Source organism: Oncorhynchus gorbuscha, linkage group LG13 (assembly GCF_021184085.1).
Source record: "Oncorhynchus gorbuscha isolate QuinsamMale2020 ecotype Even-year linkage group LG13, OgorEven_v1.0, whole genome shotgun sequence".
In the NCBI taxonomy this organism is placed as follows: Eukaryota; Metazoa; Chordata; class Actinopteri; order Salmoniformes; family Salmonidae; genus Oncorhynchus; species Oncorhynchus gorbuscha.
In genome coordinates this window covers 86,415,607-86,487,192 of record NC_060185.1, presented here as the reverse complement: position 1 = coordinate 86,487,192, position 71,586 = coordinate 86,415,607, and the positions used below count along the sequence as shown (strand labels likewise).

General features: G+C 45.1%; 3 protein-coding genes across 7 annotated transcripts; 1 reads left to right on the top strand and 2 right to left on the bottom strand.

Annotated features, from left to right (window-relative positions):
• Positions 1–34,941: 34,941 nt before the first annotated feature.
• On the bottom strand, positions 34,942–41,785 carry LOC123994167 (proheparin-binding EGF-like growth factor). The gene is made up of 6 exons (XM_046296689.1): positions 41,257–41,785; positions 40,212–40,448; positions 38,013–38,205; positions 37,441–37,599; positions 36,817–36,905; positions 34,942–36,609 (listed from the first exon to the last, which is right to left on the bottom strand). Exons 1-5 carry the CDS (start codon positions 41,297–41,299, stop codon positions 36,833–36,835), a joined length of 705 nt encoding a protein of 234 aa, XP_046152645.1. The 5' UTR covers positions 41,300–41,785; the 3' UTR covers positions 34,942–36,609; positions 36,817–36,832.
• Positions 41,786–45,045: 3,260 nt separating this feature from the next.
• Positions 45,046–64,062, top strand: LOC123993640 (RUN and FYVE domain-containing protein 1-like). Of its 4 annotated transcripts, none has more exons than XR_006831487.1 (15): positions 45,046–45,388; positions 47,905–48,078; positions 48,296–48,515; positions 48,659–48,844; positions 48,987–49,122; positions 58,771–58,872; positions 58,983–59,099; positions 59,236–59,403; positions 59,603–59,700; positions 60,021–60,140; positions 60,253–60,382; positions 60,471–60,596; positions 60,909–61,969; positions 62,192–62,269; positions 63,140–63,161. XR_006831487.1 is itself a non-coding variant. In XM_046296000.1 (15 exons), exons 1-15 carry the CDS (start codon positions 45,064–45,066, stop codon positions 63,284–63,286), a joined length of 2,142 nt encoding a protein of 713 aa, XP_046151956.1. In that variant the 5' UTR covers positions 45,046–45,063; the 3' UTR covers positions 63,287–64,062. The 4 variants fall into 4 exon arrangements, 2 of the variants coding, with proteins under 2 accessions (XP_046151956.1, XP_046151955.1); XM_046296000.1 differs by having other exon boundaries at positions 47,908–48,078; positions 60,471–60,565; positions 61,921–61,969; positions 63,140–64,062; XM_046295999.1 differs by having other exon boundaries at positions 60,471–60,565; positions 61,921–61,969; positions 63,140–64,062.
• A 54-nt stretch (positions 64,063–64,116) lies between these two features.
• Positions 64,117–69,552, bottom strand: LOC123993641 (heterogeneous nuclear ribonucleoprotein H-like). 2 transcript variants are annotated; one of them, XM_046296001.1, is made up of 10 exons: positions 69,396–69,552; positions 68,757–68,860; positions 68,491–68,646; positions 68,171–68,314; positions 67,288–67,426; positions 66,141–66,325; positions 65,674–65,786; positions 65,456–65,591; positions 65,143–65,319; positions 64,117–65,014 (listed from the first exon to the last, which is right to left on the bottom strand). In XM_046296001.1, exons 2-10 carry the CDS (start codon positions 68,839–68,841, stop codon positions 64,929–64,931), a joined length of 1,221 nt encoding a protein of 406 aa, XP_046151957.1. In that variant the 5' UTR covers positions 68,842–68,860; positions 69,396–69,552; the 3' UTR covers positions 64,117–64,928. The 2 variants fall into 2 exon arrangements, with proteins under 2 accessions (XP_046151957.1, XP_046151958.1); XM_046296002.1 differs by having other exon boundaries at positions 64,885–65,018.
• Between the last annotated feature and the right edge of the window lie 2,034 nt (positions 69,553–71,586).

Below are 71,586 nucleotides of genomic sequence, written 5' to 3'. Positions count from 1 at the left end.
TCAGTCAGTCAGTCAGTCAGTCAGTGAGTCAGTCAGTCAGTCAGTCTGTCAGTCTGTTAGTCAGTCAGTCTGTCAGTCTGTCTGTCAGTCAGTCAGTCTGTCAGTCTGTGAGTCTGTGAGTCTGTCTGTGAGTCTGTGAGTCAGTCTGTGAGTCTGTTAGTCAGTCAGTCAGTCAGTCAATCGGTCAGTCAGTCTGTCAGTCTGTGAGTCTGTGAGTCTGTGAGTCAGTCTGTGAGTCTGTGAGTCAGTCTGTCAGTCTGTCTGTCAGTCAGTCAGTCAGTCTGTCAGTCTGTGAGTCTGTGAGTCAGTCTGTCAGTCTGTTAGTCAGTCAGTCAGTCTGTCAGTCAGGCAGTCAGTCAGTCAGTCTGTCAGTCTGTGAGTCTGTGAGTCAGTCTTTGAGTCTGTGAGTCAGTCTGTCAGTCTGTGAGTCTGTGAGTCAGTCTGTGAGTCGGTGAGTCAGTCTGTGAGTCTGTGAGTCTGTTAGTCAGTCTGTGAGTCTGTGAGTCAGTCTGTGAGTCAGTGAGTCAGTGAGTCAGTCAGTCAGTCTGTCAGTCAGTCAGTCAGTCAGTCAGTCAGTCAGTCAGTCAGTCAGTCAGTCAGTCAGTCAGTCTGTGAGTCCATGAGTCAGTCAGTCTGTCTGTCTGTCTGTCAGTCAGTCAGTCAGTCAGTCAGTCAGTCTGTCAGTCTGTGAGTCAGTGAGTCAGTCAGTCAGTCTGTGAGTCAGTGAGTCAGTCTGTCAGTCTGTGACTTTGAGGTGAGAGGGTGATCCGGCACATAGAAGGTTCAGAAGTGTTGAATAACAACAACACCCGGTGCATCACGTCACTGTCTGCCTCCCTCCTTTTCTGTTGCGTCTGATTCCGGACATGGGTGTTAGGGGCTCAGGGAGGGAGGGAAAGGGGCTCAGAGGGGGAGGGAAAGGGGCTCAGAGAGGGAGGGAAAGGGGCTCAGAGAGGGAGGGAAAGGGGCTCAGAGAGGGAGGGAAAGGGGCTCAGAGAGGGAGGGAAAGGGGCTCAGAGAGAGATTTTCACAATGAAGCACAAAGAGCAGTTCTTTCTGACTCATTGCTTCTCACCCAGAGAGGAAAAGTGTCTGAGTAAAGACTATAACCACCCTCGACACCACACGATCCCACCGTCTCAATAGTTACTACCAAAAGCGCAACTGAACTGTACAGTAACACAGAGACTTTGATGACTGGGCTTCTGTAGTAGCCTATCTGATTGTTTTCCAATATGAGACTACTTACTGAGTCAATATATTGCTATTGAATCAGAGTCTGTGTGTGTGTGTGTGTGTGTGTGTGTGTGTGTGTGTGTGTGTGTGTGTGTGTGTGTGTGTGTGTGTGTGTGTGTGTGTGTGTGTGTGTGTGTGTGTGTGTGTGTGTGTGTGTGTGTGTGTGTGTGTGTGTGTGTGTGTGTGTGTGTGTGTGTGTGTGCGTTGAGAGGGATAGATTTGAGCAGGGCATACCACATGGACCACGAACTGTCCCTCTGGGGCCTGCTGACTCTCACTGGGTTTAACTGTCCCCCGTGCTGCACACACACACACGCACGTACGCACGCACGCACACACACACACACACACACACACACACACACACACACACACACACACACACACACACACACACACACACACACACACACACACACACACACACACACACACACACACACACACACACACACACACACACATACACACGCGCACACACGTACACATACAGGTACACACACACACACATGTACACACACACGTACACACACATACACGTACACACGTACACACACACGCACAACCGTACACATACAGGTACACACACACACATATATACACACACACGTACACAAACACACACGTACACACACACACTCAGCACACTCTCACACACAAACACGCACACACACACTCACATACACACACACATACACACACACAGCAGTGCTGTAACGATACACATGTGAAGCCAGAGGAGAGCCCAAACACTCTCTGATGCTGTGTGTGTGTGTGTGCACGCCCGCGTGTGAGGCATGTGCGTGTGTGGTGTGTATCTGAAACATGTCAGGGCGAGGTCGGGAGTACTTCTGCCACGAGACTCTCACTTAGAGAAAAGCCATCATCCATGACCTCATCCAGGGAAAAATCCCCTTCTCCTTTCCTCCTCTCCTCTCCTCTCCTCTCCTTCTCTCCTCTCCTCTCCTCTCTTTCTTTCATCTCTCCTCCTCCCATTTTCTCCTCTCCTCTCTTCTCCTCTCCTTTTTTCATCTCTCCTCCTCTCCTCTCCTCCTCTCCTCTCCTCCTCTCCTCCTCTCCTTTTCTCCTCTCCTCCTCTCCTCTCCTCTCCTCCTCTCCTTTTCTCCTCTCCTCTCCTCCTCTCCTCTCCTCCTCTACTTTTTTCCTTTCCACTCTTCCTCTCCTCTCTTCTTCTCCTCCTCTCTCTCCACATTCCTTCTCTCTGACCAGAGACCAGAGATCCCACACTGTCTCAACTCATTGGGAGAGAGGGAACAGAGAGAAAGAAGGGAGAGGAAGAGAGAGGGAGGGGAAAGTATTGCCGAGGTCAGAAACCACAGTAATTGCCTGAGGGCTCGGGGGCAGGCCGCACAGAAAGAGAGTGAGAGAGAGAGAGCTGAGAGAGTGAGAGAGAGAGAGCTGAGAGAGTGAGATAGAGGAAAAAAGCTTATAGAATAAACTGCTAGTTGTTTGTTAAGTTGTTTGTTACACTAACATTAAAAGGCATTAAGCATTAAATTCCACCCACCTGCTCCCCCTAACCCCAGCCTCCATCCATCCCTCTCTCTCCTGACATCTGTCTGCTCCCCCTAACCCCAGCCTCCATCCATCCCTCTCTCTCCTGACATCTGTCTGCTCCCCCTAACCCCAGCCTCCATCCATCCCTCTCTCTCATCCCTCCATCCCTCTCTCTCATCCCTCCATCCCTCTCTCTCATCCCTCCATCCCTCTCTCTCCTGACATCTGTCTGCTCCCCCTAACCCCAGCCTCCATCCATCCCTCTCTATCATCCCTCCATCCCTCTCTCTCATCCCTCCATCCCTCTCTCTCATCCCTCCATCCCTCTCTCTCATCCCACCATCCCTCTCTCTCCTGACATCTGTCTGCTCCCCCTAACCCCAGCCTCCCTCCATCCCTCTCTCTCATCCCTCCATCCCTCTCTCTCATCCCTCCATCCCTCTCTCTCATCCCACCATCCCTCTCTCTCATCCCTCCATCCCTCTCTCTCATCCCACCATCCCTCTCTCTCATCCCTCCATCCCTCTCTCTCATCCCTCCATCCCTCTCTCTCATCCCACCATCCCTCTCTCTCATCCCTCCATCCCTCTCTCTCATCCCTCCATCCCTCTCTCTCATCCCACCATCCCTCTCTCTCCTGACATCTGTCTGCTTCCCTTTGCCAGGCTCTACTCTGTCATTCTGCCGACCAGCCAGCACGCGTTGGGCTGGTCCCCACAAACCACAGTACACACACACACGTACGGCCCAGCGGATATGGGAGGGTTAGAGGATGGAGTCACTGCAACCTAAGGGGCAGAGAAAACAAATGAATCAAACATAAGTCATCTTGTCTGCTGTGTGCAAATGTGTGTGTGTCCACTCCTCTCTTCCCCTCTCTCCTCTCCTCCCCCTCTCCTCTCCTCCTCTCCCCCACTGTAATGTGAGTCTTTGAGGAGCTTCTGCAGGCCTAAATAGACTGCTGTGAGAATGTAATAGTGTGATCAAGATACGTAACAAGTGCCTGTCCAACACCATGAGATCAGCACTGGGGAATCTGCTGGCATCCTTACCCAGTCACACATACACACACGCACATACACACACACACACACACAGTGGGAGAGAGGAGCTGTATGCCATGGCTATTTATGCTCAGAGACATCCAGACGATAACATACAGAAACACCAAGGAACACACAGAGACTGGACGGCTGGAGAGAGAGAGGAGGAGAGGGGGAGGAGGGGAGGAGGAGGAGAGGACCGATGGAGAGGACAGATGAGAGGAGAAGAGGAGAGGTGGAGAGTGAGTGAGGAGGAGAGGAAGAGAGGGGGGGAAGGGATGAGAGGTGGAGAGGGGGAGAGGAGGAGAGGAAGAGAGGGGGGGAAGGGATGAGAGGTGGAGAGGGGGAAGGGATGAGAGGTGGAGGAGCGGAAGAGAGGATCGGTAACTGACAGACTGAATGAACTGAGTGAAAGGAGGATGAGAGGATAAGTCACTGACAGACTGAATGAACTGAGTGAAAGGAGGATGAGAGGATAGGTCACTGACAGACTGAATGAACTGAGTGAAAGGAGGATGAGAGGATAGGTCACTGACAGACTGAATGAACTGAGTGAAAGTAGGATGAGAGGATAGGTCACTGACAGACTGAATGAACTGAGTGAAAGGAGGATGAGAGGATAGGTCACTGACAGACTGAATGAACTGAGTGAAAGGAGGATGAGAGGATAGGTCACTGACAGACTGAATGAACTGAGTGAAAGGAGGATGAGAGGATAGGTCACTGACAGACTGAATGAACTGAGTGAAAGGAGGATGAGAGGATAGGTCACTGACAGACTGAATGAACTGAGTGAAAGGAGGATGAGAGGATAGGTCACTGACAGACTGAATGAACTGAGTGAAAGGAGGATGAGAGGATAGGTCACTGACAGACTGAATGAACTGAGTGAAAGGAGGATGAGAGGATAGGTCACTGACAGACTGAATGAACTGAGTGAAAGTAGGATGAGAGGATAGGTCACTGACAGACTGAATGAACTGAGTGAAAGGAGGATGAGAGGATAGGTCACTGACAGACTGAATGAACTGAGTGAAAGGAGGATGAGAGGATAGGTCACTGACAGACTGAATGAACTGAGTGAAAGGAGGATGAGAGGATAGGTCACTGACAGACTGAATGAACTGAGTGAAAGGAGGATGAGAGGATAGGTCACTGACAGACTGAATGAACTGAGTGAAAGGAGGATGAGAGGATAGGTCACTGACAGACTGAATGAACTGAGTGAAAGGAGGATGAGAGGATAGGTCACTGACAGACTGAATGAACTGAGTGAAAGGAGGATGAGAGGATAGGTCACTGACAGACTGAATGAACTGAGTGAAAGGAGGATGAGAGGATAGGTCACTGACAGACTGAATGAACTGAGTGAAAGGAGGATGAGAGGATAGGTCACTGACAGACTGAATGAACTGAGTGAAAGGAGGATGAGAGGATAGGTCACTGACAGACTGAATGAACTGAGTGAAAGGAGGATGAGAGGATAGGTCACTGACAGACTGAATGAACTGAGTGAAAGGAGGATGAGAGGATAGGTCACTGACAGACTGAATGAACTGAGTGAAAGTAGGATGAGAGGATAGGTCACTGACAGACTGAATGAACTGAGTGAAAGTAGGATGAGAGGATAGGTCACTGACAGACTGAATGAACTGAGTGAAAGGAGCATGAGAGGATAGGTCACTGACAGACTGAATGAACTGAGTGAAAGGAGGATGAGAGGATAGGTCACTGACAGACTGAATGAACTGAGTGAAAGGAGGATGAGAGGATAGGTCACTGACAGACTGAATGAACTGAGTGAAAGGAGGATGAGAGGATAGGTCACTGACAGACTGAATGAACTGAGTGAAAGGAGGATGAGAGGATAGGTCACTGACAGACTGAATGAACTGAGTGAAAGGAGGATGAGAGGATAGGTCACTGACAGACTGAATGAACTGAGTGAAAGTAGGATGAGAGGATAGGTCACTGACAGACTGAATGAACTGAGTGAAAGTAGGATGAGAGGATAGGTCACTGACAGACTGAATGAACTGAGTGAAAGGAGCATGAGAGGATAGGTCACTGACAGACTGAATGAACTGAGTGAAAGGAGGATGAGAGGATAGGTCACTGACAGACTGAATGAACTGAGTGAAAGGAGGATGAGAGGATAGGTCACTGACAGACTGAATGAACTGAGTGAAAGGAGGATGAGAGGATAGGTCACTGACAGACTGAATGAACTGAGTGAAAGGGGAAAGAGAGGTGGGAAGATAGAGGACAGGAGAGCGGTGACAGAGAGGGAAGAGAGAGAGAGAGTGGGGGAAAGAGGGAGTAGGAGGGAGGAGAAGAGAGTGTTGACACACGGAGAGGGAAGAGAGAGAGTGGGGGAAAGAGGGAGTAGGAGGGAGGAGAAGAGAGTGTTGACACACCGAGAGGGAAGAGAGAGAGAGAGTGGGGGAAAGAGGGAGTAGGAGGGAGGAGAAGAGAGTGTTGACACACCGAGAGGGAAGAGAGAGAGAGAGTGGGGGAAAGAGGGAGTAGGAGGGAGGAGAAGAGAGTGTTGACACACGGAGAGGGAAGAGAGAGAGTGGGGGAAAGAGGGAGTAGGAGGGAGGAGAAGAGAGTGTTGACACACGGAGAGGGAAGAGAGAGAGTGGGGGAAAGAGGGAGTAGGAGGGAGGAGAAGAGAGGGTTGACACACGGAGAGGGAAGAGAGAGAGTGGGGGAAAGAGGGAGTAGGAGGGAGGAGAAGAGAGTGTTGACACACGGAGAGGGAAGAGAGAGAAAGAGGGAGTGGGGGAGAAAGAGGGAGAGTGGGGTAGGGAGGGAGGAGAAGAGAGAGAGTGGGGAAAGAGGGAGTAGGAGGGAGGAGAAGAGAGTGTTGACACACGGAGAGGGAAGAGAGAGAGTGGGGGAAAGAGAGAGGGAGTAGGAGGGAGGAGAAGAGAGTGTTGACACACGGAGAGGGAAGAGAGAGAGTGGGGGAAAGAGGGAGTAGGAGGGAGGAGAAGAGAGGGTTGACACACGGAGAGGGAAGAGAGAGAAGGGGGAGAAGAGGGGAGAAGAGAGGAGTGTTGACACACAGAGAGGGAAGAGAGAGAGTGGGGGAAAGAGGGAGTAGGAGGGAGGAGAAGAGAGTGTTGACACACAGGAGAGGGAAGAGAGAGAGTGGGGGAAAGAGGGAGTAGGAGGGAGGAGAAGAGAGTGTTGACACACGGAGAGGGAAGAGAGAGAGAGGGGGGGAAAGAGGGAGTAGGAGGGAGGAGAAGAGAGTGTTGACACACGGAGAGGGAAGAGAGAGAGTGGGGGAAAGAGGGAGTAGGAGGGAGGAGAAGAGGTGTTGACACACGGAGAGGGAAGAGAGAGAGTGGGGGAAAGAGGGAGTAGGAGGGAGGAGAAGAGAGTGTTGACACACGAGAGGGAAGAGAGAGAGTGGGGGAAAGAGGGAGTAGGAGGGAGGAGAAGAGAGTGGGACAGACAGAGAGGGAAGAGAGAGAGTGGGGGAAAGAGGGAGTAGGAGGGAGGAGAAGAGAGTGTTGACACACGGAGAGGGAAGAGAGAGAGAGAGTGGGGGAAAGAGGGAGTAGGAGGGAGGAGAAGAGAGTGTTGACACACGGAGAGGGGAAGAGAGAGAGTGGGGGAAAGAGGGAGTAGGAGGGAGGAGAAGAGAGTGTTGACACACGGAGAGGGAAGAGAGAGAGTGGGGGAAAGAGGGAGTAGGAGGGAGGAGAAGAGAGTGTTGACACACGGAGAGGGAAGAGAGAGAGAGAGGGGGAAAGAGGGAGTAGGAGGGAGGAGAAGAGAGTGTTGACACACGGAGAGGGAAGAGAGAGAGTGGGGGAAAGAGGGAGTAGGAGGGAGGAGAAGAGAGTGTTGACACACGGAGAGGGAAGAGAGAGAGTGGGGGAAAGAGGGAGTAGGAGGGAGGAGAAGAGAGTGTTGACACACGGAGAGGGAAGAGAGAGAGTGGGGGAAAGAGGGAGTAGGAGGGAGGAGAAGAGAGTGTTGACACACGGAGAGGGAAGAGAGAGAGTGGGGGAAAGAGGGAGTAGGAGGGAGGAGAAGAGGGTGTTGACACACGGAGAGGGAAGAGAGAGAGTGGGGGAAAGAGGGAGGAGAGGAGAGTGGTGACAGACAGAGACAGTTCTCTCCTCTAACTCTTTAATCTCTCTGAGCCACAGGCAGAAGCAAAGACTGGTCAGCACCTCTGCTGCCAACTTCCCCTCTCCCTCTCTCTCTCCCTCTCTCTCTCATCCTCTCTCCCTCCCTCTCTCTCATCCTCTCTCCCTCCCTCTCTCTCATCCTCTCTCCCTCCCTCTCTCTCATCCTCCCTCCCTCCCTCTCCCCTCCCACTCTCCCTCCCTCTATCTCTCATCCTCTCTCCCTCCCTCTCTCATCTTCTCGCCCTCCCTCCCTCCCTCCCTCTCTCATTCTCTCTTACTCCCTTCCTCTCTCTCTCTCACCTCCCTCCTCACTCCCTCCCTCCTTCCCTCCCTGCCTCGCTCCCTCCCTCCCCCCTATCTTCTCTCCATCTCTCTCATTCTCCCTCCCTCCCTCCCTCCCTCTCTCCTATCCTCTCGCCCTACCTCTTTCTCATCCTCCCTCCCTCCCTACCTCCCTCCTATCCTCTCTCCCTCTCTCCCTCCCTCTCTCTCATCCTCTCTCACTCCCTCTCTCTCTCATCCTCTCTCCCTCCTTTCCTCTCTCATATCACTCTACATCTGACCTTTTCTCTCTTCCTTTTTCTCACTCAAATGTTTACCCTCTATTTTTATCCTATATTTTTACTATCTATTACTCACTCTGACCCACTCTCACACTTTTTTTATTTCTCTCTCACTAAACCCACTCACTTCTTTATTGTGTCTCCCTCTCCACCTCCATCTCCACCTCCCTCTCCTTGTCTTCCTTGGCGGTAGTCTGGAAGCAACAGGACCCTGAACAGCTTCTACCCCAAGCCATAAGACTGCATAATGACACTACCCACTCCCACTGAACTCTACCCACACACTGGACTTTACCCACACACTGAACTTTACCCACACACTGAACTCTACCCACACACTGAACTCTACCCACACACTGGACTTTACCCACACACTGAACTCTACCCACACACTGAACTCTACCCGCACACTGAACTCTACCCACACACTGAACTTTACCCACACACTGAACTCTACCCACACACTGAACTCTACCCACACACTGAACTTTACCCACACACTGAACTCTACCCACACACTGAACTCTACCCGCACACTGAACTCTACCCACACACTGAACTTTACCCACACACTGGACTCTACCCACACACTGAACTCTACCCACACACTGAACTCTACCAACACACTGAACTCTACCCACACACTGGACTCTACCCACACACTGGACTCTACCCACACACTGAACTCTACCCACACACTGAACTCTACCCACACACTGGACTCTACCCACACACTGAACTCTACCCACACACTGGACTTTACCCACACACTGGACTCTACCCACACACTGGACTCTACCCACACACTGGACTCTACCCATACACTGGACTCTACCCACACACTGGACTCTACCCATACACTGGACTCTACCCACACACTGGACTCTACCCATACACTGGACTCTACCCACACACTGGACTCTACCCACACACTGGACTCTACCCACACACTGGACTCTACCCACACACTGAACTCTACCCACACACTGAACTCTACCAACACACTGAACTCTACCCACACACTGGACTCTACCCACACACTGGACTCTACCCACACACTGAACTCTACCCACACACTGAACTCTACCCACACACTGAACTCTACCCACACACTGGACTCTACCCACACACTGGACTCTACCCACACACTGAACTCTACCCACACACTGAACTCTACCCACACACTGAACTCTACCCACACACTGGACTCTACCCACACACTGAACTCTACCCACACACTGGACTCTACCCATACACTGGACTTTACCCACACACTGGACTCTACCCACACACTGAACTCTACCCACACACTGGACTCTACCCACACTCTGGACCTACACACTCACGCATAATGACACTGTCACCCCAACACATACAGCAAATCAAATCAAATGATATTTGTCACACGCCGAATACAACATGTGTGGACTTTACTGTGAAATGCTTACTTTTGAGACCTTTCCCAACAATGCAGAGTAAAAAATTGAGACAAATGTGCAAGTAAAGTAAATAGTAAGTAAATAGTAACACAATAAAATAACAATAACAGGACTGTATACATGGAGAACTGGTACCAAGTCAATATGCAGAGGTACAAGGTGGTGGAGGTGATTGAGGTAATATGTACATGTTGGTAGAGGTAAAGTGACTCAGCAATCAGGATAGATAATAAACAGGGTAGCAGCAGTGTTGGTAGTTGAGGTAATATGTACATGTTGGTAGAGGTAAAGTGACTCAGCAATCAGGATAGATAATAAACAGGGTAGCAGCAGTGTTGGTAGTTGAGGTAATATGTACATGTTGGTAGAGGTAAAGTGACTCAGCAATCAGGATAGATAATAAACAGGGTAGCAGCAGTGTTGGTAGTTGAGGTAATATGTACATGTTGGTAGAGGTAAAGTGACTCAGCAATCAGGATAGATAATAAACAGGGTAGCAGCAGTGTTGGTAGTTGAGGTAATATGTACATGTTGGTAGAGGTAAAGTGACTAAGCAATCAGGATAGATAATAAACAGGGTAGCAGCAGTGTTGGTAGTTGAGGTAATATGTACATGTTGGTAGAGGTAAAGTGACTAAGCAATCAGGATAGATATTATACAGGGTAGCAGCAGTGTTGGTAGTTGAGGTAATATGTACATGTTGGTAGAGGTAAAGTGACTCAGCAATCAGGATAGATAATAAACAGGGTAGCAGCAGTGTTGGTAGTTGAGGTAATATGTACATGTTGGTAGAGGTAAAGTGACTAAGCAATCAGGATAGATAATAAACAGGGTAGCAGCAGTGTTGGTAGTTGAGGTAATATGTACATGTTGGTAGAGGTAAAGTGACTAAGCAATCAGGATAGATAGTCTGGGTGGCTCCGGTACCTCTGGCCGTGCCGCAGCAGTGAGAACAGTCTATGACTTGGGTGGCTGGGGCCTTCCTCTGACACCGCCTGTTATAGAGGTCCTGGATGGCAGAGAGTTCAGCCTCGTTGACATTCCCTCTTCACCACTGTGTTGGTGCGTTTGGTCCTCATTGATGTGGACACCGAGGAACTTGAAGCTCTTGACCCACACTGCTACAGCCCCATCGATGCTAAACCCCTCTGTTTCCTGTAGTCCACAATCACCTCCTTTGTCTTACTGATGTTGAGGGAGGTTGTTGTCCTGGCACCACACTGCCAGGTCTCTGACCTCCTCGCTGTTGGCTGTCTCATCATCAAAGGTGTTGGAGTAGTGCGTAGCCATGCAGTTGTTGTTGAACAGGGGGGACTTACCCCTAAAGGGCCCCTGTGTTGAGGGTCAGCGTGCCGAATGTGTTGTTGCTTACCCTCACCACCTGGGGGTAGCCCGTCAGGAAGTCCAGGATCCAGTTTCAGAGGGAGGTATTCAGTCCCAGGGTCGTTCGTTTAGTGATGAGCTTGGAGGGCACTGGTGGTGTTGAATGCTGCTCTGTAGTCAATGAACAGCATTCTCACTTAGGTGTTCCTCTTGTCCAGGTGGGAAAGGGCAGTGTGGAATGCAATAGACATTGCGACATATGTGGATCTGTTGCGGCGGTATGCGAATTGGAGTGGGTCTAGGGTTTCTGGGATGATGGTGTTGATGTGAACCATTTCAAGGCTTACAGATGTGAGCGTTCTTGGGCACAGGGACTATAGTGGTCTGCTTGAAACATGTACAGTACCAGGCAAAAGTGTGGACATGCCTACTCATTCAAGGGTTTTTCTTTATTTGTACTATTTTCTACATTGTAGAATAATAGTGAAGACATCAACACTATTAAATAACAAATATGGAATCATGTAATACCCAAAAAGTGTAAAACAAATAAAAATATATTTTATATTTGAGATTCTTTAAAGTAGCCACCTTTGCCATGATGACAAATTGCATACTCTTGGCATTCTCTCAACCAGCTTCATGAGGTAGTCACCTGGAATGCATTTCAATTAACAGATGTGCCTTATTAAAAGTTATTTTGCGGAATTTCTTTCCTTCTTAATGCGTTTGAGCCAGTCAGTTGTGTTGTGACAAGGTAGGGGTGGTATACAGAAGATAGCCCTATTTGCTCAAATTTTCACGCCCTGATCTGTTTCACCTGTCCCTGTGATTGTCTCCACCCCATCCAGGTGTCGCTTATTTCCCCCAGTGTATTTACCCCTGTGTTACCTGTCTCTCTGCCAGTTTTGTCTTGTATGTTTTCCAAGTCAACCAGCGTTTCTCCCGTTCTCCTGCTTTTTGCTATTCTCCTTTTTCTAGTCCTCCCAGTTTTGACCCTTGCCTGTTTCTGGACTCTGTACCCGCCTACCTGACCTTTCTGCCTGCCTTGACCATGAGCCTGTCTGCTCGTACCTCCTGGACTCTGATCTGGTTTTGACCTTTTCCTGTACAAGACCATTCTCTTGCCTACTCCTTTTGGATCAATAAACATTGTAAGACTCCAACCATCTGTCATGTTTTGTCTTAGATTGTCTTGTCATTATGCTTTCCCTTCTGTTCGTTTCCCCCTGCTGGTCTTATTAGGTTCGTTCCCTTTTTCTATCCCTCTCTCTCCCCCTCCCTCTCTCTCCTCTCTCTATCGTTCCGTTCCTGCTCCCAGCTGTTCCTATTCCCCTAATCATCATTTAGTCTTCCCACACCTGTTCCTTATCTTTTCCCCTGATTAGAGTCCCTATTTCTTCCCTTGTTTTCCGTTCCTGTCCTGTCGGATCCTTGTCTATTGTTCACCGTGCTGTGTCTATGTATTGCCCTGTCGTGTCGTGTTTCCCTCAGATGCTGCGTGGTGAGCAGGTGTCTGAGTCTGCTACGTTCAAGTGCCTTCCCGAGGCAACCTGCAGTTCTTGATCAAGTCTCCAGTCTGTTCTCGTCATTACGAGTAGTATTATGCCTTTTGTTTGTAAAGTAACTTTACTGGATTAAAAACTCTGTTTTCGCCAAGTCGCTTTTGGGTCCTCATTCACCTGCATAACAGAAGGATCCGACCAAGGAATGGACCCAGCGACTACAGATGCTCGTAACACTGCCGTCGAGATCCAAGGAGCCATGCTCGGCAGACACGAGCAGGAATTGTCTGCTGCTCGCCATGCCGTGGAGAACCTGGCCGCTCAGGTTTCCGACCTCTCTGGACAGTTCCAGAGTCTTCGTCTCGTGCCACCTGTTACTTCCTGGCCTGCCGAGCCTCCGGAACCTAGGGTTAATAACCCACCTTGCTACTCCGGGCAGCCCACGGAGTGCCGCTCCTTTCTCACCCAGTGTGATATTGTGTTCTCTCTCCAACCCAACACATACTCTAGCGAGAGAGCTCGGGTTGCTTACGTCATTTCACTCCTTACTGGCCGGGCTCGAGAGTGGGGCACAGCTATCTGGGAGGCAAGGGCTGATTGTTCTAACAATTACCAGAACTTTAAAGAGGAGATGATTCGGGTTTTTGACCGTTCAGTTTTTGGTAGGGAGGCTTCTAGGGCCCTGGCTTCCCTATGCCAAGGTGATCGATCCATAACGGATTACTCTATAGAGTTTCGCACTCTTGCTGCCTCTATTGCGGATTTGATGGACATTTTGTCAATTCATGTCCAGTAAAAGGCCAGAGCTCATCAGTAAGCGGAGGGCTACTGGTGAGCGCTACTACTCAGGTCTCTTCATCTAGATCCTGTACTACTATGTCGGTCCATCTACGCTGGACCGGTTCGGGTGCTACATGCAGTGCCTTGATTGACTCTGGGGCTGAGGGTTGTTTCATGGACGAAGCATGAGCTCGGAAACATGACATTCCTTTCAGACAGTTAGACAAGCCTACGCCCATGTTTGCCTTAGATGGTAGTCATCTTCCCAGTATCAGATTTGAGACACTACCTTTAACTCTCACAGTATCTGGTAACCACAGTGAGACTATTTCTTTTTTGATTTTTCGTTCACCTTTTACACCTGTTGTTTTGGGTCATCCCTGGCTAGTATGTCATAATCCTTCTATTAATTGGTCTAGTAATTCTATCCTATCCTGGAACGTTTCTTGTCATGTGAAGTGTTTAATGTCTGCCATCCCTCCCATTTCTTCTGTCCCCACTTCTCAGGAGGAACCTGGCGATTTGACAGGAGTGCCGGAGGAATATCATGATCTGCGCACGGTCTTCAGTCGGTCCCGAGCCAACTCCCTTCCTCCTCACCGGTCGTATGATTGTAGTATTGATCTCCTTCCGGGGACCACTCCTCCTCGGGGTAGACTATACTCTCTGTCGGCTCCCGAACGTAAGGCTCTCGAGGATTATTTATCTGTGTCTCTTGACGCCGGTACCATAGTGCCTTCTTCCTCTCCGGCCGGGGCGGGGTTCTTTTTTGTTAAGAAGAAGGACGGTACTCTGCGCCCCTGCGTGGATTATCGAGGGCTGAATGACATAACGGTTAAGAATCGTTATCCGCTTCCCCTTATGTCATCAGCCTTCGAGATTCTGCAGGGAGCCAGGTGCTTTACTAAGTTGGACCTTCGTAACGCTTACCATCTCGTGCGCATCAGAGAGGGGGACGAGTGGAAAACGGCGTTTAACACTCCGTTAGGGCATTTTGAGTACCGGGTTCTGCCGTTTGGTCTCGCCAATGCGCCAGCTGTTTTTCAGGCATTAGTTAATGATGTTCTGAGAGACATGCTGAACATCTTTGTTTTTGTCTATCTTGACGATATCCTGATTTTTTCACCGTCACTCGAGATTCATGTTCAGCACGTTCGACGTCTTCTACAGCGCCTTTTAGAGAATTGTCTCTACGTAAAGGCTGAGAAGTGCTCTTTTCATGTCTCCTCCGTTACTTTTCTCGGTTCCGTTATTTCCGCTGAAGGCATTCAGATGGATTCCGCTAAGGTCCAAGCTGTCAGTGATGGGCCCGTTCCAAGGTCACGTGTCGAGTTGCAGCGCTTTTTAGGTTTCGCTAATTTCTATCGGCGTTTCATTCGTAATTTCGGTCAAGTTGCTGCCCCTCTCACAGCTCTTACTTCTGTCAAGACGTGTTTTAAGTGGTCCGGTTCCGCCCAGGGAGCTTTTGATCTTCTAAAAGAACGTTTTACGTCCGCTCCTATCCTCGTTACTCCTGACGTCACTAGACAATTCATTGTCGAGGTTGACGCTTCAGAGGTAGGCGTGGGAGCCATTCTATCCCAGCGCTTCCAGTCTGACGATAAGGTTCATCCTTGCGCTTATTTTTCTCATCGCCTGTCGCCATCTGAGCGCAACTATGATGTGGGTAACCGTGAACTGCTCGCCATCCGCTTAGCCCTAGGCGAATGGCGACAGTGGTTGGAGGGGGCGACCGTTCCTTTTGTCGTTTGGACAGACCATAAGAACCTTGAGTACATCCGTTCTGCCAAACGACTTAATGCCCGTCAAGCTCGTTGGGCGTTGTTTTTCGCTCGTTTCGAGTTTGTGATTTCTTACCGTCCGGGTAGCAAAAACACCAAGCCTGATGCCTTATCCCGTCTGTTTAGTTCTTCTGTGGCTTCTACTGATCCCGAGGGGATTCTTCCTTATGGGCGTGTTGTCGGGTTGACAGTCTGGGGAATTGAAAGACAGGTTAAGCAAGCACTCACGCACACTGCGTCGCCGCGCGCGCTTGTCCTAGTAACCTCCTTTTCGTTCCTGTTTCCACTCGTCTGGCTGTTCTTCAGTGGGCTCACTCTGCCAAGTTAGCTGGTCATCCCGGTGTTCGAGGCACTCTTGCGTCTATTCGCCAGCGCTTTTGGTGGCCGACTCAGGAGCGTGACACGCGCCGTTTCGTGGCTGCTTGTTCGGACTGCGCGCAGACTAAGTCGGGTAACTCTCCTCCTGCCGGTCGTCTCAGACCGCTCCCCATTCCTTCTCGACCATGGTCTCACATCGCCCTAGACTTCATTACCGGTCTGCCTTTGTCTGCGGGGAAGACTGTGATTCTTACGGTTGTCGATAGGTTCTCTAAGGCGGCACATTTCATTCCCCTCGCTAAACTTCCTTCCGCTAAGGAGACGGCACAAATCATCATCGAGAATGTGTTCAGAATTCATGGCCTCCCGTTAGACGCCGTTTCAGACAGAGGCCCGCAATTCACGTCACAGTTTTGGAGGGAGTTCTGTCGTTTGATTGGTGCGTCCGTCAGTCTCTCTTCCGGGTTTCATCCCCAGTCTAACGGTCAAGCAGAGAGGGCCAATCAGACGATTGGTCGCATACTACGCAGCCTTTCTTTCAGAAACCCTGCGTCTTGGGCAGAACAGCTCCCCTGGGCAGAATACGCTCACAACTCGCTTCCTTCGTCTGCTACCGGGTTATCTCCGTTTCAGAGTAGTCTGGGTTACCAGCCTCCTCTGTTCTCATCCCAGCTTGCCGAGTCCAGCGTTCCCTCCGCTCAAGCGTTTGTCCAACGTTGTGAGCGCACCTGGAGGAGGGTGAGGTCTGCACTTTGCCGTTACAGGGCACAGACTGTGAGAGCCGCCAATAGACGCAGGATTAAGAGTCCAAGGTATTGTTGCAGCCAGAGAGTGTGGCTTTCCACTCGCAACCTTCCTCTTACGACAGCTTCTCGTAAGTTGACTCCGCGGTTCATTGGTCCGTTCCGTGTCTCCCAGGTCGTCAATCCTGTCGCTGTGCGACTGCTTCTTCCGCGACATCTTCGTCGCGTCCATCCTGTCTTCCATGTCTCCTGTGTCAAGCCCTTTCTTCGCACCCCCGTTCGTCTTTCCTCCCCCCCTCCCGTCCTTGTCGAGAGCGCACCTATTTACAAGGTACGTAAGATCATGGACATGCGTTCTCGGGGACGGGGTCACCAATACTTAGTGGATTGGGAGGGTTACGGTCCTGAGGAGAGGAGTTGGGTTCCGTCTCGGGACGTGCTGGACCGTTCACTTATTGATGACTTCCTCCGTTGCCGCCAGGATTCCTCCTCGAGTGCGCCAGGAGGCGCTCGGTGAGTGGGGGGGGTACTGTCATGTTTTGTCTTAGATTGTCTTGTCATTATGCTTTCCCTTCTGTTCGTTTCCCCCCTGCTGGTCTTATTAGGTTCGTTCCCTTTTTCTATCCCTCTCTCTCCCCCTCCCTCTCTCTCCTCTCTCTATCGTTCCGTTCCTGCTCCCAGCTGTTCCTATTCCCCTAATCATCATTTAGTCTTCCCACACCTGTTCCTTATCTTTTCCCCTGATTAGAGTCCCTATTTCTTCCCTTGTTTTCCGTTCCTGTCCTGTCGGATCCTTGTCTATTGTTCACCGTGCTGTGTCTATGTATTGCCCTGTCGTGTCGTGTTTCCCTCAGATGCTGCGTGGTGAGCAGGTGTCTGAGTCTGCTACGTTCAAGTGCCTTCCCGAGGCAACCTGCAGTTCTTGATCAAGTCTCCAGTCTGTTCTCGTCATTACGAGTAGTATTATGCCTTTTGTTTGTAAAGTAACTTTACTGGATTAAAAACTCTGTTTTCGCCAAGTCGCTTTTGGGTCCTCATTCACCTGCATAACACCATCTGCCTCCTGTGTCTGCATCTGGATCTCGCCTTGTTTCATGGTAAAAATACGATGTCAATATTATGGCAAGAAAAGCTCAAATATGCCAAGAGCAACGACAGTCCATCATTACTATAAGGCCTGACTTTATGACATAAATTCCAGAACTTTTAAAATTTCTTAAAGTGCAGTCGCAAAAACCATCAAGCGCTATGATGAAACTGGCTCTCATGAGGACTGCCACAGGAAAGGAAGACCCAGAGTTACCTCTGCTGCAGAGGATAAGTTCATTAGAGTTAACTGCACCTCAGATTGCAGCCCAAATAAATGCTTCACAGAGTTCAAGTAACAGTCACATTTCAACATCAACTGTTCAGAGGGGACTGCGTGAATCAGGCCTTCATGGTCGAATTGTTGCAAAGAAACCACTACTAAAGGAAACGAATAAGAAGAAGAGACTTGCTTGGGCCAAGAAACAGGAGCATTGGACATTAGACTGGTGGAAATCTGCCCTTTGTTCTGATTTGAAATTTAGGTTTCAACCTCCATGTCTTTGTGAGAAGCAGAGTAGGTGAACGTATGATCTCCGCATGTGTGGTTCCCACCGTGAAGCATGGAAGAGGAGGTGTGACGGAGTGGGGGTGCTTTGCTGGTGACACTTAACCAGCATGGCTACCACAGTATTCTGCAGCGATACACCATCCCATCTGGTTTGCGCTTAGTGGGACTATTATTTGTTTTTCAACAGGACAATGACCCAAAACACACCTCCAGGCTTTGTAAGGACTATTTGACCAAGACGGAGAGTGATGGAGTGCTGCATCAGATGACCTGGCCTCCACAATCACCCGACCTCAACCCAATTGATATAGTTTGGGATGAGTTGGACCACAGAGTGAAGGAAAAGCATCAAACGAGTGCTTAGCATATGTGGGAACTCCTTCAAGACTGTTGGAAAAGCATTCCTCATGAAGCTGGTTGAGAGAATGCCAAAAGTGTGCAAAGCTGTCATCAAGGCAAATGGTGGGTACTTTGAAGAATCTAAAATCTAAAATCTATATTGATTTGTATAACACCTTTTGGTTACTACATTATTCCATATCTGTTATTTGATAGTTTTGGTTATTTGATTATTACACAATGTAGAAAATAGTCTTTTTTAAATCAAGAAAAACCCTTGAATGAGTAGGTGTGTCCAACATTTGACTGAAACTGTAGGTATTACAGACTGGACAAGGGAGAGGTTGAAAATGTCAGTATAGACACATTCCAACTGGTCATCGCATGCTCTGAGTACGCATCCTGCTAATCTAACTGGCCCTGTGGCCATGTGAATGTTAACCTGTTTAAAGGTCTTACTCACATTGCCTGCGGAGAGCGAGATCACACAGTCATCTGGAACAGCTGGTGCTCTCATGCTTGATTCAGTGTTGCTTGCCTCAAAGGAGCATAGAAGGCATTTAGCTCGTCTGGTAGGCTTGAGTCACTGGGCAGCTCATGGCTAGGTTTCCCTTTGTAATCCGTGATAGTTTGCAAGCCTTGCCACATCCAAAGAGTGTCAGAGCTGGTGTAGTAGGATTTGATCCTGGTCCTGTATTGACAATTTGCGGGTTTGATTTCTTATAAGTGGAAGCTCTAGATTTTAGCTCATTACGGATGTTGCCTGTAATCCATGGCTTCTGTTTGGGGCATGTACATGCAATCATTGTGGGGACGACGTCATCGATGCACTTATTAATGAAGCCGGTGACTGATGTGGTATACTCCACAACGCCATCGGATAAATCCCGGAACATAGTCCAGTCTGTGCTAGTGAAAGAGTCATGTAGTTTAGCATCTGCTTCATCTGACCACTTCCTTATTGAGTGCGTCACTGGTACTTCCTGTTTGAGTTTTTGCTTGTAAGCAGGAATCATGATGATAGAGTTATGGTCAGATTTGCCAAATGGGGCCTCAAGAGTGCAGCAGCGGTCTAAGGTACAGCATCGCAATGAGGCATCACTACAGCCCCGGGTTTGATCCCTATTATCTATCCTGTTTCCCAGTCACTTTACCGCTACCTATATGTAAAGTATTTATATCGTACCTATGGATATCAACTCAGTACTGGTACTCCCTACAGTATATATAGCCATGTTGTGTTCTATTCCCTGTATATAGCCATGTTAGTTTCTACTCCCTGTATATAGCCATGTTAGTTTCTACTTCCTGTATATAGCCATGTTAGTTTCTACTTCCTGTATATAGCCATTTTAGTTCTACTCCCTGTATATAGCCATGTTAGTTTCTACTCCCTGTATATAGCCATGTTAGTTTCTACTCCCTGTATATAGCCATGTTAGTGTCTACTCCCTGTATATAGCCATGTTAGTTTCTACTTCCTGTATATAGCCATATTAGTTTCTACTCCCTGTATATAGCCATGTTAGTTTCTACTTCCTGTATATAGCCATTTTAGTTCTACTCCCTGTATATAGCCATGTTAGTTTCTACTCCCTACAGTATATATAGCCATGTTGTGTTCTATTCCCTGTATATAGCCATGTTAGTTTCTACTCCCTACAGTATATATAGCCATGTTGTGTTCTATTCCCTGTATATAGCCATGTTAGTTTCTACTCCCTGTATATAGCCATGTTAGTTTCTACTCACTGTACATAGCCATGTTAGTTTCTACTCCCTACAGTATATATAGCCATGTTATTTTCTACTCCATGTATATAGCCATGTTAGTTTCTACTCCCTGTATATAGCCATGTTAGTTTCTACTCCCTGTATATAGCCATGTTAGTTTCTACTCCCTGTATATAGCCATGTTAGTTTCTACTTCCTGTATATAGCCATGTTAGTTTCTACTCCCTGTATATAGCCATGTTAGTTTCTACTTCCTGTATATAGCCATGTTAGTTTCTACTCCCTGTATATAGCCATTTTGTGTTCTACTTCCTGTATATAGCCATGTTAGTTTCTACTCCCTATAGTATATATAGCCATGTTAGTTTCTACTCCCTGTATATAGCCATGTTAGTTTCTACTCCCTGTATATAGCCATGTTAGTTTCTACTCCCTGTATATAGCCATGTTAGTTTCTACTTCCTGTATATAACCATGTTAGTTTCTACTCCCTGTATATAGCCATGTTAGTTTCTACTCCCTGTATATAGCCATGTTAGTTTCTACTCCCTGTATATAGCCATGTTAGTTTCTACTCTCTGTATATAACCATGTTAGTTTCTACTCCCTGTATATAGCCATGTTAGTTTCTACTCCCTGTATATAGCCATGTTAGTTTCTACTCCCTACAGTATATATAGCCATGTTGTGTTCTATTCCCTGTATATAGCCATGTTGTGTTCTATTCCCTGTATATAGCCATGTTAGTTTCTACTCCCTGTATATAGCCATGTTGTGTTCTACTCCCTGTATATAGCCATGTTAGTTTCTACTCCCTACAGTATATATAGCCATGTTGTGTTCTATTCCCTGTATATAGCCATGTTAGTTTCTACTCCCTGTATATAGCCATGTTAGTTTCTACACCCTACAGTATATATAGCCATGTTAGTTTCTACTCCCTGTATATAGCCATGTTAGTTTCTACTCCCTGTATATAGCCATGTTAGTTTCTACTCCCTGTGTATAGCCATGTTAGTTTCTACTCCCTGTATATAGCCATGTTAGTTTCTACTCCCTGTATATAGCCATGTTAGTTTCTACTCCCTGTATATAGCCATGTTAGTTTCTACTTCCTGTATATAGCCATGTTAGTTTCTACTCCCTGTATATAGCCATGTTAGTTTCTACTCCCTGTATATAGCCATGTTAGTTTCTACTCCCTGTATATAGCCATGTTAGTTTCTACTTCCTGTATATAGCCATGTTAGTTTCTACTCCTGTATATAGCCATGTTAGTTTCTACTCCTGTATATAGCCATGTTAGTTTCTACTCCCTGTATATAGCCATGTTAGTTTCTACTCCCTGTATATAGCCATGTTAGTTTCTACTCCCTGTATATAGCCATGTTAGTTTCTACTTCCTGTATATAGCCATGTTAGTTTCTACTCCCTGTATATAGCCATGTTAGTTTCTACTCCCTGTATATATAATAATAATAATAATAATAATAATATAATAATATATGCCATTTAGCAGACGCTTTTATCCAAAGCGACTTACAGTCATGTGTGCATACATTCTACGATAACAACATTAGACCATTAGACCATAACAACATTAGACCATAACAACATTAGACCATTAGACCATAACAGCATTAGACCATTAGATCATAACAACATTAGATCATAACAACATTAGATCATAACAACATTAGACCATTAGACCATAACAACATTAGACCATAACAACATTAGACCATAACAACATTAGACCATTAGATCATAACAACATTAGACCATTAGACCATAACAACATTAGACAATTAGATCATAACAACATTAGATAACAACATTAGATCATAACAGCATTAGACCATTAGATCATAACAGCATTAGACCATAACAAACATTAGACCATAACAACATTAGACCATAACAACATTAACCATAACATTAGACCATAACAACATTAGATCATAACAACATTAGACCATTAGACCATAACAACATTAGACCATTAGACCATAACAACATTAGATCATAACAACATTAGACCATAACAACATTAGACCATAACAACATTAGACCATAACAACATTAGACCATTAGACCATAACACCATTAGACCATTAGACCATAACACCATTAGACCATTAGACCATAACAACATTAGACCATAACAACATTAGACCATTAGATCATAACAACATTAGACCATAACAACATTAGACCATTAGACCATAACAACATTAGAACATAACAACATTAGACCATAACAACATTAGACCATTAGACCATAACAACATTAGACCATTAGACCATAACAACATTAGACCATTAGACCATAACAACAGACCATTAGACCATAACAACATTAGACCATTAGACCATAACAACATTAGACCATTAGATTATAACAACATTAGACCATAACAACATTAGACCATAACAACATTAGACCATTAGACCATAACAACATTAGAACATAACAACATTAGAACATAACAACATTAGACCATAACAACATTAGACCATTAGACCATTAGATCATAACAACATTAGACCATTAGAACATTAGATCATAACAACATATATCCATGTTAGTTTCTCCTCCCTGTATATAGCCATGTTAGTTTCTACTCCCTGTATATAGCCATGTTAGTTTCTACTCCCTGTATATAGCCATGTTAGTTTCTCCTCCCTGTATATAGCCATGTTAATTTAACTCGTTACTGTTATTCTTTATTCAGTGTATTTATTTATTCCTTGTGTCACTATTTATATTTGAACTTACAGGAAAATGACCTGTAAGTAAGCATTTCACTGTTAGTCGACACCTATTTTTTTATGAAGCATGTGACAAATACAATTTGATTTGATTTGTAAGTGGTTATAGTGGTAGTATATGTATAATATACTGTAGTGGTAGTATATATAGCATACTGTAGTGATAGTTGTGGTATATATAGTACACTGTAGTGATAGTGGTAGTATACTGTAGTGATAGTGATATTATACATATGTTATACTGTAGTGATAGTAGTAGTATATATATTATCCTGTAGTGATAGTGGTAGTATATATAGTAACTGTAGTGGTAGTATATATAGTACACTGTATTGGTAGTATATGTATAATATACTGTAGTAATAGTGATATTCCTCATATATTATACTGTAGTGGTAGTAGTAGTATATATATTATACTGTAGTGATAGTGATAGAATATGTATAAAATACTGTAGTGGTATAGTATGTATAATATACTGTAGTGGTAGTATATATAGTGTACTGTAGTCAAAGTTGTAGTATATACAGTATACTGTAGTGATAGTGGTAGAATATGTATAATATACTGTAGCGGTAGTATATATAGTGTACTGTAGTCAAAGTGGTAGTATATGCATAATATACTATAGTGAAAGTGGTAGTATATACAGTATACTGTAGTGATAGTGGTAGTATATGTATAATATACTGTAGTGGTAGTATATATAATATACTGTAGTGATAGTGGTAGAATATGTATAATATACTGTAGTGGTAGTATATATAGTATACTGTAGTGATAGTGGTAGAATATGTATAATATACTGTAGTGGTAGAGTATATAGTATACTGTAGTGATAGTGGTAGTATATGCATAATATACTGTAGTGAAAGTGGTAGTATATACAGTATACTGTAGTGATAGTGGTAGTATATGTATAATATACTGTAGCGGTAGTATATATAGTGTACTGTAGTGAAAGCGGTAGTATATATAGTATACTGTAGTGATAGTGGTAGAATATGTATAATATACTGTAGTGGTAGTATATATAGTATACTGTAGTGATAGTGGTAGTATATGTATAATATACTGTAGTGAAAGTGGTAGGATATATAGTATACTTTAGTGATAGTGGTAGTATATATAGTATACTGTAGTGATAGTGGTAGAATATGTATAATATACTGTAGTGGTAGTATATATAGTATGCTGTAGTGATAGTGGTAGTATATGTATAATATACTGTAGTGAAAGTGGTAGGATATATAGTATACTTTAGTGATAGTGGTAGTATATATAGTATACACAACTGTGGGAAGCATTGGAGTCAACATGGGCCAGTCTCCCTGTGGAACACATCCTGTAGAGTACATGTCCTGACAAAAGGCTGTACTGAGGGAAAAAGGGGTGCAACTCAATATTAGGAAGGTGTTCTTTATGTTTTGTACTTTCAGTGTATAGGGAGTGTACTGTAGTGGCAGTGGTTGTGTATAGCACAGTGACCTTTCACAGCTTCTTACTGTCAACTCACATTGGCTGTGTCACCACCTCATTCATCAGACTCTGAGTGGCACAAAGAGGCTGGCACTTACCTCAGGACCACAGCAGCTGGGGCACGCCATGCCAACACAAGCACATGAAAACATGCACAAACACACACAGGAACACATACACAGGCACTCTCACACACATGACCGTACACACAAACGTACTCACACACACACACTAATCACTGATCATTGATTCCAGTCTTAACGTGTTCCTATTGATGGTATTCGGTAAGAGAATGATTACTCTTCCAAGTGCCGGTGTGCGCACTTCCGTATCACTGTGGAAACTACCTATTGTTGCTCGGCTGCTGAGACAGGAAGCACTTTTCACAACAACTCCTTGACACACATATTCCAAGTATTGCCTGAATAACTCACGCAAACACTCAAAAGTTACCAAAGACTCCAGCCACCCAAGACATGGACTGTTCTCCATGCTCTTGACTCCTAAATTGCGGCAGGATAGCCTAGTGGTTAGAGTGTTGGACTAGTCACCGGAAGGTTGCGAGTTCAAACCCCCGAGCTGACAAGGTACAAATCTGACGTTCTGTCCATGAACAGGCAGTTAACCCTACTGTTCCCAGGCCGTCATTGAAAATAAGAATGTGTTCTTAACTGACTTGCCTGGTTAAATAAAGGTAAAAAAAAATAAAAAAAAGTTTATCCCCTGGCCATAAGACTTACTACCAACTATTGCTATCCATCTCCCACAGGCCCATCCACAGGTCTCTACCCACTCAGACACAAGCTACACTGCAGCTAAAATGATTATTGATTAGATGTATTATTCCATTAATTGCTGTCCATTGATTATTGATTTCCATTACCATTACTATCTATGTATTTATCCTGCTACTGGTCACTATTATTCCTGTTTACATGCATACAGTGGGGGGAAAAAGTGTTTAGTCAGCCACCAATTGTGCAAGTTCTCCCACTTAAAAAGATGAGAGAGGCCTGTAATTTTCATCATAGGTACACTTCAACTATGACAGACAAAATGAGAAAAAATAATCCAGAAAATCACATTGTAGGATTTTTTATGAATTTATTTGCAAATTATGGTGGAAAATAAGTATTTGGTCACCTACAAACAAGCAAGATTTCTGGCTCTCACAGACCTGTAACTTCTTCTTTAAGAGGCTCCTCTGTCCTCCACTCGTTACCTGTATTAATGGCACCTGTTTGAACTTGTTATCAGTATAAATGACACCTGTTCCACCATAATTTGCAAATAAATTCATAAAAAATACTACAATGTGATTTTCTGGATTTGGTGGAAGAGTGGGGGTAACATCTCACAGCAAGAACTGGCAAATCTGGTGCAGTCCATGAGGAGGAAATGCACTGTAGTACTTAATGCAGCTGGTGGCCACACCAGATACTGACTGTTACTTCTGATTTTGAAACCCCCCTTTGTTCAGGGACACATTATTCAATTTCTGTTAGTCACATTTCTGTGGAACTTGTTCAGTTTATGTCTCAGTTGTTGAATCGTGTTATGTTCATACAAATATTTACACATTAAGTTTGCTGAAAATAAACGCAGTTGACAGTGAGAAGACGTTTCTTTTTTTGCAGAGTTCATATCCTTCTACCAGTCACTTTTCCACCCTGTTTACATGTATATCCTTCTACCTGTCACGACTTCTACCGAAGTCGAAGCCTCTCCTTGTTCGGGCGGTGCTCGGCGGTCAACGTCACCGGTCTTCTAGCCATCATTGATCCATTTTAAATTTTCCATTGGTTTTGTCTTGTCTTCCTACACACCTGGTTTCAATCCCATTCATTACCTGTTGTGTATTTAACCCTCTGTTTCCCCTCATGTCTTTGTCAGAGATTGTTTGTTATTTCAGTGTTGTGTTGGTATTGGTGCGCGACGGGTCCTCGTACCCACTTTATTTATTGTTACAATTAGTGTTTGGAGTATGTTTAGTTTATTGTTATTAAATACTCCATTACACTCCGTTTGATTCTCCTGCGCCTGACTTCTCTGCCACCTATACACACGGCTCTCACAGAATCTCTGACCCAATAATGAAGTCAGCAGGAGAAGGTACCCCGGCCATGGAGGTGGAGGAACGCATCATGGAACACACAGAGATGATTGACAATCTGAGCGCCGCCATGGATCGCGTTGTCCAGAATATAGCCCCTGGGAGAGACAGGGAGTTTTTTCAGCGCCTCCACCAGCACAACCGGGGTCTCCCCTAAGCACCCTTTCCCCACCTGAACCCAGCAGGATCAATTTATCCCTGCCTAAGGTGTACGACGGAGATACTGTCAGCTGCCAGGGTTTTCTCCTCAAACTAAGCCTGTACCTGGCCACATTCCAGACCAGCTCCATCGGACCGTGGGAAGAGTTATGCCCTCGTCTCGTGCCTCACCGGGAAAGCCCCGGAGTGGGCCAGCGCTGTGTGTGGAGAAGAGGATGCGGCGTTGAACCATTTTGAGGAGTTCACCAGCCATTTCAGGACAGTATTCGACCACCCACCCGAAGGCAGAGCGGTAGGTGAGCGTCTCTACCATCTGAGGCAGGAGACGAGGAGTGCCCAGGAGATTACCCTGGAGTTTAGGGACCCTGGCTGCCGGCGCTGTATGGAGCGACAGGGCCCTGATCGACCATTACCGCTGTAGTCTACGCGAGGACGTCCGTCGTGACCTGGCCTGTAGAGACACCACCCTCACCTTCGACCAGCTGGTGGACATGTCCATCAGGCTGGACAACATGCGGGCTACTCGTGGACGTCTAGATTGGGGTCTGGTTGTTCCATCCTCCCGCACCCTCTCTCCTGTACCCATGGAGTTAGCAGGGAGACCGGAGGGGGTTCCCGCTCGAGCACCAAATGTGGTCGCAGAGGTCACACTGCTGGTCGGTGCCGGGTTGGTTCCTCTGGGAATCAAGACATCAGGTGAGTAGGCACCATTCTCATCCAGAGCGCTCTATTGCACATATGTCTGTCTCTGTCACTTTTCCTGATTTTTCCCCACGTTCCCAGTATAAGGAGCTAGTAGATTCAGGCGTGGCTGGGAATTTCATTAATAAAAGTTTGGCTCATAGTTTAGGGATCCTCATTGTTCCTGTGGATATGCCTCTCCCCGTTCATGCCTTAGATAGTTGACCATTAGGGTCAGGGTTTATCAGGGAGGCCACCACTCCTTTGTGTATGGTAACGTATGGGGGTCACAAGGAAAATATTAGTATTTTCCTTATTGATTCTCCTGCGTATTTTGTGGTGCTAGGCCTACCCTGGTTAGCTTGTCATGACCCCACTGTTTCTTGGCCACAGAGGGCTCTCACGGGGTGGTCGCGAGAGTGCTCAGGTAGGTGTTTAGGGGATTCCATTACTACGGTGGAAAGTCCAGACCAGGTCTCCACGGTGCGCATTCCCACAGAATTTGCAGATTCGGCTCTCACCTTCTTTTTGTAAAAAGAAGGCGACTCAATTACCACCCCATCGACGGGGGGAATGTGCGATAGATCTCCTGGTAGACGCTGCATTTCCCAGGAGTCACGTGTATCCCCTGTCACAAGCGGAGACGGTGGCTATGGAGACATATGTCTCCGAATCCCTGCGTCAGGAGTACATTCAGCCCTACATTTCACCCGTCTCCTCGGGTTTCGTTTTTGTGAAGAAGGATGGCGGTTTGCGCCCATGCATTGATTATCGAGGTCTCAATAAAATCAGCTACCTCTTATCACTACAGCGATTGAGTCAATGCACGGGGCGCGCTTCTTCACTAAACTGGATCTCAGGAGTGCGTACAATCTGGTGCGTATTCGGAAGGGAGACGAGTGGAAGACGGCATTTAGCACCACCTCAGGTCATTATGAGTACTGCATCATGACATATGGGTTGATGAATGCTCCATCAGTCTTCCAACCATATGTAGACAAGATTTTTAGAGACCTGCATGGGCAGGGTGTAGTGGTGAATATTGATGATATCCTGACATACTCCACTACACGCGCCGAGCATGTGTCCCTGGTGCGCAAAGTGCTTGGTCGCCTGTTGGAGCATGATCTATATGTCAAGTGTCACGTGCAGAGCCCTCTCCCCCTCAGTGTCCAGCTGTGCGTCTGTACGTTACGTCTGCTGTCCGCGACCAAATGATCTATTGGGCCCACATGTCACCCTCCTCTGGTCCTCCTGGGATAGGTCGGACGGTGCGCTGTCTTGATGGGAGGTACTGGTGGCCCACTTTAGCTAAGGACGTGAGGATTTATGTTTCCTACTGCTCAGTGTGCGCCCAGTGCAAGGCTCCTAGACACCTTCTCAGAGGTAAGTTACAACCCTTAGCTGTTCACAACGGCCGTGGTCGCACCTGTCGGTGGATGTTTTAAACTGATCTTCCACCTTCACAGGGTTACACCTCGATCCTGGTCCTGTCATCTCCTCCCTTTGCCGGGTCTCCCTACGGCCTTACAAACTGCGGAGGCCCTGTTTACACACGTTTTCCGGCACTATGGGGTGCCTGAGGATATAGTGTCTGATCGGGGTCCCCAGTTCACATCAAGGGTCTGGAAGGCATTCATGGAACGTCTGAGGGTCTCGGTCAGCCTTACCTCAGGTTTTCACCCAGAGAGTAATGGGCAGGCGGAGAGAGTTAACCAGGATGTGGGTAGGTTTCTGCGGTCTTATTGCCAGGACCAGCCGGAGGAATGGGCGAAGTTCGTGCCCTAGGCAGAGATGGCTTGCTACGCCACTCATCCACTCACCTTTCTCCCTTTCAATGTGTATTAGGGTATCAGCTGGTTCTGGCTCCTTGTCATCAGAGTCATACAGAGGCTCCTGCGGTGGACAATTGGTTCCGGCGCGCAGAGCAAACCTGGGAGGCCGCCCACGTCCACCTTCAGCACACCATACTGCGCCGGAAAGTTGGCACAGACCGTCACAGTGAGGGTCTGGCTCTCGACCCGAAACCTGCCCCTCCGCCTAAATTGCCGGAAGCTGGGTCCACAGTTTGTGGGGCCGTTTAAAGTCCTGAGGAGAGTGAACGAGGTATGTTATAGGTTACAGCTACCCACTAATTACCGTATTAACCCCTCGTTCCATGTGTCTCTCCTCAGGCTGGTGGTGGCTGGCCCGCTCCAGCAGGCTGAAGTGCGGGATGTTCCTTCTCCCCCTCTGGACATCGAGGGGGACCCGGCATACTTTGTTCGCTCCATCGTGGACTGGGAGGGGTATGGTCCGGAGGAGAGATGCTGGGTTCCGGTGGAGGACGTATTAGATCCCTACCATGCTGCGAGAATTTCACCGTCTCCATCCAGATCGCCCTGCGCCTCGCCCTCCAGGTCGCCCCCATCGGGGGGGGGTACTGTCGCGACTTATATCGAAGTCGAAGCCTCTCCTTGTTCGGGCAGTGCTCGGCGGTCCACGTGGAGTATGTTTAGTTTATTGTTATTAAATACTCCATTACACTCAGTTTGATTCTCCTGCGCCTGACTTCCCTGCCACCTATACACACGACTCTGACACTACCAGTCACTTTTTATATATAACCCCACCTAAACCACTCCAGTACCTCTACACACCTCTACTGGCACTGACCTGCATATACTTGCATTCTCGTGTTTCTTTAACTATCATCGTAGTTCTTGTGTGGTTTTTACTTAAATGTTTTAATATTTTTTTCTATTATCTATAATATTATAATTGCATTGTATCCTGTGGTGAATAAACTTTTAAACTTGAAACCTACAATTACATTTAACATTCTAGTAATTTAGAAGCCACTTTAGAGCAACTTACAGGAGCAATTAGGGTTAAATGCCTTGCTGAAGGGCACATCGACAGATTTTTTTCACCTCGTCGGCTTAGGGATTCAGTTATTGGCCCAACACTCTTGCTAGTCTACCCAACTTGAAACACATACACACACACAAGAATTGCCTGAACCCGATTAATCGACCACATTTGCTAGCTTAGTAACATAGTAATTACAACAGGACTGTGACTGTGGCCAAGACTGACCAAGATGACATAGAACTAGGAGGTTTGGAATGTGCGCCACAAAGCGATGTGGCTGGATTCTCCTGTAATTAGAGCCTACCGACTGGTCTAAGACACTGCATCGCAGTGCTAGCGGCATCACTACAGATTCTGGTTCGATACCAGGCTAGGTCGCAGCTAGGTTGACTAAGTCGACGCATGGGCGGTGTACTATTGGCCCAGCATTGCCCGGGTTAGGGGAGGATTTTGCCAGGCCAATATGTCGTTGTCCCATCGTGCTCTTTTGACTCCTGTGGCGGGCCGGGTACATACACCCTGACATGGTCGCCAGGTGTACTGTGTTTTCTCCGACACATTGGTGCAGCTGGCTTCCGGGCTAAGCGAGCAGTTTGTCAAGAAGCAGTGTGTCTTGGAAGACGCATGGCTCTCGACCGTCGCCTTTCCCGAGTCCGTACGGGAATTGCAGCGATGGGACAAGACTGAAACTGCCAATTGGGGAGTAAAAAGGCTACATTTTTAAAATAAATATATCGATTCTCCTGTAATTTGTCTGAGAAACCGTCTCAGAACCCTCATAAATAAGGGTAGTTGTGGGAACATTAGTGGTTGTAGCCTGTTTGTGTGTCACCATACTAACGCACCTGATTCAACTGGAGGAGGACGAACATGATTAGTTCAGGACTAGACAACCCATGTGTAACGTCATGACGTTCACTCATCAGTGTTCTGAGACATAGAGAAGCCGTAGTTCTGTCTCTCTCTGGTAGCGTGTGTCTCTCCTGCCTGCTGGTCTGTCAGTCCCTGGAATAGCAGCTAGCTATGTGACCATGACTACACTCAACTATTTCTGTGAGGAGTGGCTTATGGGAGGCTCCACTACTGCATACGACAACACACACAGCAGCACAGCATTGTTGTTTAGCCACAGGGTATTTACCGTAAGGAGCTGGTGTGAGCTCTACATCACCTCTGTGGGGTGTTGGTATACAGGGGTGCTCAGTGGTGGAAGGATTAAGTGTTGTAATATTGTTGCACACGTGTGTGTGTGTGTGTGTGTGTGTGTGTGTGTGTGTGTGTGTGTGTGTGTGTGTGTGTGTGTGTGTGTGTGTGTGTGTGTGTGTGTGTGTGTGTGTGTGTGTGTGTGTGTGTGTGTGTGTGTGTGTGTGTGTGTGTGTGTGTGTGTGTGTGTGTGTGTGTGTGTGTGTGTGTGTGTGTGTGTGTGTGTTCTGGAGTGGTAGTAGAGTTACTCATATGTTACATTAGTAGGCAGCGTCTCTGAGCGTGCCATTTGTTGTCTGTGTGACTAATACTGTGGTGGTATAGTGGAATGATGCGGTGTACTCTCAGATCAGGTGTCCCAACTTCATCTGCTCCCCCAAAGGCTTCCTGTTCCTGTTCCTGGCTAGTGTGCAGCAGGTTCATGTCCCCCACCACCCACTGTAACCAGCCACTTAGTAATGTCAGATTTATCTGTCAGGGATCCTGATGGGGTTCTGTCATCACAACTACGTAGTCTTATATCTTCAGATTACTGTAGATCGAAGGAGAACAGCTGTGGATATACTAGATTACTGTAGATCGAAGGAGAACAGCTGTGGATATACTAGATTACTGTAGATCGAAGGAGAACAGCTGTGGATATACTAGATTACTGTAGATCGAAGGAGAACAGCTGTGGATATACTAGATTACTGTAGATCGAAGGAGAACAGCTGTGGATATACTAGATTATTGTAGATCGAAGGAGAACAGCTGTGGATATACTAGATTACTGTAGATCGAAGGAGAACAGCTGTGGATATACTAGATTATTGTAGATCGAAGGAGAACAGCTGTGGATATACTAGATTACTGTAGATCGAAGGAGAACAGCTGTGGATATACTAGATTACTGTATATCGAAGGAGAACAGCTGTGGATATACTAGATTATTGTAGATCGAAGGAGAACAGCTGTGGATATACTAGATTACTGTAGATCGAAGGAGAACAGCTGTGGATATACTAGATTATTGTAGATCGAAGGAGAACAGCTGTGGATATACTAGATTACTGTAGATCGAAGGAGAACAGCTGTGGATATACTAGATTACTGTAGATCGAAGGAGAACAGCTGTGGATATACTAGATTACTGTAGATCGAAGGAGAACAGCTGTGGATATACTAGATTACTGTAGATCGAAGGAGAACAGCTGTGGATATACTAGATTACTGTAGATCGAAGGAGAACAGCTGTGGATATACTAGATTATTGTAGATCGAAGGAGAACAGCTGTGGATATACTAGATTATTGTAGATCGAAGGAGAACAGCTGTGGATATACTAGATTACTGTAGATCGAAGGAGAACAGCTGTGGATATACTAGATTATTGTAGATCGAAGGAGAACAGCTGTGGATATACTAGATTACTGTAGATCGAAGGAGAACAGCTGTGGATATACTAGATTACTGTAGATCGAAGGAGAACAGCTGTGGATATACTAGATTATTGTAGATCGAAGGAGAACAGCTGTGGATATACTAGATTACTGTAGATCGAAGGAGAACAGCTGTGGATATACTAGATTATTGTAGATCGAAGGAGAACAGCTGTGGATATACTAGATTACTGTAGATCGAAGGAGAACAGCTGTGGATATACTAGATTACTGTAGATCGAAGGAGAACAGCTGTGGATATACTAGATTACTGTAGATCGAAGGAGAACAGCTGTGGATATACTAGATTATTGTAGATCGAAGGAGAACAGCTGTGGATATACTAGATTACTGTAGATCGAAGGAGAACAGCTGTGGATATACTAGATTACTGTAGATCGAAGGAGAACAGCTGTGGATATACTAGATTATTGTAGATCGAAGGAGAACAGCTGTGGATATACTAGATTACTGTAGATCGAAGGAGAACAGCTGTGGATATACTAGATTATTGTAGATCGAAGGAGAACAGCTGTGGATATACTAGATTACTGTAGATCGAAGGAGAACAGCTGTGGATATACTAGATTACTGTAGATCGAAGGAGAACAGCTGTGGATATACTAGATTACTGTAGATCGAAGGAGAACAGCTGTGGATATACTAGATTATTGTAGATTGAAGGAGAACAGCTGTGGATATACTAGATTATTGTAGATCGAAGGAGAACAGCTGTGGATATACTAGATTACTGTAGATCGAAGGAGAACAGCTGTGGATATACTAGATTATTGTAGATCGAAGGAGAACAGCTGTGGATATACTAGATTACTGTAGATCGAAGGAGAACAGCTGTGGATATACTAGATTACTGTAGATCGAAGGAGAACAGCTGTGGATATACTAGATTACTGTAGATCGAAGGAGAACAGCTGTGGATATACTAGATTACTGTAGGGTGGCAGGATAGCCTAGAGGTTAGAGCGTTGGGTTTGTAACCAAAAGCTTTGAAGTCCCCGAGCTGACTAGGTACAAATCTGTCATTCTGCCCCTAAACAATGCAGTTAACCCACTGTTCCTAGGCCGTCATTGAAAATAAGAATTTGTTCTTAACTGACTTGCCTAGTTAAATAAAAGTCACTGGAGAATAGCTGTCAGGTCTGCTTGTCATTTTGCCAGCCCTTCTGTCATTGGCATGAACACATGTCGAGAGGATTTATGGAAAGAGAAAATGTTCTTACGAAGTTAAGAGTAAACTTAAGTTACTTAGGAAATGACATAACAGGGAACTCTTCAGAACGCTTGCTGGCTGCACATCCTGAAGGTGACCCTTGGCCAGGATACAGGCGTTCTGGTTGAAAGGAGTAGCTGAAGCACGGGAGGGAGGGGAGGAGAGGGGAGGGGAGGAGAGAAGGGGAGGAGAGGGGAGGGGAGGAGGGAAGGAGAGGAGAGGGAGAGGGAGAGGGAGAGGGAGAGGGAGAGGAGAGGAGAGGAGAGAGGAGAGGAGAGGAGAGGAGAGGAGGAGGAGAGGGAGAGGGAGGGGAGGAGAGGAGAGGAGAGGAGGAGGGGAGGAGGGGAGGAGGGGAGGGGACGGGTAAAAGGGAGGGGGTGAGAACGGAACATAAATATTATCCTTTCTATAATTACAGCCAGTGACTGAAAGACCAAAAGGACACAGTAGTGTTGTCGTCCCAGACAGGTCTCTCCTAAGTATCACTTCAATATGAGGCCATAGTGACACACTCAATACAGGAAGTTAACCAGATAGCTATAATAATGGTGACCTTAGCTATCAAGTTGAAGCCTAGACCATTAGTATAGAAATGTTAACTTATAATAACAGATAGGAGCAACTTGAGGTAATATATATATTTTAACTACCTCAGATCTTGAATCTTGATTAAGATGCCTTCCTTCCAATCCAAAACAACAGACCCTAAACTGACATTAGATCAGTGTCTAGAGGTAACTTTGTAGCATCATGATCCTAAGGTTAAAACACTCAGTGTATAGATAGCAACAGGATACAGGATATGAGTTATTACAGCTTGTACACATGCAGCCCAATTATTGGCAAAAAAATCTGATCTGATTGGTCAAAGGACCAATTAGTAGAAACAAATCAGAATTGTTCTGTCTGTAAATGCAGCCTTCGTAATACAGATAACGCATAATACAATGACTTCGGGGATTCAGAGAAAAAAATACTTTATTTTCTGAGAAGAAAAACTTTTTTTTACTAGAAATCACTTCAAAACTGCAGGTTGTGTCCAGGATGTTTTTCTAGGGGAGGGTTATTCGTTTTTAAAAAGGCTGAACACTTGAATGAATTCACATTTGATCATGATCTTAGCATGGATCTCAGTGTATATTACAGTACAGTAAATATCCATATTATAGTAACTATAGTATATCCCTAACCACACCCAGCATGCTAAAACAAGACAACACAACTGGCATGGTAACAGAAATAAATAACAGAAATTGTAGATAACATTGTTGGAGATTTATGTCCTACTAATTTCTCAAAGACAATAAAAACGACACCACTTGTGTATGTTTCTATTTTCCAACACTCACTACAATGACTGGACTCAACAAGGCACCAGAGTTTGCATTGGATCTATTCCACATCTTGATTGTAATACAGAAATATTTCAACTGGATTCTAGATGAAACATTCTAGAATATTTCCTATATTCTATATTTTGGGATTCTAGAATAGAGTCAATTCTATTCAATTCAATTCTATGTCTGGATGTTTTGTATGTCTTCTTCACAGAGTCAAACACAGAAGACCAATGCAACCACGTCATAATGGCACACAGAGAGACCTGTCAGTGGTACATTGGTATAGTACAACACACTGTTGTTTATTGCATCAATCAATCAAGCAACCAACTAATCACAGTGGGGTGTGTTCTCAGCAGCCTGTACACAGAGTGCTGATATCAAAGTCAGCAATCAGGTGCATCTATGAGACCAAGAGAACGCTTACGTTCAAATGTCTATTTCTACAAATATACTGTACATGTTTTATTCATTTTATCTTCATTTTCATCAATAAATATTATTTAATATTTAAATATAAAAACACAAGGATGACCTTATAGATAACCTTTACAAACTGGAAGTGCATCTTTGGTTGAAAGGAGTTAAATATCTGCATAAATATAGCAACATCACATCAATAAATAAATTAAAAGACAAATATATGGTATAAATAACAGTTTTACACTAGAAAACGACAAAGAATGAGCATATGAAGGAAAATACAAAATGCTGATTGGTAAAAACACTCCTGTTGAAGAAAGAACATGATTCTCTCTGTTTCTGGCAGATGAAGAGAAGATGGTGTCCTTTTAGGCTGAGACTCCTGGTAGTCTTTTTTAACATAGCCAAGAAGCAGCACTGATCCAGGGACGTTTCCACAAAGCATCTCTGATAGGAGTGTGCTGATATAGGGCCTGTCACTATAATGTTATTCACAATGATCTAAAGGCAAAACTGATCCAAGATCAGCTCTCCTTCCTCGAGACACTTTGTGGATACGGGCCCAGAAATGTTCCTTCTCTTCATCTCAGCTTCCATATTGTCATCACCACTCCAGTCTTTTCTCCCAGCCAATCAGAGTTCCAGTTTTAGCCAGGCTCTCTCCTGATAGGTTGCAGGGCTTACCGCAGAATCGAGCTACCCAATCACATCTGTTCATCAGTGAGATGGGTTGGGGCTATGTGTCCAGGTCACGGCCATCCAGTCCCCCTCTCTGCCAGACCTCCCAGGTCTCTCTGCGTTCTCTCTTGGCTTTTTTTTCACTTCTTCTTTTCTATTTTGAGGTAGAATTTCCCTATCCTGTCCTGAAATAAAAGACACAATAAGCAATCAAGTTTCTTTCAACACTCAGACCGTGTGAAAACAAAACCCAGACGAATCTTTCACAATCCTACTGTAATGTTATGATGACATTTTACTTTCTGTCTAACTCCTATCAATTTAGGAGGGGAACTAACATTTCAGTTCAGGACTTGAAAAGAGAGGAGTTTGGTGTTTCCTTGGTAACTCACCCTTCTCTCCAGCTCTTCAATGGTTGGGTGCCGATCCCAGTTTGACCTTCTCCTCGTGCTCTATGTCGTACGCTCCTCGCTTGTGAAACCTGGAGAAAAACAACAGGGTTAAGACCTGTGGATCCTGGAAATGTTTTGGAACAACAACAGCACCTGTGGTTACAATAATTATTGTTGTCAGGTGAGAACAATAGCGCTAAACTATAACCATGCTGATCTACCCTGTCATGTTTGTTATAGCCTCATTTCCCATTCCTCTACATTCAATTAGGTTGTGTACTATTTACTGTTTGTCCATTTCCACAATACAGTGCCAATACTGACTGTATCAATCTCCAGCTGCTGTATAATGCATTGTGTCATACAGCTGTACTGGTGGTGGTGGTGGGTGGGTGGGTGGGGTGGGTGGGTGGGTGGTTAGGGTGGGTGGGTGGGTGGGTGGGTGGGTGGGTGGTGGGTGGGTGGGTGTGTGTGGGTGGGTGTGTGTGTGTGTGTGTGTGTGTGTGTGTGTGTGTGTGTGTGTGTGTGTGTGTGTGTGTGTGTGTGTGTGTGTGTGTGTGTGTGTGTGTGTGTGTGTGTGTGTGTGTGTGTGTGTGTGTGTGTGTGTGAGGCTGTAGTACTGACCTGAGCACCAGCAGCAGGCCTATGATGGTGAGACAGACAGAGGACAACACCACTGCCACCACAGCCAGAGCTGTGGTCCGGCTGTATCCTCCCACGTCCCTCCCCTCTGAAGCCAGCGTGAACAGGTGACACCGCTCCCCAGAGTAACTGGGACGACATCTGCACAAGGAGAAAGAGAGAGAGAGATGGAGGGAGAGGGAGAGGGGGAAAGAGGGAGAAAGAGAGAGAGAGAGAGAGAGGGAGAGAGGTGAGATGGTACTCATGCAACATACAGTACAACAGGCATTTTGTTCCTCTGGAGACAGAGACAGAGACAGAGACAGAGACAGAGACAGAGACAGAGACAGAGACAGAGACAGAGACAGAGACAGAGACAGAGACAAACAGACAGAGACAGACAGACAGAGACAGACAGACAGAGACAGACAGACAGAGACAGACAGAGACAGAGACAGACAGAGACAGAGACAGACAGAGACAGAGACAGACAGAGACAGAGACAGACAGAGACAGACAGAGACAGAGACAGAGACAGAGACAGAGACAGAGACAGACAGAGACAGGTTTCTTACATGCATGACGGAGCTTTGATGTCCCTCAGGTAATGACAGCTGCCATGGATACAGAAGTCCTTATACTTCTTCAGACAAGGGTTCCTCTTCTTTCCCTTTCCCTTCTTCCTCCCCTTTCCTCTCCTCCTCTTCCCCTCACTCCTCTCAGCTTCCAAGATGGCCGATGGGTCTTTAGGTTTAGTCGACAATGCAACTAAAAAAGAACACAGACAAATTAATCCACACATCTAGCCAACACACCGCAAAGAACACAGACAACTGAATCCACGGATCTAGCCAACACACCTCATAGAACACAGACAACTGAATCCACGGATCTAGCCAACACACCTCAAAGAACACAGACAACTGAATCCACAGATCTAGCCAACACACCTCATAGAACACAGACAACTGAATCCACGGATCTAGCCAACACACCTCATAGAACACAGACAACTGAATCCACAGATCTAGCCAACACACCTCATAGAACACAGACAACTGAATCCACAGATCTAGCCAACACACCTCATAGAACACAGACAACTGAATCCACAGATCTAGCCAACACACCTCATAGAACACAGACAACTGAATCCACGGATCTAGCCAACACACCTCATAGAACACAGACAACTGAATCCACAGATCTAGCCAACACACCTCAAAGAACACAGACAACTGAATCCACAGATCTAGCCAACACACCTCATAGAACACAGACAACTGAATCCACAGATCTAGCCAACACACCTCATAGAACACAGACAACTGAATCCACAGATCTAGCCAACACACCTCATAGAACACAGACAACTGAATCCACAGATCTAGCCAAAACACCTCATAGAACACAGACAACTGAATCCACAGATCTAGCCAACACACCTCATAGAACACAGACAACTGAATCCAAGATCTAGCCAACACACCTCATAGAACACAGACAACTGAATCCACAGATCTAGCCAACACACCTCATAGAACACAGACAACTGAATCCACAGATCTAGCCAACACACCTCATAGAACACAGACAACTGAATCCACAGATCTAGCCAACACACCTCATAGAACACAGACAACTGAATCCACGGATCTAGCCAACACACCTCATAGAACACAGACAACTGAATCCACAGATCTAGCCAACACACCTCATAGAACACAGACAACTGAATCCACAGATCTAGCCAACACACCTCATAGAACACAGACAACTGAATCCACAGATCTAGCCAACACACCTCATAGAACACAGACAACTGAATCCACGGATCTAGCCAACACACCTCATAGAACACAGACAACTGAATCCACAGATCTAGCCAACACACCTCAAAGAACACAGACAACTGAATCCACAGATCTAGCCAACACACCTCATAGAACACAGACAACTGAATCCACAGATCTAGCCAACACACCTCATAGAACACAGACAACTGAATCCACAGATCTAGCCAACACACCTCATAGAACACAGACAACTGAATCCACAGATCTAGCCAAAACACCTCATAGAACACAGACAACTGAATCCACAGATCTAGCCAACACACCTCATAGAACACAGACAACTGAATCCACAGATCTAGCCAACACACCTCATAGAACACAGACAACTGAATCCACAGATCTAGCCAACACACCTCATAGAACACAGACAACTGAATCCACAGATCTAGCCAACACACCTCATAGAACACAGACAACTGAATCCACAGATCTAGCCAACACACCTCATAGAACACAGACAACTGAATCCACAGATCTAGCCAACACACCTCATACTACACATTTTTACTGTCACATACACCGGATAGGTGCAATGTGTTGTTTTACAGGGTCAGCCATAGTAGTATGGCACCCCTGGAGCAAATGAAGGTTAAGTGCCTTGCTCAAGGGCACGCCGGCAGATTTTTCACCTTGTCGGCTCAGATATTCGAACCAGCGACCTTTCGGTTACTGGCCCAATGCTCTAACCACTAGGCTACCTGGTCCATACAGTCAATTTAACTAGAGGTTACATAGCAACAGGTGTTAAAATGGAACTGACTGACAACCTGCCAGATAAACTCATGAATAACAGTGTAATAAATTATATAAAGGGTATTCTAATACATGTGTCAGTCAGGATTCCAGAACCTATAAACAACAGGATGATGTTTTACAACAGAGCAATAAACAAACAAATCACAGCGAGTTACTAAATACCTCGAGGTAATTCCACCTCATATTCCCCTGAGGCATCTTCTTCATCTTCATGGTAGTAATCATAGTACTCCTCATCCTCCAACACTGGACCCTCCACGCCGTGATGACTCTTCTCCCTCCCTCCCTCCATCCTTCTGTCGCTCAGGACATCCAACAGGTTGATAAATGCTGTGTGCTGCGGTGGCCTCTCACTCTCATACCTGTCCACCACAGCTCCGCTCACCAACCTCGAGGCCACTGGAAAACACAAGGTGAACGTGTTATCATTATTGATGCTACACCATTCAGTAGTCTGTGGTTTAGAGATGTACACTAGATTCTGACTGACACTGTGAGGAGTTAACCAAGTGAACAACACTGGTTGAAATTGGGTATTTTCAAGCAGTTTTGCTCATTGAGAACACAAGCTTTACTTTCCAACACAGTCATTAATTCAGGTGCAAAGAAAATAGAGAGGTTTGAGTGGGTAAGTTGAAACATGACTCTAGACTAAGAGTCTTGCATGAGGCCCCATGAGCCCTTCAGGTGAGCCTATACAACTGGATAGTTGCATTTCAGCTCCAAGAACTGTGAGGCACCCAAAAACACAATGCTTGTGCAGTATTCTGTACAGGGGAGACTATAATCCTGCTTGGCTATGGTACACAACATGTTGCATAGACAGACAGTTACCTAATGTACAAGAATATGAGTTAAAAATAAGTATATCCAGTTACATAAAGCATGTTTTAAAATAGAAAGATGACCACACTTCGTTCTTGAATAGCATAGGCTGGCCTACACCTTATGAAAATCATTAACTCTTCTTTTAAAAGTTTATGAGACATGCTCAGAAGGTCATGCTTGAAAAGTTCACACTCTTGTACAGTCAACAAGTGTAACTCCAAGACCTGTCTCTTATGAATACGAAATAGACCACTTGGGAGGAATCACGTCTAGGAGAAACTAGTACCACCAATAGTTAATCAAGTGTTCAAGTATAAACGCTACAGAAAAGGAACTATGTCATCTGACTTGAGATATAAAAGTGTAACTGGATACTTACCAAAGGCATGGACGAGCAGGAGCGCAACTCGTAGAATCCTCATATCTTCAAACTTCAAATCACCACCAACTGTAATTCTGCAAAAATCACTGTATGTCGTTTTCCTTTCTCTTGTCCGCGTACTCGATATTGCTACTCTTAAAAAGTTCCTAGTAGGCCTATGCCTTTTCTTCGTGGGACTTTCTTATTCAAGATGCCGGGCGCGTCTCGGGTAGCGGTTTACGGTGGCGCGCACAAACACAGCCGTGGCAGAGTCGGGACGAGTAGAAGGAGCGCCAGACTAAAGGCGTCACGATTTATATAGACTGGCTCGACCACGCCTCGACAGTAGGTAGGCAGGCTACTGTAATCTACACTGAACAAAAATATAAACGCAACATGTAAAGTGTTGGTCCCGTGATTTATGAGCTGAAACATAATATCCCAGAAATGTTCCATATGCACACATATATTATTTCTCTGTAATTTTGTTGACAAATGTCTTTACATCATTGTTAGTGAGCATTTCTCCTTTGCCAAAAGAATCCATCCACTGGACAGGTGTGGCATATCAATAACCAGATTAAACAGCATAGCCTAGTGGTTAGAGCGTTGGCCTAGTAACCAAAAGGTTGCAATTTCAAATCCACAAGCTGACAAGATACAAATCTGTCGTTCTGCCCCTGAACAGGCAGTTAACCAACTGTTCCTAGGCCATCATTGAAAATAACAATTTGTTCTTAACTGACTTGCCTAGTTAAATAAAGGTAAAATCAAATTTTAGAACACAGGTGCACCTTGTGCTGGGGGACAATAAAAGGCCACACTAAAATGTGCAGTATTGTCACACAACTCCAAAGATGTTTTGATGTAGCATGCAATTGGCATGCTGACTGCAGGAATGTCCACCAGCTGTTTCCAGAGGATTGAATTTGGCAGTAAGTCCAACCAGCCTCACAACTGCAGACCACGTGTAACCACGCCAGCCCAGCACCCCCCACATCTGACTTCAAACCTGTGGGATCATCTGAGACCAGCCACCCAGACAGCTGATGAAACTGTGGGTTTGCACAACCGAATCATTTCCGCACAAACTGTTTGAATTGTCTCAGGGAAGCTCATCTGCGTGCTCGATGTCCTCACCAGGGTCTTGACCTGACTGCAGTTCGACATCGTAACTGACTTCAGTGGGAAACTGCTCACCTTCAATGGCCACTGGCTGTAAAAGTGTGCTCTTCGCGGGTGAATCCTGATTTCAACTGTACCGGGCAGATGGCGGCATGTGGGTGAGCGGTTTGCTGATGTCAACGTTGTGAACAGAGGGCCCCATGGTGAGGGTGGTACGGACAACAAACAAATGTACATTTTATCTATGGCAATGTGAATGCATAGAAATACCGTGACAAGACCCTGAGGCCCCTTGTTGTGCCGTTCATCCGCCCCATCACAACATGTTTCAGCATGATAATACACAGCCCCATGTCGCAAGGATCTGTACACAATTCCTGGAGGCTGAAAATGTCCCAGTTCTTCCATGGCCTGTATACTCACCAGACATGTCACCCATTGAGCATGGTTGGGATGCTGGTCAATGTTGCATTAGTATTTTTGCTCAATGTAATTATCACAACATGTTTACATGCTATACACCTAATTATAGTGGTTTGTATAGTTGAAGTCGGAAGTTTACATACACCTTAGCCAAATACAGTGGGGCAAAAAAGTATTTAGTCAGCCACCAATTGTGCAAGTTCTCCCACTTAAAAAGATGAGAGAGGCCTGTAATTTTCATCATCGGTACATTTCAACTATGGCAGATAAAATTAGAAAAAAAATCCAGAAAATCACATTGTATGATTTTTAATTAATTTATTTGCAAATTATGGTGCTTCGTAAGAAGCATTTCAAGGTCCTGGAGTGGCCTAGCCAGTCTCCAGATCTCAACCCCATAGAAAATCTTTGGAGGGAGTTGAAAGTCCATGTTGCCCAGCAACAGCCCCAAAACATCACTGCTCTAGAGGAGATCTACATGGAGATCTACATGGAGGAATGGGCCAAACAAAGCTGGTGTAACTGGGTCAGGTTTTCGGTCTCCTTGCTCGCACATGCTTTTTCAGTTCTGCCCACACATTTTCTATAGGATTGAGGTCAGGGCTTTGTGATGGCCACTCCAATACCTTGACTTTGTTGTCCTTAAGCCATTTTGCCACAACTTTGGAAGTATGCTTGGGGTCATTGTCTATTTGGAAGACCCATATTGGGGTTTTGGAGCAGTGGCTTCTTCCTTGCTGAGCGGCCTTTCAGGTTATGTCAATATAGGACTTGTTTTCCTGTGGATATAGATACTTTTTGTACCTGTTTCCTCCAGCATCTTCACAAGGTCCTTTGCTGTTGTTCTGGGATTGTTTTGCAGTTTTCGCACCAAAGTATGTTCATCTCTAGGAGACAGAACGTGTCTCCTTCCTGTATGGTATGACAGCTGCGTCGTCCCATGGTGGTTATACTTGCGTACTATTGTTTGTACAGATTAATGTGGTACCTTCAGGCGTTTGGAAATTGCTCCCAAGGATGAACCAGACTTGTGGAGGTCTACAATTATTTTTCTGAGGTGGCTGATTTCTTTTGATTTTCCCATGATGTCAAGCAAAGAGGCACTGAGTTTGAAGGGAGGCCTTGAAATACATCCACAGGTACACCTCCAATTGACTCAAAGTATGTCAATTAGCCTGTCATTTTCTGTCATTTTCCAACCTGTTTAAAGGCACAGTCAACTTAGTGTTTTTAAACTTCTGACCCACTGTAACTGTGATACAGTGAATTATAAGTGAAATAATCTGTCTGTAAACAATTGTTGGAACAATTACTTGCGTCATGCACAGAGTAGATGTCCTAACCGACTTGCCAAAACTATAATTTGTTAACGATAAATTTGTGGAGTGGTTGAAAAACAACATTTAATGACTCCAACCTAAGTGTATGTAAACTTCCAACTTCAAATGTACTTATAGAGTGGTTTAAGCCATATACATGGGTTATAAAGTTACAACAAACGAATGTAGGCTAAATAAAAATGTGTCTAATTTTGTTGACTGCATTTTAGTTGAAAAAGATAACAGAAAAGTGCATTGTGTCACATCATATCGCTGATCATATTGTGCCTCTTTCTGTATCATTTGAATGAATGTGAATAAAGGACTTGTGAAAAGTTAGCGTTTGACCTGTGACTACATTAATAGAAAAATATTGCAAATTATGACATTCGGGGTCAGTTTAATAATAGGGCACAGTTTAATACGCCTGGTCATGGACTAAAAACCATGGAGATTCAATGGAGATTCCCTATTGAAAGATCCACTTAGTCCAGGACTAGACTTAATCTATAACCTGGAAACCAGCTAAACATGTTTTAAACTGGTTTAAATCTCTAATAATATGTTGTCAACCAAAAGCTACTGATCTGAATGCAGTTCAAGGTCTGTAACCTCAGTTTCATCATATACCTTCATACGCAATGGATACACACTTGAAGGACACGGGACAAAATCAATAGGGACATCTAGTGGCTTGAAATGGATACACATCTATAACATCATAAACATTGTCTGTTGTCCCCAATAGTTAGCTTCGCTTAAAAATGTAGTAACATATTATTTTGACTATTTATATGGAATGAAAACACGTTAAACGATGTGAAACGAATCCAAGAACACTTACTGAATCACTGAAAATCATAACTCGATTACTTTGGACTTCACGCAGGCATCATAGACGATTGCTCTGGCCTGCAGTCACATGTTCTATTAGTAAAAAATAAAAAAAAATAAAAAAATGGCCGACGAGGTAAGGGAAACAAACACAGTTGTTGAAGAAAGCGACGTCAAAGAGGAACCCAAAGTTTTGGAAGTTCTTCCAGACAGCCACCCTGTTGGCATTAGTAGCGATGAAGAGGCGCCAATAGACAAACCGGCGACCGAGAGCAATTGGTCAACACCGATCCTGTCGCTGGCACGGAAGGCGACCGAGACTATAAGCAGTGGGGTCAGCTACGGTGCAGCTTTGGGAAACGCAACATCGTCGGGATCTGCCGCTAGCTCTCCTACCAGTCCGACTAAACAGAAGTCTACCGAGAATGACACCAACCAATACCTACCAGGCACGTAAAGGTTATTGTATTTCACGCCCATATGGAAGCATATAAACTTACTAGGGAGTTACGTGCTGAACTACTTCACCCTTCTGCATCTCTGCTGTCAACACAGCACATGACTCCTGCCTGGCGAGGAAATTAGAATGACATGCTTAAGCAACATAAATCTAGACTAACAGTCTATATCTAAGTACAAAATAGTAAAATAAATAAACATAAATATGGGTTGTATTTACAATGGTGTTTGTTCTTCACTGGTTGCCCTTTTTCTTGTGGCAACAGGTCGCAAATCTTGCTGCTGTGATGGCACACTGTGGAATTTCACCAGTAGATATGGGAGTTTATCAAAATTGGATTTGTTTTCGAATTCTTTGTGGATCTGTGTAATCTGAGGGAAATATGTCTCTCTAATATGGTCATACATTTGGCAGGGGGTTAGGAAGTGCAGCTCAGTTTCCACCTCATTTTGTGGGCAGTGAGCACATAGCCTGTCTTCTCTTGAGAGCCAGGTCTGCCTACGGCGGCCTTCTCAATAGCAAGGCTAGGCTCACTGAGTCTGTACATAGTCAAAGCTTTCCTTAATGTTGGGTCAGTCAGTGGTCAGGTATTCTGTCACTGTGTACTCTCTGTTTAGGGCCAAATAGAATTCTAGTTTGTTCTGTTTTTATATTTATAAATTCTTTCCAATTTGTCAAGTAATTATCTTTTTGTTTTCTCATGATTTGGTTGGGTCTAATTGTGCTGCTGTCCTGGGGCTCTGTAGGGTGTGTTTGTGAACAGAGCCCCAGGACCAGCTTGCTTAGGGACTCTTCTCCAGGTTCATCTCTCTGTAGGGTGTGTTTGTGTTTGTGAACAGAGCCCCAGGACCAGCTTGCTTAGGGGACTCTTTGCCAGGTTCATCTCTCTCAAGGTGATTGCTTTGTTATGGAAGGTTTGGGAATCGCTTCCTTTTAAGTGGTTATAGAATTTAACGGCTCTTTTCTGGATTTTGATAATTAGAGGGTATCTGCCTAATTCTGCTCTGCGTGCATTATTTGGTGTTTCACGTTGTACGCTGAGGATATTTTTGTCAAATTCTGCATGCAGAGTCTCAATTTGGTGTTTGTCCCATTTTGTTAATTACATTCTTGGTTGGTGAGCGGACCCCAGACCTCACAAGCATAAAGGGCAATGGGCTCTATGACTGATTAAAGTATTTATTTTTTTAGCCAGATCCTAATCGGTATGTTGAATTTTATGTTCCTTTTGATGGCATAGAATGCCCTTCTTGCCTTGTCTCTCAGCTCGTTCACAGCTTCGTGGAAGTTACCTGTGGCACTGATGTTTAGGCCAAGGTATGTATAGTTTGTTGTGTGATCTGGGGCAATGGTGTCTAGATGGAATTTGTATTTGTGGTCCTGGCGACTGGACCTTTTGTAGAACCCCATTATTTTGGTCTTACTGAGACTCACTGCCAGGGCCCAGGTCTGGCAGAATCTGTGCAGAAGATCTAGGTGCTGCTGTAGGCCCTCCTTGGTAGGGGATAGAAGCACCAGATCATCAGCAAACAGTAGACATTTGATTTAAGATTCTAGTAGGGTGAGGCCGGGTGCTGCAGACTGTTGTAGTGCCCTCACCAATTCATTGATATAGATGTTGAAGAGGGTGGGGCTTAAGCTGCATCCCTGTCTCTCCCCACGGCCCTGTGGGAAGGTATTTGTGTGTTTTTTGCCAATTTTAACCGCACACTTGTTTGTGTACATGGATTTTATAACATTGTATGTTTTTCCCCCAACACCCCTTTCCATCAGTTTGTATAGCAGACCCTCGTGCCAAATTGAGTCAAAAGCTTTTTGAAATCAGCAAAGCATGAGAAGATTTTGTCTTTGTTTTGGTTTGTTTGTCAATTAGGGTGTGCAGGGTGAATACATGGTCTGTCATATAGTAATTTGGTAAAAAGACAATTTGACATCTGCTCAGTACATTGTTTTCACTGAGGAAATGTATGAGTCTGCTGGTAATGATAATGCAGAGGATTTCCCAAGGTTGCTGTTGACACATATCCCATGGTAGTTATTGGGGTCATACCACTTTTGTGGATTAGGGTGATCAGTCCTTGGTTACAAATATCGGGGAAGATGCTATAGTTGAGGATAATGTTAGAGTTTAAGTATAGACAATTGGAATTTGTGGTCTGTATATTTAATTTAGGATACCATCAACCCCACAGGCCTTTTTGGATTGGAGGGTTTGTATTTTGTCGTTTAGTTCATTCCAGGTAATTGGAGAATCCAGTGAATTCTGTTAGTCTTTAATAGTTGATTCTAGGATTTATATTTGATCATGTGTATGTTTTTACTGTTTGTTCTTTGGCTCTGTAACAAACAGATTGGAGAAGTGGTTTATCCATACAGCTCCATTTTGGAAAGATAACTCTTTGTGTTGTTTGTTTAGAGTTTTCCAATTTTCTCAGAAGGGGTTAGATTCTATGGATTCTTCGATTACATTGAGCAATTTCTCTCTCTCGTTCTCTCTGTCTGTAGCAGTGAAGGACCATATGGCTGTGGAGCGCTCCAACCTGTACAGTATGATGAAGCTGAGTATTAAGGGTCTGATCCAGTCTTCTCTGAGTCTGGGCAGAACCCTGGACTCTGACTACCCGCCTCTGCAGCAGTTCTTTGTGGTTCTGGAGCAGTGCCTCAAACACGGACTGAAAGGTGAGACTTGCTCTAGAACAGGGGTGACAGGACAACCCTCAGTCTGGAGCGCTACTAGGTGTGTTGCGGACTTGATTTGCTCAGTCAGTTTTGTTACTGCAGTGCTGGAGTGAAAGCCTGCACAACCAATTGCTGTAGCATTCTTGCGGCACTAGTTTTCACCCTTTGAACACAACCTAAACATTCTCCTTTCTTCTATATTTCTCTCCCTCTGTAGTGAAGAAGTCATTCATCAATCAAAATAAGTCTATCTGGGGTCCTCTGGAGCTGGTTCAGAAGCTGTGTCCTGATTCTACTGATATTACCACCAGTGCCAGAGACCTGCCAGGGATAAAGACTGGGTTGGGTCGGGCTCGGGCCTGGCTGCATCTGGCCCTGATGCAGAAGAAATTGTCTGACTACCTGAAAGCCCTGCTGGACCGTAAAGACATCCTAGGGTGAGTACAGCGCAAGGCTCTGTTGCTAGATTCTGAATCCGTGTAATAAACATGTAATACCGCTAAGCATTTTGAGTCTATTAATTTTTACAGTAGTTATTATATCTATCTTAGGAAATCTCTCTGCCTCCTTCCTCCCACAGTGAATTCTACGACCCAGGAGCGTTGATGATGGAGGAGGAGGGGACAGTGATAGGAGGGATGCTGGTGGGGCTAAACGTCATTGATGCTAACCTCTGTATCAAAGGAGAGGACCTGGACTCCCAGGTGGGGGTCATAGACTTCTCCTTGTACCTGAAGGACCCTATGACCACTGAGACCACTAAGGAGTAAGTACGGTGTCTTTCCTCCCTCACACCAAACACACTCCTGTCTTTGTTTTGTCCTATTTTCCTTTCCTCTCACTTCTCTTTCTCAGGGATACAAAGATAAACCATCAACATAAACCACACTCCTCTCTCTCTCTGTCAGTGATGCTAAGTTGACGGCCATATTGGACCAGAAGCACTACATCGAGGAGCTGAACAGACACCTGAGCTGCACCGTCACTGACCTGCAGGCCAAGATGGACTCCATAGAGAAGACCAACAGCAAGCTCATTGAGGAGGTCAGAGGAGCTTCTGAATGTGTTGTAGTGATTTATTAAGTTAGAGATATCTATTTGGGATGCATCTCAAATCACTGCAGACCATAAGGCATCCCTAAAATCGTTCTTCTCACAAACACGTCGTTGCGTCCAAATAGTTTTGCCTGTAAAACTATTACCCCGTCTATGGAAAGAAGAATCTCTCACGAACACGATGTGTTCTCCGTTTTGCCCTACGACCTCCACAAGCGTCTTGGTATTCGTCTGAAGTAGGTACAGCCGATCTGCCAACTTCTGTCTGTAACGTCCCAACAGTTTGGGCTACACACTAATAGGACCCCTCTGTGGAAAGGTGAGTCTCTCACAAACACATACGTTTTGCTATTCTGAAGTTAGCCAGATACCAGTTTAAAAAATGAATGGAAGTGTGTGTATACGGTATATGGAAATAGTTTAGTGCCTAAAATAAGGGGTTAAAGACATGTTAAATGTTTATCCATGTATGAAGCTATTATTCCATGTGTTTCTATGGGCTAAAAGCATTAAGGCCAAATTCAATGTTTTTATCCCAAAAACAATTAATGGCACAGGTGTCACTCATTCCACAGATGTCTGTGAATTTTCGCTCCTCCCTTTTCCTTGATTGATGAATTAAGGTCACTAATTAGTAGGGATGGGTACTGGGCCGGCCCCGGGGCTAAATTATGAAAGACTGTAGTATCGATGTTGTTATAGCTCCGACATTATGAGTTCTGCTTTCGGTACTGGTGAAATTTAGAAAATACATTTCCTAATTATTATTGCTACATGCACATTTTCTCATAAACCGTTTCTAATTTGCAATAAAATGAAGACATTCATCTGATGCATTTTTTCTATTCCCTATCCTGACGCTACAGCACACACACACACACACACACACACACGAAAGACCCTGCTCTTAATTAGTGACGATGGCGGAGAGAACTAAATGTTTAAAAGTGTTTGTTACACCAGAGGCGATGCTGACAATGCTTGTTGCCACAATACTTTTTCTTGTAAGGGCGGAAACACGAGAAATCTGTCCAAACATGTATGGTAAGTGCATAATGTACAGGCAGCGAAATGCAGTTTGACTGCCTAGCTCGTAGTTCATCACTCGTTGCCCGATCTACGTTAGGTATGTTGTCTTTCTTGTTGTGATGTGTGTGTTGTCCTATATTATATTAATTTTTTTAATCCCAGCCCCCGTCCCCGCAGGAGGCCTTTTGGTAGGCCGTCATTGTAAATAAGAATTTGTTCAACTGACTTTCCTAGTTAAATAAATATATGCTAGCAGCCTAGATCCCACACACAGAGTTAACTAGATTATGAGAACATGGGTTCATGATCAAAAGGAACCATTAGCCAGCTGATTGTTTAGCTATGGGTGCGTTCAGAAATTCAATCACCCATTTAAAGATCTTGTTACTTTTTTGTTAAAGTTGCAGCTACAATGAACCAACCCACTCCTCCCTCTAATGCCGCAGGTCCAAGCCAAAGACCAGTCCAAAGCCCCTTCACGCTAGCAGTTAGTGGGAGGATGACTTGAGGAGAGGGTGAATGAGTGACACCTAGCCATGCTCAAGTTCATAGTGAAAGGCCTACACCCCTTTGCAACAGTGGAGTCCAAGGGCTTTAGGTAACACTCTGTCAGTATACAGTGGGGCAAAAAAGTATTTAGTCAGCCACCAATTGTGCAAGTTCTCCCACTTAAAAAAAGATGAGAGGCCTGTAATTTTCATCGTAGGTACACTTCAACTATGACAGACAAAATGAGAGAAAAAAAATCCAGAAAATGACATTGTAGGATTTTTTTATGAATTTAATTGCAAATTATGGTGGAAAATAAGTATTTGGACAATAACAAAAGTTTATCTCAATACTTTGTTATATACCCTTTGTTGGCAATGACAGAGGTCAAATGTTTTCTGTAAGTCTTCACTAGGTTTTCACACACTGTTGCTGGTATTTTGGCCCATTCCTCCATGCAGATCTCCTCTAGAGCAGTGATGTTTTGGGGCTATTGCTGGGCAACACAGACTTTCAACTCCCTCCAAAGATTTTCTATGGGGTTGAGATCTGGAGACTAGCAAGGCCACTCCAGGACCTTGAAATGCTTCTTACGAAGCAACTCCTTCGTTGCCCTGGCTGTGTGTTTGGGATCATTGTCATGCTGAAAGACCCAGCCACGTTTCATCTTCAATGCCCTTGCTGATGGAATGAGGTTTTCACTCAATCTCACGATACATGGCCCCATTCATTCTTTCCTTTACACAGATCAGTTGTCCTGGTCTCGTTGCAGAAAAACAGCCCCAAAGCATGTTTCCACCCCCATGCTTCACAGTAGGTATGCATTCTTTGTCCTCCAAATATGACGAGTTGAGTTTTTATCAAAAAGTGATATTTTGGTTTCATCTGACCATATGACATTCTCCCAATCTTCTTCTGGATCATCCAAATACTCTCTAGCAAACTTTAGACAGGCCTGGACATGTACTGGATTAAGCAGGGGGACACGTCTGGCACTGCAGGATTTGAGTCCCTGGCGGCGTAGTGTGTTACTGACGGTAGGCTTTGTTACTTTTTGCAGGTCATTCACTAGGTCCCCCCGTGTGGTTCTGGGGTGAGATCTTGCGTGGAGCCCCAGATCGAGGGAGATTATCAGTGGTCTTGTATGTCTTCCATTTCTTAATAATTGCTCCCACAGTTGATTTCTTCAAACCAAGCTGCTTACCTATTGCAGATTCAGTCTACAATTTTTTTTCTGGTGTCCTTTGACAGCTCTTTGGTCTTGGCCATAGTGGAGTTTGGAGTGTGACTGTTTGAGGTTGTGGACAGGTGTCTTTTATACTGATAACAAGTTCAAACAGGTGCCATTAATACAGGTAATGAGTAGAGGACAGAGGAGCCTCTTAAAGAAGTTACAGGTCTGTGAGAGCCAGAAATCTTGTTTGTAGGTGACCAAATACTTATTTTCCACCATAATTTGCACAAAAAAAAAATCCTACAATGTGATTTTACTGGATATTTTTTTTCCTCATTTTGTCTGTCATAGTTGAAGTGTACCTATGATGAAGATTTACAGGCCTCATCTTTTTAAGTGGGAGACCTTGCACAATTGGTGGCTGACTAAATACTTTTTTACCCCACTGTATATTGAGTTGTATTCATTTTTAGGAGACATTAGTATAAAAGGGTTGTATGTTAGTCCCATCACTCCACAACACAATAATTCAATAATGATAATTCAACACAAACATCTTTTTTTTATGTAGGGAGATGAGCAAGGCACTCAACCCCACATTTACCCCTCCCTCCAGGAGTTACCGCAGTGACACATTCATTCCTATCTGGTGTGGTGTAGAAAAGGCCAATGTGATGACTGAGCTGAAGGACGTGCCAAAGCTGGCCATCACATCAGACAGTTGGACCAGCCTCTGTCAGGACCACTATCTCACTGTTCCAGTGTACTACACAAGACAGGGCAGTGTAAAACAGGTCATCTACACCAGGTCAGTGTAAAACAGATGGATCGTCCACACCAGGACAGTGTAAAACAGAATGTCCTCCACACCAGGACAGTGTAAAACAGAATGTCCTCCACACCAGGGCAGTGTAAAACAGAATGTCCTCCACACCAGGGCAGTGTAAAACAGAATGTCCTCCACACCAGGGCAGTGTAAAACAGAAGGTCCTCCTCACCAGGGCAGTGTAAAACAGAAGGTCCTCCTCACCAGGGCAGTGTAAAACAGAAGGTCCTCCTCACCAGGGCAGTGTAAAACAGAAGGTCCTCCTCACCAGGGCAGTGTAAAACAGAAGGTCCTCCTCACCAGGGCAGTGTAAAACAGAAGGTCCTCCTCACCAGGGCAGTGTAAAACAGAAGGTCCTCCACACCAGGGCAGTGTAAAACAGAATGTCCTCCACACCAGGGCAGTGTAAAACAGAATGTCCTCCACACCAGGGCAGTGTAAAACAAGTCTCCCCCTTTTTCCTCCAAACATAACGATGGTCATTATGGTCAAACAGTTCTAATTTTGTTTCATCAGACCAGAGGACATTTCTCCAAAAAGTACGATCTTTGTCCCCATGTGCAGTTGCAAACCATAGTCTGTCTTTATGGCGCTTCTGGAACAGTGGCTTCTTCCTTGCTGAGCGGCCTTTCAGGTTATGTCGATGGGACTCGCTTTACTGTGGATATAGATACTTTTGTACCTTGTTTCCTCCAGCATCTTCACAGGGTCCTTTGCTGTTCTGGGATTGATTTGCACTTTTCGCACCAAAGTACGTTCATCTCTAGGAGTCAACGTGTCTCCTTCCTGTGCGGTATGACGGCTGCGTCGTCCCATGGTGTTTATACTTGCGTACTATTGTTTGTACAGATGAACGTGGTACCTTCATGCGTTTGGAAATTGCTCCCAAGGATGAACCAGACTTGTGGGGGGTCTACAATTTATTTTTCTGAAGTCTTGGCTGATTTCTTTTGATTTTCCCATGATGTCAAGCAAAGAGGCACTGAGTTTGAAGGGTGGCCTCGAAATACATCCACAGGTACACCTCCAATTGACTAAAATAATGTCAATTAGCCTAGCAGAAGCTTCTAAAGCCATGACATTATTTTCTGGAATTTTCCAAGCTGTTTAAAGGCACAGTCAATTTAGTGTATGTAAACGTTTGACCCACAGGAATTGTGATACATTGAATTATTATAAGTGAAATAATCTGTCTGTAAACAATTGTTGGAAAAATTACTTGTGTCATGAACAAAGTAGATGTCCTAACCGACTTGACAAAACCTATAGTTTGTTAACAAGACATTTGTGGAGTGGTTGAAAAACAAGTTTTAATGATTCCAACCTAAGTGTATGTAAACTTCCGACTTCAACTGTATATATTATAATTCTTTGCCTTAATTACTCTAAAATATAGACTCTTACCTTTTCATTTGACACCCAATTTTGTTGTAATGTTCCTATGAGCTTCACATGTTGGTGCTCATGGAAATGACCTTAAAATACTACTGGAGACCTTACTCTCATCTGGCCATAGCCTGCATGCTGATCGGGGCTTACATTATATTTTGGATTATTATCAGCAATAGTTTTGGTAGTTTTGTTTTAATCAATCAGTATATATGGTCATATACAGGGTAACTTTAGTTTAATAACTAGGACAGCTATCACTTTTGCTACCCGCACTGCATGGTCGAAGCGGGAGAAGAAGAGAAGCTCACTCAGTTGTCAAATGGCATTGAGGAGTACACCACCTCAGTCACTGGCTTCATCAATAAGTGCATTGATGACGTTGTCCCCGCAGTGACTGTACATACATATCCCAAACAGAAGCCATGGATTACAAGCAACATCTGCACCGAGCTAAAGGCTAGAGCTGCCGCTTTCAAGGAGCTGGGCACTAATCCGGACACTTATAAGAAATCCTGCTATACCCTCAGATGAGGCAAAGCGTCAATACAAGACTAAGATTGAATCATACTACACTGGTCGGCTTTGACGCTCGTTGGATGTGGCAGGGCTTGCAAACTATTACGGACTACAAAGGGAAACCCAGTCGAGAGCTGCCCAGTGACGCGAGCCTACCAAATGAGCTAATAAATGCCTTTTATGCTCACTTCGAGGCAAGCAACACTGAAGCATGCATGAGAGCACCAGCTATTCCGGACGACTGTATGATCACGTTCTCCGTAGCCGATGTGAACAAGACTTTTAAACAGGTCAACATTCAGCGGAGCCAGACGGATTAACAGGAAGTGTACTCCGAGCATGCGCGGAACATCTGGCAAATGTCTTCACTCCGAAGAGGGTGGGGGTGGTGGAGGGGTTAGTACATCTTTTTTTCAATGTCTTCACTGACATGTTCAACCTCTCCCTGACCGAATATATAATACCTACATGTTTCAATCAGACCACCATAGACCCTTTGCCCAAGAAAGCGAAGGTAACCTGCCTAAATGACTCACGTCGGTAGCCATGAAGTGCTTTGAAAGGCTGGCCACAGATGACTCGATGTCAATCCACACTGCCCTTTCCCACCTGGACAAAAGGAACACCTATGAAAATGCGGTTCATTGACTACAGCTCAGCGTTCAACACCGTAGTGCCCACAAAGCTCATCACTAAGCTAAGGACCCTGGGACTAAACACAACTGGATCCTGGACTTCCTGACGGGCCGTCCCCAGGTGCTAAGGGTGGCAACAACACATCTGCCACACTCACTCTTAGCACGCACCCCTGAGGGGCCCCGGTGTTTAGTCCTCTCCTGTGCTCCCTGTTCCTCCTCGATTGTGTGGCCAAGCATGATTCCAACACCCTCATTAAGTTTGCTGACAACACAACAGTAGTATGCCTGATCACCGACGATGACAGCCTTGTTGGTCCAAGAGGCTTCTTAACAGCTTCTACCCCCCCTCCCCCCAGCCATAAGACTACTGAACACAGTTAATCAAATGGCTACCCAAACTATTTACATTGGCAGCTTCTACCCCCCCCCCCCCCCCCACACACACAATTTGCTTCATGGAGCATGACACAACTCCTTCACATAGACTTGATCAGGCTGAATGTGGCCTGTGGAAAGTTGTCCCACTCCTCTTCAATGGCTGTGGAAAGTTGTCCCACTCCTCTTCAATGGCTGTGGAAAGTTGTCCCACTCCTCTTCAATGGCTGTGGAAAGTTGTCCCACTCCTCTTCAATGGCTGTGGAAAGTTGTCCCACTCCTCTTCAATGGCTGTGGAAAGTTGTCCCACTCCTCTTCAATGGACTGTGGAAAGTTGTCCCACTCCTCTTCAATGGACTGTGGAAAATTGTCCCACTCCTCTTCAATGGACTGTGGAAAGTTGTCCCACTCCTCTTCAATGGACTGTGGAAAGTTGTCCCACTCCTCTTCAATGGACTGTGGAAAGTTGTCCCACTCCTCTTCAATGGACTGTGGAAAGTTGTCCCACTCCTCTTCAATGGCCCGTGGAAAGTTGTCCCACTCCTCTTCAATGGCCCGTGGAAAGTTGTCCCACTCCTCTTCAATGGCCTGTGGAAAGTTGTCCCACTCCTCTTCAATGGCCTGTGGAAAGTTTCTGGATATTGGCCGGAACTGGAACACGTTGTCGTTCACATTAATCCAAAGACAGTGACGTGTCTGGTGAGTGTGCAGGCCATGGAAGAACGGGGACGTGTCTGGTGAGTGTGCAGGCCATGGAAGAACGGGGACGTGTCTGGTGAGTGTGCAGGCCATGGAAGAACGGGGACGTGTCTGGTGAGTGTGCAGGCCATGGAAGAACGGGGACGTGTCTGGTGAGTGTGCAGGCCATGGAAGAACGGGGACATTTTTAGTTTCCAGGAATTGTGTCCAGATTATTGCAACATGGGGCTGTGCATTATCATGCTGAAACATGAGGTGATGGTGGCGGATGAATGGCACGACAATGGGCCTCAGAATCTCGTCACAGTACCCCTGTGCATTCAAATTGCCATTGATAAAATGCTATTGTTTGTTGTCCGTAGTTTATACCTGCACCATACCCTAACCCCACCACCATGGGGCACTCAGTTTACAACATTGACATCAGCACACCACTTGCCCACACAACGCCATGCATGCTGTCTGCCATCTGCCCGGAACAGTTGAAACTGGGATTAATCTGTGAAATGCACACTTCTCTTCTCCAGTGTGCAAGTGGCCATAGAAGGTGAGCATTTTCACACTGAAGTTGGTTATGACGCCGAACTGCAGTCGGGTCAAGACCCTGGTGAGGACGACGAGCACGCAGATGAGCTTCCTTGAGACTGTCACGCCTTGGTCATTGTATTTTGTGTTTTCGTTATATATTTGGTCAGGCCAGGGTGTGACATGGGTTTATGTTATTGTATTTTCGTATTGGGGTTTGTAGTATTTGGGATCGCGGCTGAGTAGGGGTGTTGTATAGGCTTGGCTGCCTGAGGCGGTTCTCAATCAGAGTCAGGTGATTCTCGTTGTCTCTGATTGGGAACCGTATTTAGGTAGCCTGAGTTTCGCTTTGTATTTCGTGGGTGATTGTTCCTGTCTCTGTGTAGTTTCACCAGATAGGCTGTATTAGGTTTCACGTTCCGTTTGTTGTTTTGTATTTGTATAGTTATTTCATGTGTCACTTTTTCCATTAAAGTCATGAGTAACAACCACGCTGCATTTCGGTCCGACTCTCTTTCTACAAACGAAGAACGACGTTACAGAGACGCTTTCTGACAGTGTGTGTAGAAATTATTCTGTTATACAAACCCACAGTTTCATCAGCTGACCCGGGTGGCTGGACTCGATCACGCAGGTTAAGAAACAAGATGTGGAGTTCATGGGCTGGCGTGGTTACACGTGGTCTGCAGTTGTGAGGCCGGTTGGATGTACTGTCAAGTTCTCTAATATGACATATGGTAGAGAAATGAACGTTGAATTCTCTGCCAACAGCTCTGGTGGACATTCCTGCAGGGAACATGCCAATTGCACTCTCCCTCAACTTGACATATGTGGCATTGTGTTGTGTGACAACTGCACATTCTAGAGTGGCCTTTTATTACCCCCAGCATAAGGTGCACCTATGTAACGATCGTACTGTTTTAATCAGCTTTTTGATATGCCACACCTGTCCGGTGGATGGATTATCTTGGAAAGGATCACTAACAGGGATGTAAACACATTTGTGCACAAAATTTGAGAAATAACCTTTGTGCATATGGAATATTTCTGGTATGTTTTATTTTAACTCGTGAAACATGGGACCAACACTTTTTGTTTTTGGTCAGTATCCATCACTTACTAGCACCCACACAACTCAGCTCAGGCAGATCCAGCTCAGGGGCCTAGCTCATGAGACCCTTCAGCAGCAGATTACATTTTTTATGGAAAAATAATATGTTTTGGCAACAAATGTTAGTGCATCGGATCGTTGCTCTAATCAAAACGAATCGCACCGACTCATTTCCAACAAAACGTATCTGAGCCCATGTATGTAGATACATGGAAAGATTCACATACCTAGTTATAACCCTATTGTCTAGGGCTGTCAATAAAAAATAAAATAAAAAGATTATTATCAAGTTAATTGCTAAACTTTACAAGAATATTGACGTCTTCATTTTGTGTAAGTTAGCAAAATTAGGTAAATTGAGAAAAGCACACTTTAACCTCCAATTTCAACTTGTTTTTGCATGGTATTGTAGATTTTCGCTGTATAGATGATCTGTTGAGATGTTTTCTGTGTATTTTAACACTTTCAGACAATGAGGTTAATCACAAGGGGAAAAAGTGCTTATGGATGTGTTCTAACCCTAGTGCTTATGGGGGTGTTATAACCCCACATAGTGCTTATGGATGTGTTCTAACCCTAGTGCTTATGGGGGTGTTATAACCCCACATAGTGCTTATGGATGTGTTCTAACCCTAGTGCTTATGGGGGTGTTATAACCCTACATAGTGCCTATGCATGTGTTCTAACCCTAGTGCTTATGGGGGTGTTATAACCCTACATAGTGCCTATGCATGTGTTCTAACCCTAGTGCTTATGGGGGTGTTATAACCCTACATAGTGCTTATGGATGTGTTCTAACCCTAGTGCTTATGGGGGTGTTATAACCCTACATAGTGCTTATGGATGTGTTATAACCCTACAGCTGACGGCAGCGACAGACAGGATTAACTTTTTACGGGAGGAACAAGAAACCCTGAGACATGAGAATGAGACCATCGTCCAGAGCAGTCAGAAGAAAGAGGAGGTCGGGACACTCACTTCCTATGCATCTACAACCGTTTTCAGTCTGTACGACTGTCATCTAAGTCAGACAATATGAAGATATGGCATTTCACGTCCTGTGTGACTTCCTAGGCGACCCTGGAGGACAGTGCAGTAGAGCTGGAGACATACAGACAGACACGACAGGGCCTGGATGAGATGTACAGTGTGGTGTGGAAACAGTACCAGGAGGAGAAACGCATCAGACAGGTGTGTGTGAGTGAGTGAGAAACAGCAAGATAAACAACTATCTCTACATTTCTTTGAGATCCTAGCTAACTAGCATGTGTTATACTGCCTCTACAATAGGTGTGTGTGTTCCTGTACCTTTTATTCCTGTGTGTAGGAGTTGGAGAGGGAGCTGAAGCTACAGGTAGGACTAAAGCAGGAGATGGAGATGGCCATGAGGCTGCTGGAGAAAGACACGCATGAGAAACAGGACACACTGCAAGCCCTCCGACAACAACTAGACCAGGTCAAAACCCTCAACCTGCAGATGTTCCATAAAACACAGGTAACACACACGGACAGAAATATATACACACACACACACACACACACACACACACACACACACACACACACACACACACACACACACACAAAAACTCACGCAAACATGACACACTCTCATGCAGCAACACCTCTTGACAGAGAGTGTGTGTGTGTGTGTGTGTGTGTGTGTGTGTGTGTGTGTGTGTGTGTGTGTGTAGGACTGTGAGCGCGAGGCCCAGAGGAAGGAGGAGGAAGAGGGACAACTGGAGGAGAAGATGAACCAGATGGAGACCACCATTAAAGAGATGGAGCAGAGGTTTGTGTGGATGTGTTTAACCAGAAGTCCCCACAAGAATAGTAAACATACTACATTTGACCAACTGGGGACATTTTGTTAGTCCCCACAATGTCAAATGCTACTTTTAGGGGGTTTAGTGTAAAGGTTAGAATTAGGTTTGGGATAATGAACTAGGGTTAGTTTTAGGGTAAGGGTTAGAGGAAATAAGATTTTGAATGGGACTGAATTGTGTCCCCACACAAGGTCAGTTGTACAAGACTGTGTGTGTGTGTGGTGCAGAATGGTGTCCGTAATGGTTTCTGTGTTTTAACATGATTGAAAACTAATTGTATTTTCAGACTGCAGAACTCTGAGCGTGATCGAAGACAGAGTGACCAGACAGAGAGAGACATGAGGACAGAGCTGGAGGGCAGAGTAGACTCCCTACAGAAACAGCTGTCTGACCTGGACACACTGAGGTACGTATGGACACACACACACACACACACACACACACACACACACACACACACACACACACACACACACACACACACACACGTTGTGATCCACTCTCCCCTGTCTCTTTAGGCTGGGTCTGGAGAGTGATCTGCGCAGTGAGAAGGAGCAGAGACAGGCCATTCAGAGAGCTCTACAGAGAGAACAGGACAACAGCACCGAGCTACGCACCCAACTACAACAGATACAGGGGCTACACACGGTCAGTGTCTCTCTCACACACTCAGAGAGAGAGGGAAGAGAAGTCTACCTCCCGTTTTTCTTCTGAGCTGGTTTCTGTGGGTTTCTAGGAGCTGCAGGAAGTTCGTCAGGAGAAGAAGCAGCTCCAGCTGACCTGTCAGGAGCAGGAGACTGCCTTACAGGAGATGGGCCTACACCTCAGCCAGTGAGTACTGAACTGGACGGCCTTACAGGAGATGGGCCTACACCTCAGCCAGTGAGTACTGAACTAGACAGCCTTACAGGAGATGGGCCTAAACCTCAGCCAGTGAGTACTGTACTAGATGGGCCTATACCTTAGCCAGTGAGTACTGTACTAGACAGCCTTACAGGAGATGGGCCTAAACCTCAGCCAGTGAGTACTGAACTAGACAGCCTTACAGGAGATGGGCCTAAACCTCAGCCAGTGAGTACTGTACTAGATGGGCCTACACCTCAGCCAGTGAGTACTGTACTAGACAGCCTTACAGGAGATGGGCCTAAACCTCAGCCAGTGAGTACTGAACTAGATGGGCCTACACCTCAGCCAGTGAGTACTGAACTAGACAGCCTTACAGGAGATGGGCCTAAACCTCAGCCAGTGAGTACTGTACTAGATGGGCCTATACCTTAGCCAGTGAGTACTGTACTAGACAGCCTTACAGGAGATGGGCCTAAACCTCAGCCAGTGAGTACTGAACTAGACAGCCTTACAGGAGATGGGCCTAAACCTCAGCCAGTGAGTACTGTACTAGATGGGCCTACACCTCAGCCAGTGAGTACTGTACTAGACAGCCTTACAGGAGATGGGCCTAAACCTCAGCCAGTGAGTACTGTACTAGATGGGCCTACACCTCAGCCAGTGAGTACTGAACTAGATGGGCCTACACCTCAGCCAGTGAGTACTGTACTAGACAGCCTTACAGGAGATGGGCCTAAACCTCAGCCAGTGAGTACTGAACTAGATGGGCCTACACCTCAGCCAGTGAGTACTGTACTAGACAGCCTTACAAGAGATGGGCCTAAACCTCAACCAGTGAGTACTGAACTAGACGGCCTTACAGGAGATGGGCCTAAACCTCAGCCAGTGAGTACTGAACTGGACGGCCTTACAGGAGATGGGCCTACAGCTCAGCCAGTGAGTACTGAACTGGACGGCCTTACAGGAGATGGGCCTACAGCTCAGCCAGTGAGTACTGAACTGGACGGCCTTACAGGAGATGGGCCTACAGCTCAGCCAGTGAGTACTGAACTGGACGGCCTTACAGGAGATGGGCCTACAGCTCAGCCAGTGAGTACTGAACTGGACGGCCTTACAGGAGATGGGCCTACAGCTCAGCCAGTGAGTACTGAACTGGATGGCCTTACAGGAGATGGGCCTACAGCTCAGCCAGTGAGTACTGAACTAGACGGCCTTACAGGAGATGGGCCTACAGCTCAGCCAGTGAGTACTGAACTAGGCCCACTCCTAATCCTCTTAACAGCCCTCTTCATTTACTTCCTTTGTTCCATCTGTTTTATCTTTGTGTGACTCTCTCATAGGTCTAAACTGAAGATGGAGGATTTCAAAGAGGTCAACAAAGCCCTGAAGGTAAGGGGTTCCCTGTCCTACATTAACACTTCCCCTAGCCCACCGTTATACCAAGTCTCTATGGAGTTTACTAGTGAAGAACAGACGAAACATAGAAACTCACTGCTGGTCATAGGGTCCTTCAGGTACAAGGAGAAGTCTATGACCCCCACATATGACAGACACACGCTCACTAATTTCTGTAATCATTTGTGATTATTGTTTTCTGTCCGTGTCCATCAGGGCCAAGCCTGGCTGAAAGACGATGAGGCTACACAGTGTAAACACTGTCAGAAGGAGTTCTCTATCGCTCGCAGAAAGGTAAAGCTCTGTCCATTCATCAGTTGTGGACTATGGTCTGTGGCAAATGTAAAGAAAGATTTATACTGAACAAAAATAAACGCAACAGGACAACAATTTTACGGAGTTACAGTTAGTTCATATAAGGAAATCAGTCAATTGAAATAAATAAATGAGGCCCTAATCTATGGATTTCACATGACTGGGTAGGGGTGTAGCCTGGAGGGAATAGGCCCACTCAATCAGAATGAGTTATTCCCCACAAAAGGACTTTATTTCAGACAGCAATACTCCTCAGTTTCATCAGCTGTCCGGGTGTCTGGTCTCAGACAATCCCACAGGTGAAGCCGGATGTGGAGGTCCTGGGCTGGCGTGGTTACATGTGGTCTGCGGTTGTGAGGCCGGTTGGACGTACTGCCAAATTCCCTAAAATGACATTAGTGGCTGCTTAAGGTAGAGAAATTAACATTGAATTTTCTGCCAACAGCTCGGGTGGACATTCCTGCAGTCAAGCATACTAATTGCACGTGCCCTTAACTTTAGACAAACTGCACATTTTTGTGGCCTTTTGTTGTCCCCAGTACAAGGTAAACCTGTGTAATGATCATGCTTCTTGATTTGCCACTCCGGTCAGGTGGATTGATTAGCTTGGCAAAAGAGAAATGCTCACTAACAGGGATGTAAACACATTTGTGCACAAAATTTAAAAGTGTAAGCTTTTAGTGTGTTTGGAACATTTCTGGGATGTTGTTTCCACCTCATGAAACCAACACTTTACATGTTGCGTTTAAGTTTTTGTTCAGTATATAAATGCCTTTGAAACGCTCTCATTTGCCACAAGTGTTACAAATAGTTATACTTGGACATTTTGTGTTCTCTCCCTCTCTGCAGCACCACTGTAGGAACTGTGGAGATATCTACTGTAACAGTTGTTCTAGTAATGAGTTGGCCCTGCCCTCCTACCCTCGACCTGTACGGGTCTGTGACATCTGCCACTCCCTACTGCTGCAGAGGAGCACCTCTTCCACCTCCTCTTGACACACACAAGTAGACTCTCATACACACACAAGTAGACTCTCATACACACACTCCTTGACACACACACAAGCAGACACTCAATATTTCTTCTCTCTAGGCTGTGCTCAAAGCCCACAGTACTCTTGGTCATTGAACACATTTTAATCCAATTTGAGCAGGTGTGAGCTATAAAGTTGTTTCGCCACTTACCTGAAATTCAGGATTTAATTTTTTTGGACATGGTTGACTTATGAACTGTAGAGGGTTCTACCCTCCTCTTGGGCTAATACTGCCTTCTCTTTTAAACTCATCGGGAGGGATTTCACTAAATAAGATCAATAAACAAGTAGGTCAACGGGGCTAATTGTTCATTGTTACAAACAACTCCATTCCCAGTTATACTCCATATATACCCTCTAAGATGCCACATTTAAAATGATAGTTGTTGTTGAAGGGAGCCACAGGGTATTGGAACATCCGTGTTTGTTGTAATATGAATGACCGACTATGCAACAATCCCTCAATTGTGGGGACATGTTAGATGAACTATTTCAATTCAATGCTATTATTGAAGGTCAGTTCAAGAAAAGCAACGTTGATTGACTTTATTATAGTAATTTAGAGCAGAAGTTTTTCATTTAGCTTTGAAAAGGTCTTAGAATCATTAGAAAGTTTCACTTCGTGACACAAAGGAATGTTCTTCGTATCTTGATGTTATTTCAGAATGTATATAATGAGTTTTATGCATACTAACAGCTGTTTTCTATCAAGATATTTAATAAACTTATCTGAATGAGTTTCTTCTTGACTGTATAGGAAACTACTCACCTCAAACAAGACAAACAAAGACATGTAAAACATCTTCAAATTGTATTCACTTTACAAGAAATACAAAGAATCCTGCATAGGCAGAAAGAAACCTTAAACAGTTCAGGTTTGTTTGCCAACTAAGTAAAGCATCCATCCCTCGTGGAGAATTCCCCCAAACCCTCCCATATAAAACTAACTTAAACGTGCTCTTGGTTCACCATGTAAAATGACAACTTCACACACCATTATTCTAACATTGTTTCAGACTTCAACAGAAAGGCTAGAGATCTTTGCAGCTACTGGAGAAAAGTCCAGGAACATCTAGAAGACTATTTACAGAAGCGTTGGTTCATACGCTCAGATATGACAGTCTGGCAGGGTCAATGCTTTTCACTTATGAAAATGTACAATTGGAATTTGGTTTACTTTCTGAATTGACTGGAATTTAAATTGAATTTACCCCAACCCTGAAGTCAGTCACTTAATGGTCAAATAAAACCTCAGATCAACAAAGTGAACTACTGTGGGTTAAATAGACAGACTGGGTCAATCACAGTTGGTTGTTTTGAATCTTTGTTAAAACAAAACGCACACTTCCTGGTAAAGATGAAACGACCACGGTTTGTTGCTGCAGTCTTGTCATTAACAACAGGAGGAGAGGATGGAAACAAAACAGCTCTTATTTCTACCAACCTAACTTCAAAGGAGCCTCAATCATGAATACAATCAGTCTAAAACAATACATTTCCCAACCCTCACTATAAATTGGCTCAGCACTACAAAACCCATCCAAAAGACCAGGTGGGAACTACAATTCCAGTCCTTCCAGCCAAACACATGCTGGGTTAAAGACCTACATCCCCCATCCTGACCCCAGGCCATTGGAACTCCTGCCTCCACTGCCGCCATAGTAACTGCTGCTCATACCGCCCTGGTTACCTGACAGGAGAGAGATACACACTATAGGACCGAGGAGTTCAGAGATCACACAGTCTAAAGCTTGATAGTCCGGGTCATGCGTAGATACATGTGAACAGATGGGTGTGTTTTACAGAGCTGATACTCACTATAGTCACTGTAACCTCCCATGCTGCCCTGGCTGCTGTAGCCTCCAGAGTATCCCGAGCTCAGCCCTCCACTGCTATAGGAGGACTGGCTTCCCATACCCCCCTGCATTGGACTGCCGTACGAGCCATTACTGCCCCCTGCTGTAGAGTTCAGGAACAGCTCCACATAGCGGTGCTCTGCAGGACAGAGACAGCTGGTTAGTACATGCATTTCTTCATATTAAGGTGGGAAAGCTGGGGAGGAAGAGAGAAACATTTAAGAGTGCCTTTCATAATGGCGGTGGCCGGCTAAAACATGTATAAAAAGACTCACGCATGTTGGCCTTGTCCTTCGACATGGCTGCCACAGCATCCTCATGTGTAGCAAACTCCACGTCAGCCTCACCTGTCACTCTGCCGTCTGGCCCGATCTCTACATGCACTCTCACTGGATTCAGAGGAGAGAAGAACTACGGGGAGAGAGAGAGGGAGCAGTGTTATTCTCATCATCTCTCACACAGACCATTCTTAGTAGTATATCCTAGAACTCACATTGTAGATGTCAGTCTCTGTGGCTCTGTAGGGCAGACCCCTCATGTGAACACAGTGACCCGTGGTGCTCTGGAAGGAGGAGCTACTGTCACCATACCGCCCATCAGACACACCTGAGGTTAGACACATACACCTTAGTTATGGAGAGACTGGTCTGGGGCATGGAGACATCATAGCGTCATGATAGAGGGCTAGGAAGAGCATGACTGGAGACATCATACCGTCATGATAGAGGGCTAGGAAGAGCATGACTGGAGACATCATACCGTCATGATAGAGGGCTAGGAAGAGCATAACTGGAGACATACCGTCATGATAGAGGGCTAGGAAGAGCATGACTGGGAGACCATCATGTTATGATAAACATTTATGACTGATAATGGCTCCCAATTAATCTAGTCGGCTGAAACAAAACAAGATCTTCTTACACTGTGCAGACATCACACCACCCTCTCCCCAACACACACCTCCACCATAGCCTCCGCGTCTAGCCCTGTCGTAGGAGCCCCCTCCTCGGCCCCCCATCATGTTGTACCCACGGCCCCCAGACGGTCTGTCATAGGGCCCCGGTCTCTGCATCCCCATAGGTTTCCTCTGGGGTTCATAGTGGGTCCTCACCTCGGCACGGCTGCTCTTGAAGATCTCAATGTACCTGAGATACATACAGTACACACACCACCATGAAGACCACCACACACAGGAGGAGGTGTAGAATAGAGCTAGTTACTGTACAGCTCCTAAGGCTGAATCAATGTGTCTGTTCAAATGGAAAGGGTACCAATAAAGTTGGGTGTTCAATATGCAGGTGATAAGCTGACATTTTGGTGTATTTGTTTGTCATTGAGGGTACTGATAAAGTTGGGCAATTCAGGACAAGTGCTGCCAAGTGCAGTACTGCTCCATAGGTAGGTGAGTCTTGAACTATGTGAGACTTGATCTGGTGGGTAACAGTATACTGTCTAGTATAAAAGCCTTGACAGTACAACAGGCACTTTTCTTATGGTCACCTGCAGATACCCGATACAGTTAACAGTGATGTTACAGTACAATCTGTGTCCCTGCTATGGTCATTGTTCTGTTGTTATCCATGGAGACCCACTCTCTGAGCATTACCTGTGAGTGACAGTGTGCAGGGTCCGTGTCCTCGTGTTGATTGGCCCTCAGTGAGTTAGAACACCTGGGAGAATCCTGTCTGTCTATTGGCTACCTGTAGTGATGTTTAGTGCCCAGGAACCAATCAGCTTCACTCTTAAGAATCAGGGTCAAATGGATGTGCCCAAATTCAACTGCAATTTTTACTCTGCACTCTCAACCAAACTTGGTGACAAACCTGAGAGCTTAGAGCACCTCGGCACTAAACTCAGAATATGATCTATCTCCCAATGGTTTAAGAACAAGATAATGTGCTTCATTTTCCCAAAGACTACTGTGAGTGAATGAGTGTTAGTGTGTTCTGATCTAATATTGTAACTATGTGTCTTTACAATCAATATCTGAGTACGTGTTGTCTTAAATTAACTGTTCTGTTGAGTGTCAGTTATACCTGTTAATGCTTGTAAGTTGTACACCATAAGAACAGCAACTTTATCCAGCCAACCAACCAACCATCCCCACCTGTGCCCTATTCTTTCCTTGTGTTTCTTTAGAGCCTTTTCAGCTATATCCTGTGAAGCAAACTGCACGAAGGCCTCCCCCGTACTCCTCCCCTGGAAGTCCAGCGGCAATGTTATCCCATTTGGCACGATTTCCAACCCTTCAACCCAAGGACAGATAACCCCAGTGGGGGACACAGTAAATCACATGCCCAGTTACAGAAAGGTAGCTTTCTCTGTTTGTTGCTTGATTTATCCATGAAAACTATGCATTACGACATGTACTGTACATACCAGGTGAGTATTTTTAACCAATGAGACTCAGCAACCATTCAGGCTACTTACTTTTACTGCATTTGGGGGAACATAAAGGAGGATGAGAGGAAAGAGTGTCGAGAGGGAGAAAATTAGAGAGAGGAAATTAGGGAGAAAATTAGGGGGAGAAAATGAGAGCGAGAAGGATACAGAAGAGTGTGAAGGAATGAAAATAAGTGGCTCTGGCAGTACTTGTGTTACCTTTAGTACCCACCCATTCTATAATTGTCCCAGTGGGATGAATTACATCTTTGTTATGATATAGTGGGTTCATGGGAAAACACCAAAGGACAACTGTCAAAGAAAAGTGACAGACGGGACTAGCATGTCAGGCCAAATTATTGTACAGAATAATTCATTTTAAAAAGTGTTCGTTGGGACCAAACCAGTGATAGAGAAACTTAAGTGATGGGGGAAATCCTGGACAAACTATAGCTTATATAATGTATGTCGCTCTGGATAAGATCATCTGCTAAATGACTGAAAAATGTAAATAATCCTGGATCATTGATGAGGGCTGAGTACGGTTTACCTCCTACAGGATGTTACGGGGGTGTTCATGTGAACCAGTGGGAGCTAGCTACTGGTACCTGAGAGGAACTGGACAATCTCCTCCTTGCTGCAGCCGAAGGGGAGGCCTCGGAGCCTGACTAGGCCGTCTCCAGTCGTTTCTGGGCTGTTTGGACCAGAATGTTTCATCACCCAGTCCATTTCCACGTTGTTGGATTTAAAAACTGTGGACAAACAAGTCAAGTCAACACAAAGACCAAAGTCACTACTGCTAGTGTTACAGAGTGTAAAAGGTTAAGAAATGTAGACTAAAGTGAAGTCCCAAGGCACATATTATGCTTCAGCTGCAAACACTGAAACTTCAGGAAGACTTGGGACAGTGACACACAAACACACACACCTTCCACATATCTGTGGCCCATGGTTTCTCTGTCCTTCTTCACAGCGATCTTCAGGTCATCCTCATTCTCCAGCTCAACGAAGGCCTCTCCGCTGGGTCGGCCCTCACGCGTGGAGGTAAAATGGATGCTGGTGCCATTGTTGGCGATTTTACAATCTATATGCCAAGAAGAGGGTAGAGGGACTCAGTTATCTCAGATGTGAGAGGTGTTGGCTATAAAGGTGTTGTTGCAAGCTATTCAGGTTTTATCGTAAAGGTGTTATTACCTGAGAAGAACCTCCGTACTTCATCCACAGAGCAGGACCATGGTAGGCCTCTCACACGCACCACGTAACCCTCTCCATCAGACATGGTTGGTATTCTCTTAAACCTGAGGAAAGTAAAGAAGCATCAGGGTACTGTATGTTTGCAATGCTTAGATAACGTTAGCTAATTACCTTTACTCAGCTAGCTAGTTACCTAGCTGGCCAACTACATTGTATTTTACTTTTAGGTAAGTGAATGAAGTTATGTAGCATTTGCAGCGATTTAGAATGTATAACGTCACAAGACATGATCAGCTATCTAACAGGCTCGCGCATTGTTGCTTCTAGCTAGCTAACGTCAGTTATATTCATTAAGCTGGCTAGCTAAATCCATCATCACGAAACATACTATTTCATTTACACATAACAAACTAGCTAGATTAAGTCAATGTGTCTAACGTTATTAGATAAGAATAATTTCATTATCGTCGACAGTCAGACACAAATGTCAGGCCTGGCGTTAGCTAGATAAGTTAGCGCTTAACGTTCGCTACCTGGCTTGCTAGCTTGATCAAATTGGCTGACCTAAACAGCAAGCAAGGACTCACAAGCTAAAGGTATTATCACAAATCACATTCGTTGAAAAATAAACATAGATACCTGTTAATTTGAATTCAGTGACAATATTATCACTACCACGATTTGTGGTATAGCCAGCTAGCTGTGTTTCGGGGTGTCCGGGCGGTCTGTTTCTGCTAGCTAGCTCCTAGCTTGCTAACTTGGTCCACGCCCAAAAAGTATGACGTAGCCTATCTGGGCCCATTTCGCTGAGGAATCTTTCAAATGAAAACTGTACCAATGCTGAAGACTAAACGACACCTATCTAGTTTCTTGTGAAACTTGCAAGCTATTTCTTGCTTTCAAATTTAACATTTACATAGCTTTCCAATGCTCTTGAGAAAAAAAATGCACTCACATTACTCTAAGGTACATTCCTAATATAACATTTAAGCAACTATAGGGGTTCCGCCAGTGTTGCAATCTGAGGAACACCTAAAGGTGCCTCCAGAAACCTTTTCTTATTAGAGTGTGGCGCAATGGGATTAAGTGCATTTCTCATCTGATCATCTGTGAAGAGTGCCTGGCAATGAAAAACCTATACTGGAACGTGTCTTAAATCTCAAATTTCAAGTTCACAGAGGAACACAAATTTAATTGAGTTAACTCCCGGGTGGTGCAGTTGTCTAAGGCAGCGCCAGTGGTGCCACCGGAGACTCTGGGTTCGCGCTAGTGCGACCGGGAGGTCCGTGGGGCGACGCTAACCAAGGTGCACGGCGTTTCCTCTGACACATTGGTTGAGACAAGATAGTTATTACTAACAACAATTGGGTACCACGAAAAAGGGGATAAAAATAAAAAAGTAATTGAGTTAAAGGCAGCTTCTTTTAGATTTCCATTAAAATGGGCAACAATAGCTTTTTAGCAAGAAAATATTTCTCAATAAATAATTTACCTAGGACTGTCTCTGGGTGGGGTGAGGGGGAACTGAAAAATAGCGGAGGATGAGGGGATTTGATTAATCCGGCCTGGGTATGTGTTGCGTGCCTTCTAAAATGAGGGAGGTTCAGGAGTCATGAGCAGGAGAGCAAGGAAGCCCCAGTAGCACAATCGTTTATTAGAAGTCCCAACTCAACAACAACAGGTGGAAGAACACGTCCAAACGAAGTCGCCACACACAGGGAATAAACGCAACACACGGAGGAGAAACCTCTACTCCTAAAATAAAATCCCGTGGCGCAAACACGCACCCCTAACATAGCAACAACAGCAAATAATCCCGCACACAGAATAGCAGGCAGCGCAGGTTAATAAACCCACCGAAATTAACTAATAGGACACAGGTGTAAATAAAAAACAGACAGACACAAACGAAAAGAAAAAATGGATCGCCGAGCACCGCACGAACAGGGAGAGGAGCCACCTTCGGTGGATATCGTGACAGTATGCGTGTTTTGCACCGGGTGAAAGTTGATTGCCCCGGGCTTCCTCCGGGGCAGGTGCCCAGTTCAAAGCCCACTGCGAAGTCTGCACAAAACAAAAGTTACCTGGCTAAGTACGAAAGGTAATGAGTAGGATTATGTGTTTTCACATGCAAAAGTAATAGCTTTTAATAAAAATCGAACATGTATTTTGTAGAAAAGAGATGTGCGTTTCTGGATGATGCAACATGCTGCCTTGTTGACAACATGTACAGGCCACAGACCGGTGTCCGGTCTATAATCGAATTCGTCCATTGGCAGAGAGGTTTGGAACTCTCTTTGCTTTCAGGAACCTTTTCCCCGAGGAATCTTTTAAAAATGTTCCTCAAATAACCTTTTAGGGTGTTAAGGTTTCCGTAGGAAACTTTTATGTCCCATGTTTTCCATTATGAACAATAACAATAATACTATTAACAATAGTAATACAAATAACATTGAGTGGTGAACTTGTAAAGTCACAAACTCGTTTTATTGACTTTAAAAGTCCCAGAAATCCCACTTGCAGACGTCACAGAAATCTCTGGTCTCCCTTATCCCTCTCTACAGCAAAAAGTTTCCCTCATCAATTCCCAGAACACATTTCTGAATGAACAGCGTAGTGCTTTTTAATGATGCTGCATACTCAATATTAAAAAGGAAATGGACCCCCCATTGCCACTCCCAATCCATGGAGATGTCCTCCAGCTCTTCAGTGAGTAGCTCCTCCACATCCAGGAAGAGTTGAATGTGGCTCTCATGATGAAGGTTACTCAATCATATTTCAAACAGTAAGTTAACAACTGAGCACATCACACCTCACACATTACTACTAA

Bases quoted from the DNA above. Each gene is read 5' to 3' on its own strand.
- LOC123994167 (XM_046296689.1), bottom strand. From the start codon at position 41,299: ATGAGGATTCTACGAGTTGCGCTCCTGCTCGTCCATGCCTTTG. The intron at 40,449-41,256 runs GTAAGTATCCAG...TGTGTTTTCCAG, and splicing joins CCTGCTCGTCCATGCCTTTG to TGGCCTCGAGGTTGGTGAGC. The intron at 37,600-38,012 runs GTAAGAAACCTG...CTCCTTGTGCAG, and splicing joins ATCAAAGCTCCGTCATGCAT to ATGTCGTCCCAGTTACTCTG.
- LOC123993640 (XM_046295999.1), top strand. From the start codon at position 45,064: ATGGCCGACGAGGTAAGGGAAACAAACACAGTTGTTGAAGAAAGCGAC. The intron at 48,079-48,295 runs GTGAGACTTGCT...CTCCCTCTGTAG, and splicing joins CCTCAAACACGGACTGAAAG to TGAAGAAGTCATTCATCAAT. The intron at 59,404-59,602 runs GTAACACACACG...GTGTGTGTGTAG, and splicing joins AGATGTTCCATAAAACACAG to GACTGTGAGCGCGAGGCCCA.
- LOC123993641 (XM_046296001.1), bottom strand. From the start codon at position 68,841: ATGTCTGATGGAGAGGGTTACGTGGTGCGTGTGAGAGGCCTACCATGG. The intron at 67,427-68,170 runs GTACCAGTAGCT...CTTGGGTTGAAG, and splicing joins GATTGTCCAGTTCCTCTCAG to GGTTGGAAATCGTGCCAAAT. The intron at 66,326-67,287 runs GTGGGGATGGTT...TATGTATCTCAG, and splicing joins AAGGAAAGAATAGGGCACAG to GTACATTGAGATCTTCAAGA.